The 67,587-nt window shown below is 37.0% G+C and overlaps 7 protein-coding genes, 1 long non-coding RNA gene and 1 pseudogene across 33 annotated transcripts; 4 read left to right on the top strand and 5 right to left on the bottom strand.

Moving 5' to 3' along the window:
* The first annotated feature begins 2,766 nt into the window (after positions 1-2,766).
* On the top strand, positions 2,767-11,263 carry LOC125468279. Of its 4 annotated transcripts, none has more exons than XM_048582493.1 (14): positions 2,767-2,939; positions 3,149-3,358; positions 3,539-3,620; positions 3,709-3,812; positions 4,071-4,197; positions 4,281-4,375; positions 4,641-4,764; positions 8,172-8,252; positions 8,955-9,053; positions 9,141-9,323; positions 9,967-10,107; positions 10,206-10,262; positions 10,543-10,680; positions 10,918-11,263. In XM_048582493.1, the coding sequence occupies exons 2-14, from the start codon at positions 3,318-3,320 to the stop codon at positions 11,107-11,109; spliced, it is 1,464 nt and encodes a 487-aa protein (XP_048438450.1). In that variant the 5' UTR covers positions 2,767-2,939; positions 3,149-3,317; the 3' UTR covers positions 11,110-11,263. The 4 variants fall into 4 exon arrangements, with proteins under 4 accessions (XP_048438450.1, XP_048438452.1, XP_048438451.1 ...); XM_048582495.1 differs by having other exon boundaries at positions 3,539-3,624; positions 3,723-3,812; positions 4,157-4,197; XM_048582496.1 differs by having other exon boundaries at positions 2,768-2,939; positions 3,539-3,624; positions 4,157-4,197.
* Positions 11,264-12,537: 1,274 nt separating this feature from the next.
* Positions 12,538-16,353, bottom strand: LOC103963696 (myb family transcription factor PHL7). Of its 4 annotated transcripts, none has more exons than XM_048582489.1 (7): positions 16,103-16,353; positions 15,236-15,483; positions 14,524-14,600; positions 14,344-14,386; positions 14,144-14,201; positions 13,802-13,871; positions 12,538-13,324 (listed from the first exon to the last, which is right to left on the bottom strand). In XM_048582489.1, exons 2-7 carry the CDS (start codon positions 15,417-15,419, stop codon positions 12,779-12,781), a joined length of 978 nt encoding a protein of 325 aa, XP_048438446.1. In that variant the 5' UTR covers positions 15,420-15,483; positions 16,103-16,353; the 3' UTR covers positions 12,538-12,778. The 4 variants fall into 4 exon arrangements, with proteins under 4 accessions (XP_048438446.1, XP_048438447.1, XP_048438449.1 ...); XM_048582490.1 differs by having other exon boundaries at positions 14,144-14,192; XM_048582492.1 differs by having other exon boundaries at positions 14,144-14,192; positions 15,261-15,483; positions 16,103-16,352.
* A 1,715-nt stretch (positions 16,354-18,068) lies between these two features.
* LOC125476396 (protein PHR1-LIKE 3-like) lies at positions 18,069-20,867 on the bottom strand. Of its 2 annotated transcripts, none has more exons than XM_048582487.1 (6): positions 20,477-20,867; positions 19,992-20,068; positions 19,851-19,905; positions 19,172-19,250; positions 19,008-19,077; positions 18,069-18,882 (listed from the first exon to the last, which is right to left on the bottom strand). In XM_048582487.1, exons 1-6 carry the CDS (start codon positions 20,667-20,669, stop codon positions 18,412-18,414), a joined length of 945 nt encoding a protein of 314 aa, XP_048438444.1. In that variant the 5' UTR covers positions 20,670-20,867; the 3' UTR covers positions 18,069-18,411. The 2 variants fall into 2 exon arrangements, with proteins under 2 accessions (XP_048438444.1, XP_048438445.1); XM_048582488.1 differs by having other exon boundaries at positions 19,172-19,241; positions 20,477-20,864.
* A 1,017-nt stretch (positions 20,868-21,884) lies between these two features.
* On the bottom strand, positions 21,885-24,949 carry LOC103926516 (probable E3 ubiquitin-protein ligase EDA40). The gene is made up of 3 exons (XM_009354740.2): positions 24,373-24,949; positions 24,073-24,201; positions 21,885-23,451 (listed from the first exon to the last, which is right to left on the bottom strand). Exons 1-3 carry the CDS (start codon positions 24,511-24,513, stop codon positions 22,030-22,032), a joined length of 1,692 nt encoding a protein of 563 aa, XP_009353015.1. The 5' UTR covers positions 24,514-24,949; the 3' UTR covers positions 21,885-22,029.
* Positions 24,950-26,971: 2,022 nt separating this feature from the next.
* LOC103943744 lies at positions 26,972-29,339 on the bottom strand (annotated as a pseudogene).
* Positions 29,340-33,688: 4,349 nt separating this feature from the next.
* On the bottom strand, positions 33,689-37,807 carry LOC103950275 (probable galacturonosyltransferase 4). The gene is given in 10 exon segments (XM_009364966.3): positions 33,689-34,248; positions 34,607-35,112; positions 35,115-35,181; positions 35,360-35,717; positions 35,925-36,196; positions 36,427-36,623; positions 36,732-36,855; positions 36,969-37,016; positions 37,106-37,143; positions 37,251-37,807. Coding segments are annotated over 10 exon segments (2,001 nt in total). The 5' UTR covers positions 37,366-37,807; the 3' UTR covers positions 33,689-33,972.
* Positions 37,808-40,073: 2,266 nt separating this feature from the next.
* On the top strand, positions 40,074-66,059 carry LOC103959247. Of its 19 annotated transcripts, none has more exons than XR_007257708.1 (10): positions 40,074-40,466; positions 40,572-40,619; positions 40,759-41,527; positions 41,778-41,861; positions 42,055-42,115; positions 42,217-42,270; positions 42,737-42,788; positions 42,968-43,058; positions 43,300-43,703; positions 66,045-66,059. It is a non-coding gene; the product is annotated as an uncharacterized LOC103959247 (long non-coding RNA). The 19 variants fall into 19 exon arrangements; XR_007257716.1 differs by lacking the exon at positions 66,045-66,059 and adding an exon at positions 42,417-42,478 and having other exon boundaries at positions 40,075-40,466; positions 43,300-43,543; XR_007257711.1 differs by lacking the exon at positions 66,045-66,059 and having other exon boundaries at positions 40,087-40,466; positions 40,759-40,834; positions 41,024-41,527; positions 43,300-43,543.
* On the top strand, positions 54,162-56,771 carry LOC103943392 (ras-related protein RABB1c). Its single transcript, XM_009354046.3, has 6 exons — positions 54,162-54,531; positions 54,667-54,806; positions 54,959-55,041; positions 55,517-55,721; positions 55,840-55,908; positions 56,452-56,771. The coding sequence occupies exons 1-6, from the start codon at positions 54,486-54,488 to the stop codon at positions 56,542-56,544; spliced, it is 636 nt and encodes a 211-aa protein (XP_009352321.1). The 5' UTR covers positions 54,162-54,485; the 3' UTR covers positions 56,545-56,771.
* On the top strand, positions 60,480-63,303 carry LOC103938414 (ATP-dependent 6-phosphofructokinase 2). Its single transcript, XM_009351615.3, has 2 exons — positions 60,480-61,294; positions 62,184-63,303. The coding sequence occupies exons 1-2, from the start codon at positions 60,605-60,607 to the stop codon at positions 63,033-63,035; spliced, it is 1,542 nt and encodes a 513-aa protein (XP_009349890.1). The 5' UTR covers positions 60,480-60,604; the 3' UTR covers positions 63,036-63,303.
* Positions 66,060-67,587: the final 1,528 nt, after the last annotated feature.

Below are 67,587 nucleotides of genomic sequence, written 5' to 3'. Positions count from 1 at the left end.
ACGCGTATATTTTTTCATTAAATCGAGTGATATATTTAAGAACTTCATCCCACATCCTTAAAAATGAGAAAATAAGAAAGAAAAGAAAAACTTACAGATCGACCGTTTTTATTTCGTCTTTTTATATTTCAATTTCATTTTCTATTAAGTTTTAGTCATTATTTTATAGAGTTTTATTTTACCTTTAGTTTCTTCTATTGTTTTTTAAAGTTTAAAGTTAAAGTTCGTAATATATTCCTAAATTTAACAAAGAAATAGATGGAGTTACTAAAAAGGACCAATGGTGCAACATATTGTTAAGTTTGAGGATTAAAGAAATTAATATGAGAGTTTATGGTCTAAATTAAACTCATAGTGAAATTCAAGGACTATTTGCCATATGCCATGCATTAGATTATCGTTATTTATGCATCGTTAGTTGCATTATTAGTTGTGTATATATATATATATATATATATATATATATATACATATGCATATTGGGTGCTGCGGACGCACAGGTAAGTGCAAGGTAAGTGTTATTCATGTTTATATTTAGTAGTGATTCGAGATGCTTAGAGAGCTCATAACCTGCACCCCCGGTGTTAGTGCTCCCGCCCAGAGTAGGGCACAGTCCTTCACGTGTTGTTCACCTCCCGCACCATACGCTCAGCTTGGATCCAAGTTAGGTGCACAGTCCTGTCGTACAGACCACTTTAGATGGTTCCGACTCGTAGGTGACCCGCGATTATTCGCACAGCCTTCACATGATCGTAGCACTAGAGCGTTCATATGTATTACACCCAGGCCTGTCGTACAGACCACTTTAGGTGGTTCCGACTCGTGGGCAGGTTTAGTTATTGTGATTGAGATCTGAGCTCTAGATGCAGCCGTACAGGTCACGTTAGGTGACTCCGGCTGCCAGATTATATATTATTAATGTGACTTATACCTGAGCACTTGCATTTCATTATGAGGTTCCGACATGGCATATTCTTGAGCATGATTGGCATATCTATATATACGTACATATGTTTATTTTCTGGGAAGTATACAGGTTTTACGGTGAGGAGTTATAACTTATTTATTAAATGGTTTTCCAAAAGCTTTGTTTTTGCCCACTCACGCTTTTATTTTGCGCCCCTCCAGGTTCTAGCTGTTTAGTTGGTCTGGTGGTTTCCCAGAGGGCTTTCCCGGCATTTCTGACAGACGTTCACCAGCGTAGGTCTACCTTCGGGTGTACTGTTGTCGCGTCATTTTATTTTGGACTACTTTAGGCGTTATGCTCTGAACTTGTGTCTCACTTACGCTAGCACTTATTACTTCTACCTTATGTATGCTAGTTTTTAATTATTCGTACTTTTACGTTACTACTTTATTAGCTTCCGCACTGTGCACATGGCTACGTCACTTCCATGTGACGGCCAGCATGCCCTGATCCCGTTCGGGGTGTGTCAATACGATGTAAATCTATCATCTCTAATTAAAAAAAAAAAAAAAAAAAAAAAAAAACTCACTTCCACTCTCTCCTCTCCCACGTTTTGTCTCACTTTCTTACTCTCTCCTTTAATTTTAGGGTAAATTACACTTTTCATATCTCAGGTTTGGGATCTATTTCAATTCCTTACAACATCTTTAAAACATTTCACTTTCATATCTTAACTACAATTTTATTTCAAAATAATACCTCTGTTAGATTTTCCATCCAATGGTTTGTTAAATGCTAACGTGGCTGCCACATTTGTGCTGATGTGGTTGCCACGTGGCAAAAATAATAATTTTTTATACATTAACAATATTATAATATTAACCCTAAAAAAATTAAAAAAAATAAACCAGAAAAACCCGAACCTATATCCCCTTCCCCGCAACCCCACATCCCATCCCCACCCCCTTACCCATCTCTTCCTTCCTGTTCGTCCATCCCCACCCCTTTACCGATCTCTCCCACTCTTCTTCTTCCTCCACACCAGCCCCAACACACTCCCTGACACCCTTTTTTCAATTCCTTCATTCCCTCTCCCTCTCTAGGGTTTGAGTTTCAAATTCCACCCTTCTCCCGCCTCTTCCCCTGTCACCCTCCGTCTCCCGCCTCCACGCATCTCCTTCCCCCAAAACCCATATCCCCCTCCACCTCTCCCACCTCCAAGCCCCCACCTTTAATCACTTCTCTGCTTTTTTTTTTTTTCCACTAGTTTTCTTAGAAACCCCCGCAACCCAAATACCTGCAACCGTCGCCCAGGCGGGGAAGGCAAGTGGGTCATCCCCCGGGGGGGGGAACAGATGAGTTTGGTTTCTTCTTCTTCTAGGGGAAGGGATTTTGTACCTGCAACCGTCGCCGAGGAGGGGGGGAACAGACGGGTTTGGTTTCTTCTTCTTCTAAGGGAATGGATTTTGTAAATAGGAGTTGCAGAGAGGTGAGGGGGATGGAAGGGAATCTGGGTTGGGTTCGGGTTTTTCTGGTTTTTTTTATTTTTATTTTTATTTTTTAGGGTTAATATTATAATATTGTTAATGTATAATTTTTTTTTTTTTTTTTTTGCAACGTGGCAGTCACATCAGCATTTAACAGATCATTGGATGGAAAATCTAACGGAGGTATTATTTTGAAAGAAAATAGTAGTTAAGGTATGAAAGTGAAATGTTTTAAAAATGTTATAAGGAATTGAAATAAATTTCAAACCTGAGGTATGAAAGTATAATTTACCCTTAATTTTAACAATCAAAATAAAAAATTTCACGCAGTGGGCATATATACAAGTGTATTATTTAAGTTTGCGAGAGGGTTTGTTTTGTTTTGTAGCACTGCAAACTTCGTGATTTATGATTTGTTGCGTTGTGTTGCTGGGGTTTCTTTGTATCCAACTGTAAAGTGGGAAATTGCGGCTAGGTACTGGAGCTCACGGTGTTTCTGGTGGTTGCTCACGGGGCAATACTCCAGCCCTAGCCAACAGCCCTAGGTAAAAAGCTCTGCTCTGCTCTTTTTCGCTATTTAGTTGCAACTTAGAAAATGATTATATATAGAGCGTTCATAAGATAAGAGTTGGTGGTGAGATCTGAGAATTCTATTTCTCAATTTTATTTCTTTTCCCTTTCATCATTCGGGCTTTTGTTCCTTCCTTGTTTCTTAATGATAATAGGCGGCTAAATAGCTTAAATAATTTCTCAGATTTGAGGGAATTTTGAAGTGAGGGAGGATTCTCAGTTGCCAGGAATTGGACTCCGCTGCTGTCGTTTTTTTTTTAGGTTTTTTGTTTTTTTTTTTTTTTTTTTTTTTTTTTTTTTATATCTGTCAGACTTATGGGTTAGAGTAGCCTTGAGGGACGTTTGGAAGCAAGATGATCCATCAGTTCATTAATTTTGTCATTCGCCCTCCCAGGTATGCGTCTCATCTCATGAATCATGATGTTTCTTGCTCTGAGTTTCATTGACCAAAATCATATCTTCTGCAATTAACATAGTTCAAAATGATATATTGAACTTCATATTGGTGATTTTTTTTGTTTCTTTCCCTTTTGATGCTTGCCCATTTCTACGCATCTGCAATGTTGATAAACAGGGCAGAGTATAGCCCAGATCAATATCTTTGGGAAAAGGATTTCACGCTTGCAGGCAGAGCATACAAACGACAAGACTTGGAGGCAAGTATGGGCACCAGTTACCGCTTATCAGAACATTCTAGTTTTTGCTTGGCAGCAATGTTAGTTTATATGTATTAAATTCTTGCAGCTTACGAATGCTAGGGGCCATACCTTGCGTTGTAGTCATTATCTGCCTTCACCTTTCCCTGAAGATGTTTCTCTTCCATGTGTTATATACTGCCATGGAAACAGGTACGTAATGATTATTTGAGAGATTTTTCTTTTCCTTTTTAACAAAGTAAATGTGTATTTGATTATATATTCACTTGGGTTTCTTTTCTGGGTTCCACCTGTACATTGTGGTTATAAACAGATTCTTGAATGTCATACATTAGTTTCACTTTTCCGGCACAGCTCTCTGGTTTGTTTTAAATAATTGTACATGAGTGTTAAAGGTGCTTTATAGATAAAGAGGTAGAACTTACTCTGTGGTAATGGGAAACGATGCAGTGGGTGTAGGGCAGATGCAAATGAAGCTGCTGTAATGCTTCTTCCATCAAATATCACCGTTTTTACTCTTGATTTTTCGGGTTCAGGATTATCTGATGGTGATTATGTCAGCCTTGGTTGGCATGAGGTACGGTGTAACTTTCATTGTTATTTTCTGCTTACTTTTCTCACTTTGTGCAGTTTTGTAATTTATTTTCTTTCCTGTGTCAGAGAGATGACCTTAAGATTGTGGTTTCATATTTAAGAAGCAAAAAGCAAAACTTGCGTATAGGTCTTTGGGGGCGATCGATGGGTGCAGTCACATGGTACATAATCTTTGTCATTTGTTGACTCGTCATTAGACTAACTTGTATTATTGACTCGGATATGGAAGGGTCTGCTGAGATTCTTTCAACTTGTTACTACATTAAAAATTCATTTTGGGTCAAAGATGGTTATATTCTCACTACCAAAAAAAAAAAAAGATGGTTATATTCTTCTTCAAACATAAAGAAATACTTCTGCATTTTGCATGTACATAAGCATATTTTTGAAACTCCTGATGTAATTAACCTCATATGTCTATTGCAGCCTACTTTATGGAGCAGAAGACCCTTCCATAGCCGGAATGGTGTTGGATAGTGCCTTTTCAAGCTTGTATGTTCTAATGATGGAACTAGTTGATGTATACAAGATTCGGCTTCCTAAATTTACAGTACAATCTCTCTCTCTCTCTCTCTCTCTCTCTCTCCCTCCCTCCCCCCCCCCCCCCCCACAACACACACACACACACACATTTCTGTCAGCATCCACAAAAAACTATGGATAAATTCATCATGTGCAAAACCTGTAAACAAGTGCTCCTGAAAAAATAAATTTTCAGCTGGATCATAAAATCTTGTAGTTGGGCTGAAAATGACATGGCTGGGACTAGTAATTGACATAATTGATAAAAGAGAAACATAGTTTTGATTCTTGATACCACTAAATAAGTTAAGAACCCGACAAGGTCAATGTTGCCAACCGAAATCCGTATAGGATCGTGATTTACAATTTATACAAACCTACCTGCCAACCTACCTAAGTAAAGTCACATACGCCTGCACACCCCACGCCTATTCACACAGATGGGAAAAATGATCTCTTGCCAGGGTGTAGAATGTCAACTGCACACCCCGAGCACAAGCTTACAAAATAACATTCAAGACTTTTGAATGAGAGAAACTACTCTCTTTATGTATAATTTGGTTAGAGTATGGAGCTAAAATAAGGGGTAATCCATGGGCTGAGATTTTTTAACACCTCGTGGTAGAGAAAGTGGAAAAGGGATCAAAGATATGGAAATGCTAGATTTTAGCTGTATTTTGGGTGGAATGGTCGGAAGATGAAAAAGAAGGTTTTTGAAAATTATAGAGGTGAGGGTGTGGAGGCTTTATGGGGTAAAGTAAATATTTTGGACTTCACTTTAGCCTTCTTCTAAATTCTGTTTCCCAAAGGTATTGAGACATTCTCAAGTATGGTGCTTTGAGAATTCTGGCAGACTTTCACAATAATGTGGTGGTTAACACAATGACGACAGAAACCTGTATTTGTTTAATTCCGAAGAAGAGTGATTCTTTGAAGATTGGAGACTACAGATCCATTAGCCTTGTTACTTGCATGTACAATATTATTGCCAAAGTTTCAGCTTTAAGACTTAAGGAAGTGCTCCATGTCATTCTCTCTAAAGCTTAAGGGGCTTTTTTTTTTTTTTTCAAAGATATGCTGATTCTTGATACTATTCTGGTCCTGAATGAAGTAGTAGAAGAGACTAGATCGAAGAAAAAAGGATTGGTTTTGGAGATCGACTTTGAGAAAGCTTACGACCATGTCAAGTGGAATTTTCAAGAGTTTGTGACGGAGATGAAATGTTTCAGACAGAGATGGAGGACATGGATTTATAGGTTTATTAAGTCAGCTAAGTTATCAATTTTGAGTAACTAGAGTTTATTGTCAAGGGAATCCTTTATCCCCTTTTCTTTTCAACTTAATGGTGGTTGCCCTTAGCTGATTAATTGAGTGTGAAAAGTTCAGATTAGTTGAAAATATTTGTGTGGGAAGGGATGAAGCGGAGGTTACTCATTTGCAATTTGCAGATGACACTATTTTCTTTTTCCCAGGGAACTGTCTCGTTTGGAAGAATCTTGCATCTGCTATTTGAGTGTTCTTAAGGGCGGTCAGGCTTAAAGATGAATAAGGCAAAAAGCTCTCTTTTCAACATTAATGTCGACGCCTCTTTTGTGGAGATTTTGGCTAACTCTTGGATGCATTCGGTGCTTGGCCAACTAAATACTTGCGTCTTCCTTTAGGCAGGAATCCTAGAGCCATCTCATTCTGAACCCAGTGGTTGAAAAAAATTGAGAAGAGGCTTCAAACCTGGAATCGGCTTTTCTTTTTAGGGGAGGCCATCTGACCAAATCCATGCTGTTTTGGGAAATTTTCCAATCTATTATCTATCCTTATTTAAGATTCCCATGGGAGTGGCTTCATGGAGGGAGAAGTTGATAAGAGGTTTCGTTTGGACATGTGTGGGAGACGGCTTCAAAGAGTAGGGTTGGTGGAGGTCTGGGAGTTGGGAATCTGATGGCCAGAAATATAGCCCTCCTAGGTAAGTGGCTGTGGAGATTTCAATATACTTGGGGGAATTATGGCATCATGTAATTAAAAGAAGTCTTTTTACCCAATGGTCCTGAGATTGGCATAGCTCCTCACATTTATCCCTGCCAGTGAAAATTCGAAGTGGTCCCTAAGCTTGTTCACCATAAATCATTTTGGTCATTCTGTGAAATTTTTTTCCATATTCTCGTTAAAGTGGAGGGGTTGGTTTGACAAAAATACCCTTAAAAAGGTGGTCAAGTGGTTGTTCACATGTGAATTTAACCAAGGATATTGATATGTTTTTCACAAAAGACCAAAATGATTTACGTTGGACAAACTCAGAGACCACTTTGATCGATTTTGGTTGTTAGGGACCAAAGTGAGGAGTCATGCCAATCTTAGGGACCATTTTGGCTAAAAAGCCTTAAAAGAACATATGGGATTTCAAACAAAGGATAGGTCTCCAACATTACATATGGTGGAACATGTCATAGTCCATGGAAGGACATCCCTCATGGATGCAATTTTTCATTGTGAACTGTCGTTTTGTTGTGGAAATGGAGCTAGAATCAAGTTAAGGGAAGATGCGTGGTTGGGGACCTCTTTACTAGAATCTTGGTTTCCAAGGCTTTACAACTTGTTTACTTGTCACAATATGGTTATTTCTTGCATTTTGAACCCTGCTAATGGCTAGAGCAACTGGGATTTTGTGTTCAGAAGGAATTTGAATGTGAGGGAGGAGGCAGAGGACACGAAAAGCTATTTTGCTCCTTCCCAGCCAATCAGGAAATCTAGGGTTTTGTTGACTTGGCTTGTTGCCCTTGCTAAGGTCAATACTTGTGATATGGTTCAAAGAGGACGACCTTATTTCAGTTTGTCGGCTCGACGGTCCGTCTTGTGTAAGTCTGATTTGGAATCTGTCGGTCATACTTTTCTTCACTGTCTGGTTTCCTTCCGCTAATGGTTGAAGCTGCTCAGGAAGATGGGTATAACTTGGGTAATTCCACGGTATTGCTTTTCTGTTGGCCAAACTCATGTTCTTGTTTAGAAGGGTAAGAAAGTTAAGGTTATGTAGGGTTGGTTCACGCGATGGCAAAGCTATGGGACAGAGTTCAGTTTTTGTCTGCCCTTTGGGCCTCAGTTTCCCTTGAGTTCAGGGGAATCTCTCTTTAATTTGTTTAGAATAGAAAGGGGCAGCCTTATGGTTTTTTTGGGTGTTTTAGCTCTTTTGCAGTTGTGTTTTTTTCTGCTTTCTGCTTGGGGTGGTTTGCTGGACCACTTTCTTTGTTGTACTCTTTCTTCTTCTTATTAATATCGTCTATTTATGTGAAATTGCCAATATCATTATCATTTTTAAGAAATTATTAGCACTTGCATGGTTGATAAAGCATTAATTATATTCATTCTGGTTTTACATGTTATCTCTTGAGTCTTAACCCCTCCTTCCTTTTAACCTTGGTTTCTTTATCTCTTCCTTTTAACCAGGTTAAGATGGCAGTACAATATATGCGTCGGATAATTGAGAAGAAGGCAAAGTTTGATATCATGGATCTTAATTGCTTGCAGGTCCTTCTATATAATAGTTTTGTTAACCTTGGACGAGTTATCATTAGCCCACCTTCCCAGCTATCTGCGGGGTCCACTCTGTTGTCTAATCCAATAAGTTTGGACCGTCTATTTTTTATGTTGCCTTTTAAAGACCATCCTTGCAAAAAAAGCCAATCATAAGAACTTTAGACAACCAATCATAATTAAACAAGTAGATGAACAGACCCAAATGCATTTATTTATTTTTCCATTCCTTTGTTCTTAGTAAACAATTGAATGGGAATCAAACGCATCCCTTTCAAATCCTTGATTGTTAGTAAATACAAGAACTGGAATGATACCCATACCTTATATGTAAACATGCCCTAAACTTATCAGGATTATCAAATGGATAAATAATTCCCGAAGTTGGCTGGTCTTTTGCATGGATTATTCTTAAAGGAGGCCTAAGAAATGGAGTGTTTGGATCATTGAACGACATTACAGGGTGGGCACTAGCAGAGTGTCCCTTGTTTTAGCCAAGGGGATCATAAAATGTGTCGTTTCTTGATGAGTTAGACACATGCTGAACCAATAGTTGATCATATATACGCATATATAATCATATAATTGTGTATATATTACCTACCAGTACATATATGTATATATATTTTTTTTTTCTGAAAAGAATTTTAATCTACCACTATATATTGAATTCGGCCATTTGTATAACACTGGCAGGTTGCACCCAAAACATTCATTCCTGCTTTATTTGGACATGCTAAGGATGACAAATTCATCCAAACCCATCATTCTGACATCATCTACAAGTCTTATGCGGTATTGTCTCGTTGAAGGGTCTTACACTTCCCTTAAAGTAATATGTTGCACTTGATGAGAAATAAATACATCTTTGATTCCTTGCAGGGGGACAAAAATATTATACATTTCGATGGTGATCACAACTCTTCTCGGCCACAGTTTTATTATGATTCAGTTTCCATTTTCTTCTATAATGTTCTTCATCCCCCGCAAACGTCTTGTCATTCATGTAAGCTTGAGAAGTATTATGATTTGGGGGATTTGAAGATTGGTGCTGGTTTGGATGAGGTGATTTCTGTTTCATATGATATATTGTGGAAAACCTTATTGTGTTACCATTGGTCGTTAATTTTATTATGATTACTGCTAGTATTGTACAAGTTGACTCTCCCACCAATGTACCTATGCTTTTAAGAATCTGTGTCAATGCACTGTAGCTCAATTGATACTTTGTAACCAAAGGGCTTTTCTGCCAAAATCAAAGTGAGAGGATGGAAGTTAGAGCTTGTGGCAGTCATGCATCATTTTTATATCATAGTCACCACCACTACCACTACCATCATCATCATCATCACGCACAAGATCACGATACATTTCAGTGCCGAAAAAACAAATACATACACATGCACAATCACCGTCCTCATTATCATTGGTCATAAATGGTAAGGTTCACTGAAAATTCTTCTATGCACCCGAGGGCTGGCTTCCCAGTTATAATTCAATGGTATCCTGTGCTTAAGGCAGGTGATGCACAATAATATTTTAACAATGATCAGTTGTCAGCATTTTATTATAGCTCATGTAATTAACAAAGCCATTTACATTGACTATCTGGGATTGTGCAATAGATGTCTACTTTGTGCTCCACTACCATAGAATGTTACACAATTTCCTGCACTAAAATGAATGTCCCGGCCCCTTGATTTTGTAGGGTTTGTTATATGAGATAATTACTGGTGTTCATTCTGCGGGTACTGACGTGGCAAGTTCATCTTCTGTTCCTCCTGCCATTTCAACCACAAAATGTGTTGGCGAACTTCTTTCTGAAATTGCACCAGTGACTGCTGCTGTTGTATGTATTTCCTTTCTTTTACGTTTTTTTTGCCTTTTGTCTCTCCATATTCTCCATTCTGTTGAGTCAGTCTGTAACATACTTAATTGAGAATGCAGGATTCTGTGCATGATGAAGCTGACACACTTAACAGTCACGAACCATCATATTTAGAGGTGATGTAAACTTTTAGATTTTTTTTCCCCATCTTTTCAATTGAGGTCAGGCATCAGAGTACAAAACCATGGATTGGCAATGGTTTTCAGTTAGCTTGGTAATGCAGATGATAGTTTCTTGTTCCAGTGGAGTGTTGTAAGTTCATGCATTGATGAAGTGCTTTTAAGTCGAGAAGAATTCAGCATACGTGTTAATAAATGAGAGATCATCTTTTATGACTTTTCAACTTGTCTGTTTCACAGATTATAATTCTAAAATACTGCAGTTATGGTTTTACAGGAGCAGCCCAATGATGAGAATGTAGAATGTTGTTCATATACAAGCTCAAACAGGGAGAGTTGGGGCAGATGCTCTTCATTAGGAGGCAGTGATGAAGAATCTTCTGCTGCTTGCACAGCTGCTGACAGCAGTCATCAGGTCTCTCATTCTCTCACAACACCCATCCTCTGAATGCGTTCATATTTCATATTCCTGTAGAGACTTTTGTTTTCTTCACACACCACTGTTATGTTTTTGGTACATTCATATCGACTGGAACTTAATAATGCATAATATACTTTTGCACATTCTTCATGTATGAGCACTGCATAGAGTATTTAAAATATATTTCAGGTTTTTTGTTTCATGATTTTACGTTGTCCCTTTTGACTGCAGAAGAACCTTAAGGTGTTTGCGATGCCTCTTGGATGCATACAACAAAAATCATCAGAATTAAGAAAAGAGGAAAAGAAAAAGAAGAAAGTTCCCATTGCTCCAAGGAAGCCCAAGGGTGAGAAATTTGAGAAGTTAGAGGCCCTTGGCAAACGACTGCGTCTTTGCATCCTAAAGCGAGTAAAAAAATTATAGATGTGCCACTTAGGGACTGCTGTAGTATAAAAAATTAAAAATGTTTGTAGCTGCAAATGTTTTACCTTATGATGATGTATTCTTCAACCTTGTATAGGTTGTTAAATCCCTTTTCCTTTTTCTTGTTTAAAATCATTGATTGGTGCTGTTCTTATTTCTTTGTCATGGCCCTGTTCTAATTTCTGCATGTCATTTTCATGTCACGTAAGGGCTTCATGAAGATGAATCCGGATCCTCTTTATGAGGATCCTAGAGGATCCATGAATCATATATGTGCATCGTAAATCATGCGATCATAAATCATTTTAAATATTTTATTTAATATTAAATACAAATAATACTTGACAAAAATTAACTGCACGATGTACGATCAACGGACACGGTTTACAGATCCTTAGGATCCTCACCAAAAGAATCCGGAGAGGATCCTGTTGGCATGAAGATCTACTGGTACCGGGTTCCTGATGTCCTCCGTCTCCCTCTCATGTGTCAATGATTGAATCGTATAACAACTATTTTTTTTTATTAACTCCCGGTGACTGGTACCGGGTTCCTGATGTCCTCCGTCTCCCTCTCATGTGTCAATGATTGAATCGTGTAACAACTATTTTTTTTTATTAACTCCCGGTGAAGTTTTGGGTGTTAAACGAACATGAGTTATGCAAGATTTTTTTTTTTTTGGTCAAATAAGATTGTCTTTATTTATAGAAGCTTGGGGTTGATGTAAAATTGTTATATGGTACTCATAAATCAAGCATAGGAACTGGCCGTAGGAGGACTTAGGTAACAGGTTTACCACCGACGCGGTGTCCCAGTACAGTAATTCAATACAATGTGGAGAGAAACTGTTGGCCCATAGGAGTACTAACATGAACAGGTTCACCGCCGCTGCCACCCCACGACGGTTTCTCATTCCAGATTCTGAACTCCCGCACTAACAACTGACGCCTCCAATCCTCGCAACAACTTCCCATATTATCCACAAATGTTTTCACCTGCTTCTCTTTGGATTTTGCTTTCTTATATTTACTCACATCGCCATACCAGTCCGTCTTTTACATATTGCCCTGATTTGGTCCAAAATTGTCTTGTTTGGGGTTTGCCAGGCATTGTAATTAAGATTTAGTATATTTAGGTATAACCCAATCCGTCGCAGTACTATACATGTTGAGGCCGACTCTTGGAAGTTCAAAACATTTTAGTGCTCGACTGTCTACAAAAGCACTTCTAGCACAAGTACTTTTGAGGCCGATTCTTGGAAGTTCAAAACATTTTAGTGCTCGACTGTCTACAAAAGCACTTCTAGCGCAAGTACTTTTTTTAGAGGCAATGCCAACCAAAGCCCTTAGTTCTGGTTGCAAAATTTGAATTGAAGTAACTAATGTCGGCTAAGAATATCAAAAGAAGAGGGAAATTATAAAAAGCATATAAAGAACACCTATCTGGCCACACACAAGAAGCTGTGCAGTCAATAGTACTCATATTGCAGTAGAATTACTAATTCCAACTTCACTCGATCTAAATAAGGCACAGAGTTCATACATGCGCTAGAGCTTGAACCTGATTAATGCAGCACACCTGTAATTAGTAACATTCTTTCGCTTGATTAGAGTTGAGACATATCTCCCAAGGAAACTCAGAGGCAAAATGAAAATTCTACAGTACTAAGCTACATGTCACTGCCTGCAACTTTTTCCAATTGATTTTCCTTCCGGAATGAAATCCCGGATGAGGGATGAAACTGCTCCCTGGGCAGGAAAGCTGTATGTCCTTGCTGGTAAGAAGAGTTTAAGCTCGACTCTAGTATCTGGTGTGTAAGCACCACTTCAGGATCAGAGAATGCTTCGCCTATGTTAACTCGTCGCTTCTTTGTCAACCTCTCTGCTTTTGGACTCTCAGCTGGAGAACCAGCATGACAAACTGAATCTGGAGTTAAGGGTTCACGACGAGATGAGAAAGATTCATCAATTGAAATGCTCTTGGCTGGCGCACATTCCTTGGCGGCCTTGTCTTGGAGGGGGCACTCTGAGGTCGGGGCAGGAGTTGCCGGGTCAGTCTTGTTGTCAGATTCTGGGCAATTGTCACTTGACAAACGGATTAGGTGCCCAGAGCCAGGTGCTTCTGAAAGAACTCCACTAAGTCGCTGTTGGTCTTCAATAATTTTCTTCAAGTATTTACCTTGGGCTTCTATCCGTAATTGTAGCTGTCTCTGTACCTGTTGAGCATTCATGAGTTCAGCTTATCAAACCATGCTGGCCCGAACGAACAAGACCTTTCCCCCTTCCCCTTTTATCCTCTATGCATATGCAGCAAAATTTATTGTAAGGTAGTTGGGTAGGAGGTGATTTTAACTGATCTCTTTGCTATCCAAGTTCTTGGTCATTCAATCTTCCTAAGGATTTCTGACACTATCAACATCATTTTTTGAGGGTCTACATTGCTTTAAGATAGGTGAATCAGAAATAGCTAATTTGAATTCTGAGTGGCAACCATGACTGAAAAGTATATACTTTAAGTGATATAATGCTTTGTAGCAAAGAAAAGATAAAACCATTTGCAAAATCTTTTCTTTTTTTCTCAAATTCTTCATTTCATAGACAATTTTCTGTAATATATATGCTGTTGATAAATGTAAAACCTGGTGACAATACATTAATTTTATTGGAATCTATATTCTGCATAGAAAACATGCCTCTAATTGCTCATGTAGTCGCTTCTGCACCTCCATCTGCAGCTTGAGTGCTTCTGTGATTTGCATTCCACTGTGAACAGAAACAGTACATACTTCCTCACATCAATCAGCCAAACTGATACGTCAATTTACACAAACTGATGGTTTCACATGCAATAACAAATCAGTAATATTTTATTTTGTATGGCCCATGTGCACTTATAAACAGTGAACTAGATATGAATTTCTCAATTTTAAAGTTTGACTACAGGTTCCTTTAGCATACAGGGAACCAATTGACATGGCCCATATCTTAACTGATAACATAAAGAAATACCGAGTATAATAGGCAGTTCTACTTACGATGAACCATCCAAATTGGAAAGCACATCCGCAGGTTCTTTCTTGTCAGCTTTTTTCCCTTGCATTAACATTTGAAGAGAATCACAAAAGGGTCCAAAAATTAATACATCTTTGATATGCCTTTATCACTATAGAGAACTTGCCTAATATGGAATCCGAATTCACAAATTATTAACATGAAAGGAATCAAGTTCACCTACCATCAGATGAGGAGTCTGGTAGGTATTTTGCAAGTCGATATTTCTAAGTCCATCACACAAGTGGTATTAGAGGAAACGCCATCGAGAAAGAAATGTATCCTCACCCCTTCTCACACCCGCCAAAAATAAAAAGAAAATACCAGGAAAGTTGAGCATTGGACAGAACGGATTTTTACATACCTGTAAATGGCTTTTTACATGGTATATAGTTAAACCTTGTACACCCATCACTATCAAAACACCTTTGGGCGTAGCACCTAGAAAAAGATTAAAAGGAAATAACATAAGAGTAAATAAACAATATCACTACAGAAATGGACAGATATCTCCATTGGAACTCAGAAATATGCATGTAACCTAGATCTTTGGTCATGCAAAATATCATCTTCTGATCTCAACTAAGTTCTCAAACATATTACATACGCCACATATGTAAGATCAAGTATGATTTAAACCTGGGACCAATTTTTATCCAAAGAATCATTTATGACATAACTGGAAGGTCATTATGGGTTCATGTGTTTGAATTCACTGACGAATTGTGAGCTGAAAAAAACTGTCAACAAACTAAAAGCTGTTCTTCCCTCAGTTAAATGGAAAAACAACCTCAATTTTTTCTATGGTTTCACACAACAGGAGATTGCTCAGTAGCCCAGGACAAGAACACCTATTAGATATACACGTGTCTGGTACGAGAAATAGTAAATTCCATCTTAGTTGATGAAACTACGGAAAAACACATACAAAGTTGAGTCAAGATTTCGTCCACGTAAGCACAAAACAGGGTCAAAAATTTCCTTCACAGATATCACCTTCGACTTATATACAGTTTAAATCCTGCACACCAGCAGATAAATGCGACAACCAACAGAAAAAACAAATTCCAGCTGACCAGATAAAAGTTGAGGGTGACTCACGATCTGGGCCACCAAGTTGTACCACGGCGTCAACAAAGCGTTCGTGAAGCTCGTGCGTCCAACGCAATCTCTGTTTTGAGGCGAGGTTAGGGTTGTTGAGACTGTTTCCTCCACTGACAGCATCCATTGCGTTGATGACACTGTCAAACTGTTAACCATGAACAACAAAGTTGTTGGGGACTAAGCCTGAACAAAGCCTGAACTATGAACATCCTTTATTTACCTGAAAACAAATGAAAAAGAGCACCGTAATAATTCATAATGCATAAAGTAAAGCATTAAAGAAAGAAAATGTCATGACTCGTACCAATCAAAATCTTATCTAACATATCGATCATATGAGAGAAATAATTTCATGCCAAATAAGTAGCTTGAAATTCTTGAAATGAATCATCATTTACAAAAGTGCTGTGAATTATATGTTCTTTTATGGTAAATAAGAGATAAACAGTAAAACTTGAATATCATCATGCAAAAAGGGAAGCATGGCAACCAGATTGTGGTAGGGCTATCTATCCTTCTCTCATGAGTATTCTACAACACTTAATCACAAGTACTGAAATTGAAAAATTTTAGTCTTTCGAAAGGCTGCAAGTTAAGGAGTGTAAACTGGAAAGGCAAAAAGCAGAAGACATTGCTACTGTACTGTGCAGATTTGCGAGAAAATGAAAACAAGTTGTCAACATTCAAACACAAAGTATGCATACATCCGTGAATCTACCAAATATGAATTTAGATTTGAGACAAGGAAAGCATGCTTATATTCAATTCATTCATATTTGTTTGTTTGTTGAGGAGAATTGGAGAATTGGAGAAAGAAGAGGAGAAGCGAAGAGACTTACACAACTCGGACGACGGATCTAGCCTCCTCAGTCATATTCCAATTTCCCAACTATGATCTCTCCACTCCTCTCCTCTCCTCTGCGTGGGTGTGGTAATAGTAATTCAGAAGAATTCAGAACAAGGGAGGAGGTCTGAGTTTTGGAGAAAATGGCTCTCTCTATTTCTCACAGAGACAGATGGTCTCTGGTTTCCTGGTCTCCGGTCTTCGGTCTTAAGAGAGAGAGGCAGCACCAAGAAAGTATAAAAACAGCTGAAAAAAGATTTGAGACTTTGGACCACTACCGGTTATAAATAGGTAAAAGTTAGGGGATAATATTTACCAGTGACAGAAGCAAAATAGATGTAAAATATTATAATGTAACTATAATATAAAGAGATAACAAATAAAAGATGGAGGGATAGATAATGATGTTATTGATCTTTCCTTGTTTTCAATGTATCTTTAAAGCATACGGAGCGCTCTATTTATAGAGCAACTCCAAACAAACGTATTAACTATACATTAAAATTTACAGCACACACCTTTTGACAATACGATCCTCCTTCATTTCTCAAGTCAATATCACTTTGTGTTGACATTGAAAAATCTACCAATGTTTTCAATATCATTGTGGGCACTCATTAACCCACTAGTATTTTCAACACCACCCAAGTTATATAGAGTTATTAAGCTAAGAATTATAGTATTGATTTCGAACTGTAATATACTTATAGCTTTAATCATTGAATTGAAATTTTTATTTTTTTTTAATATAAAAGGCATCACACTACGCATTGATGACAGACTAGTCATTTTTTTCATGCATTTTTGGCAGCTCATGAGGCAACTGTGTTTGGCCTTGAGGTTAAACAGTACGCCAAAGTAGAGTTGGTGGCTCCAAACACTTTACTCGCTTTCCACTAAATCAACTCCTTAGGGTTGAAAGTTCATTGAAATTGGAATATGAGACTAACTTAGAGCACCCGTCAATGACGCTAATTTCAAGAAAATTTTTGTTAAAAATAAATTCGTAAAGTCTCTTGATTTATTTCTTAGAGCTGCTATGTGCGTTTCTTGTGCTTAGTTTTGACAATAATTCTCACATAATTATCTGAAGGACCAATGCCCCACACATAATATTAAATTCAAATACTAATTTAATGAATTTTCTAGTTATATTTAATTGGATTTTTATCGTAAATGATCTCTAAATTTTACTTTTACCATCAAGATGATATCTGAAATTGAATTATTAAATTAGACTTGTGTGATTTTTTTAGTTATTAAATTATTAAACTTATTTGTAATTTTTTTTTAATTTAATTAGACTTGTGTAATCCATTTATGTGTCACATTAGCACATAACAAAAATTTTGACAAAATTGTGACGAAAATGCTACATTGATTTGGCACACGTACTTGCAGGACTATATCGATCGATTTTTAATTTCAAGGACCATTTTGATGTCGCAGGTAAATTTCAGAGACCATTTTGATGTCAATGGTCAATTTCACGGACTATTTGTAAGAAGAAAAAAAAAAAAAAAGACTTATAAGACCTATTTATGTGCCACATCATTGACGAAATTTTTAACAAAATTGTGATGGAAGGACCACATTAATTTGCGACACCTATTTTAAAGGACTATATTTATTGATTTTCAATTTCAAAGACCATCTAGATTGTGAGAGTTAATTTCAGGAACCATCTGTGATTTAAAAAAAATTACCATATTTAATTTGAAAGATATTGTATTTAAGAACGCACAAGTGGTGATAATATCGTTTGTTAAAAATAAAAAGAATGCACAAATAGTGGATTACCCTAGTGATTAAGATCTTCCTCTTCAACCTACTCTGCCACGGGTCAAATTCTCCCTCCACTTGTAGTCTAGATTTGATGAGTAATATCATTTGTAATTAAAAAAAAAACTATAATAATCCGGTATACAAAAGCTAGCATTCATTTGTTGGACAACAAAACATGCAAACATTCATTTCTTCATTCAACATTTATTGAATCTAGCAAGCTTTCCTATTCAATCCAACCCTGACACTAAACGAGGCGCTACACCACAGAATTCTCAAGTCTCAACCACAAGCATTCATAATTTAGTTTCTTTCACCCGAAACAAATATTTTGCAAATATTATATTTGCGACGCAATTCGTTGTGCATTATATTTAAGCCACTAGTATGTTGAATTTACAGTTTGGGGGTTGAGACAACTAGTTTTCACTTTCATTTCCAGCCAACCAAATGGGCAAGAAAATATTGTAACGCAGAGTGAACAAAAGGACGTCACTGTGGTCATGCTCGAATTCAGCCCTACATGCCATACCTAGCAATATCATGAGGAGGATCAATTGGGGCTACACTAATCTCTTGGGTTCTCACCTTGGCTTCGCCCCAAATTAAAGATCCATTGCCGTTGTCCAGGCTCAACATTCTTTTTTTTCCGCCACCTGGAGATCCTTCCAAGGTCAGTCCTCCAGGACTCTCATGTGACGTGAGGCAGCTTTCAGTGGAGCAATCAGCTCTCTGGGTATGGATGCAAATTGGCAGCTCTTCACCTATACCATGAACCCCAACAGCATCTGTGGATTGCGACGAGTAGAAGCCAAGCATGTCAAGGGAAGTACCTTTTAGGTTCTTATTCCCCGATTCATGGCATTTATGGCCATCTGTATCAGTAACTGAACCTCCAATGAATTGATCAGCAAGCATCTTACAAGCTCTCTCAAGCATGGCCATATATCTTCGCTCTGCATCCTGGCGAATCTGCAAGTGCTTCTCAGCCTACAATAACAAGGGCAACAAGTTCTTACTTACTGGTAGATGCTAATTTTGGCATTTAAACCATCATGAAAAAAATCTACAAAATGGGAAAATAGAAACAAGCACACACGTTTCACCTACATTACCTCAACCTGCACATGTAATTTACTTTGCACTTCCATCTGTGCTCGCAATGCCTCCTTAACTTCATAACCCCTGAAGATGACATTTTGGAAAAACCAAACATTTAATGTAAAATGACCTATTATGCATCAAAAGGTTCTGAGAAAAAAGTTGAAAACTCTCTTACTCATTCAAATCAGAAGTTGGCAAATTTGGTGAAGAATTGCCGGTAGCAGGGCTTTCTAGAAGGTAGGAAGCTGACAATCCTCATAATGATTGGCAAAACAAGTCAGACACAAAATTTAAGATTCCACTCACAAAATACATCTTTTAGAGGGATTTAAAATAGGCAGCCATAAAGTATGGTTATCTAAGAGGTAGCAAGGGTGGGAAGAAAGAGCGAGCACTTATTGTCGGGGAATAAATTGGTTGCACTACATCCTTAGAGTTTTAAGTTTTTGGGAACACAGGAACCAACAAAAAAAGGTCCCATAGTTGAAGATTGAGGGTTCAAGTATTGCTAGTGCAATCTCCCAAATTAATAACTAAATTGAGTTTTCTGTGTTGAGCTCTCTTGTATTAGAATGAGGCTGCATGTAAAAAAATTGTCAAGGCGTAAAAGAATTGTTGTCTCACAATACATACGTGGAAACTTAGTTGGCTTATCAATGTTCTTGGTTGTAAGGATAAGTTTGCTACAAGTTTTGAGGGAAGTTAAAGTTTTGTCAAGGGCCTATATGTCCACCTCCCTTATTTCATACTGTAAAGAACCTATTCCATTGCGAAAAAAACCCAACAAAACTTTAGGGAACTAAACTAGCACCAAATGTGAATGGGCTCAAAGAGAGAGTTATAAGAAAACGTACCATCCTTGGATATGTCGGCCATATCCTTGCCTGATTGCTTACCTAGTCTGTATTTCTGCAATGCAGCAAGAAACAATAAGTTGGTACAAGTGTTTGAACTTTGGTAACGCAGTGATAATTGATTTAAGTCCAAAAAGAAACCTGCAGGTGACTCTTCAAATGAAAAAGTGTGAGGCCCTTGACATTCATTGTCCGCATAATGGCCTTTGGCGTAGCTTCTGCAAATAAATTGAAGCTCTCATCATAATCCTAAACGGGTTGAAGATTCAAGGACGCGAGAGATTGGCAACGGCTAGCAGCCAACTTAGAATTTAGAAAGTAAAGCAGCTCTGATGAGCTCCATCTGATTCTAATTTGTGACTGAATTATACATACAAACATACATACATAAATACACACACAAACAGATGTAGCAGGCTACCAGCTCAAGCCTCAAATTCAATCTTTATTAATTGCTTGTTGAAACAAGCTTCAATTCAATTCAATGTTGTAATATTATAGGCATAGCCGCACAGCACAGGTAGAGAAGAATAGGTGAAAGAAAGGGATCTGAGTTCATCAATCAAAACCCTATCAAATGATAATAACAATAAGTTAAAAAGAAAAGTGGGAAACGGAAGACTGACTGGAGGAACCGCCGAGCTGAGTGACGGCATCGACAAATCGTTCGTGAAGGTCAGCTGTCCAACGAAGACGGGGTTTGGGGTCGGAAGTTAAGACAAGGCAAGGATCTCCTCCTCCTCTGTGACTGTGACCTTGCATTTGCATATCTTCCTCACCAACCATGCCTCCTCCTTCGTGCATCAGTACCGGAAACATCTTCCTCCCTATCCCTCTTCCTCCTCCGAATCCTCTCTCAAAACCCAATCTCCACAACCAGAGTTGTTTTTCTCCCCTCTTGCTTAGCTGGGACCTGGGCGTTGGTTATGGAAATGGGGAATTTTGTGGATGGTGAGAGATAAAAAGGAGAGGCAAAGGTGAAAAGATGACTACCGTACTACTTACTGCGGCTACAGTTTCACTCCTTTTAGAAATTTGTCCGTTTCTGTACTATTTCTTTTCAAATTTGCTTCCATAGAAATAGTGTGTTATTGTCTAACAAGTGTCGTGTCGCCTATTTAAAAATTTATTTAAGAAACGATTGTGACGTGGTATATTAGTAACATGAGAAAATCTATCATTATGTTACTTTAGGTTTAGGTGCCTTGTTAAGGGTGGAAAAAATTCCCGAAAATCCCGAACCGAACCGAAAAAATTCCGATCCCAAACCAAAAATTTCCCAAACCGAAATTCCCGAAATTTTCGGGATGCTATCCCGAACCAATCCCAAAATTTCGGTATGGGATTCGGGATTGGCTTCTTAATATTTCGGGAATCCCATACCAAACCGAAAATATATAATATTAATTATTATATATATTTATACATATATATATATATTATTCTTTTATAATTAATGCTAGTAGTTTCTAATTCATGCTCAGCAACCTAGAATACCCTACACCTTGCATATTTTTCATGTTCTGTTTGATATTCATGTGGATTTTATTATTGCTACTGCCATGGCTGATGATTTCAGAAAGCTTGATTCTTTTGTCTCTCAACAGATTGCAAAAAGAGTTTAATTAATTTGAATTTTGACTATGATAAAAAGAGTCAAGCATGCCAGTGTTCAATTAAATGGTAGTGTGATTCCTAGTTCATAAATGTGTTCTTGAATTATATATTTGAAGAACAATTCATAATTTCATATTTCAATTTGGGATTCCCGATTTGTCCCAAAATCCCGAAAATATTTTGGGATTCCCGAAATTTGGGATTCCCGAAATTTGGAATTCCCGAAAATTTGGTTTGGGATTGGTCTTCAAATTCCCGTCCCGAAAAATTTCGGTTTGGGATTCAGGATACTAGTTTCGGTATGGTATCCGATACCGAACCACCCCTATGCCTTGTAAACAAACAAACATACAGCCGTGCAGCTTGCGTGCGTGCTTGCGAAGTAAATTAGTAATTAGTGTTGTCCAAGTCCAGTTGTTGATAGAAATAAAATGAAACATGTGATTTGTAAGTTTGAATATAACGAAGTATTAGTGTGGTTTCTTCGTAGCAAAGTGAAGCATACAATACTACGCCCATCCATCGAGACCTAGTGTAAAATGTCAAGAATGGATTAATTGATTCAAAGCCTGTAGGCATGCAAATGCTTGGCCCATCTTCTAGCCATGTAAGCGTCATGGTAGTCCCAACTTTCTACACTACTAGTACTTGTACTAGACCTCCCGCCGATGATTGCACCACTCGTCCCTGATGCAGCACCACAAGCAAATCCTCCCCGTCCTCCTCTAACCGTTGCATTACTACCAGTACTACTCTTACCAACATCATCTCCTAGTCCTACCTTCGCCACTGCTTCCCCTGTTGTCATCTCATCACCCTCCTCAATGTAGCTATATCCCACACAAATATGTTCACACACGCCCAAGTCCACTAAGATTTTCTTTTCTTCACCTCCTCTTAGCTCTCCTATTCTCACGATCCGACTGCTTCTGCTGGCCTCCTCCCCTATTCTCATCCTCAACTCAATTTCTCTAATCATGCCGCCTAGGATTCTTCTTAGCAAATCTTCAAACTCATGCATGATATATCCATTCGAAGTGCCAAATCCAAATCCTACATGGAAGCGATGGACTGGAATCGGCACATCCATGTCCATTGCAGCATGGTAGGATCGCATTGGGCTGTCAGACAGATGCAGGATGCCACACTCTGGGTTCTTGTATGCACGATCTTCAAGTATCTTTATCCCCTTCTTGATCCCTTCCACGGGATCTGCTTGCCCCATGTAGAACAGACGATCAATAACCTGTTGGGCTGTTCGCTTTCCATAAGATGTCATGCGTCTCAAGGGGAAGACGCGAGCAGCAGCTGATGAGTAGGTAACAATGGCCAAACGATCAATTGGTCTAAGGGAAAAAACCACCAATGCCATGCACTGCTTGAGAAGCCTCAAGTGCGGCCCATTGGGGCTAGCAACCAACACCAAGTCTGTTGCTCGTTGGTTTGCTAATTTCACAGAAAGGTATGCTCTGTCTGAGAAGGCACACATAGTATAAGACTTTGGCCTGGTTGGTGATTGTAACAATGATGAGGAGCTACAGCTTAGGTGATGTGGGGGCGGATGATATGAATATGAAGTAAACAAACTAGGGGGTGCACTATGTGGGATGGGTATCAAACAGAATTGGAGACGGGGGAAACTAGAGACGTGGTCAGGCTCAATTGGGTCGTCATCATCATAGTGAGCAGAGCGCAAGAATGAGCGCCTGTGGATGCGGAAAGTGGCAATAGAGTCATCCAGGATTTGGAAGATAGGGTCAGCTCGGTTGCAAGAAGACAGGGAACCCCAAGGTGGGTTCAGATTGCGGGGCAGCTGGGTCCAATGGGCGCGGCAAATGGGGCAGGTAACACTACCATGGCGAACATTGGAGGAGATGCAGGAAAAGTGGAAAGCATGGGAGCACTGGGCCGTGAATATAGCCTGCCCTGGGCTGCTCCCCTTGCTATGGTAACTCAGAGGGTCTAGACATATTGCGCACAAACTCTGCCATAAGAATCAACAAATAAAAAGGTAAGGAGATGGACCTGGAACTAAGAAAACATAATGCCGTGACCAGCTCAAAATGATTGGAACTGCATTCTAGCCAGTCTAGGTCTGGATATTAATACGAAATTAGAATAATTGTTACTCGTGCATTGAAGAAACCAGTAGTTTTAATATGATAATGATATTTTAAGGAGGGACACGGAACTCATAAATCTGACTAAATCCTCAAACAATAGCCATCTGGTCAAAAGTTATGTAATAAGATGATAAGAGCACTGTATTAAGAGTAAGATATAATGATCTGGTGCAACAATCAAGTGCTGCTACTTATTTGGAAACCTACTTATTGTTCTTGTTTTTTTTGGCAACCTACTTATTTGTTCTTTTAACTTACAAAAAATCATTTTGGCAAGAGGCTTACAACGAAAGCTGTTCATTCGTGTCATTACTAAAAATCACAACAATTATTATGCTTAGAGTGGATTCAATCTTTGGATCGGTTATTTTGAAGATTATGCACCAAAAGTTTACCACAAAACTAGTGTAAACTCGATGAAAAATGGATTGACATGAAACTCTAAATTTGTAAGATTATCATCATTGATGAGGCAGGATCACCTTAGCAGAAGGCACATTGCTATAATTGATTGTCATTTCCGTTTCTTTTGCACCTTCTTCTTTTGCTGCTGCTGTTGCTGGTTGGACATTCGTTGGGTTTGTTGGAGACACGGCTGAAGAACCTGAGATCTGTGAAAACAAAGAAAACACAAGTGATTCTTAAAACAGGGTAATATACAATTGCAGAAGAAAACCCGAGTAAAATAAATGATAAAAACAAGGGGGGGGGGGGGGTGGGGGAGAGGGGTGGATTTGAATAATAAATAGTTGAATTGGGGTGGGAGGGGAAGTAAGAGTTACAGTGGGAGTGGTAGTGTTGGTATGATCGGAGACGATGGTCTTTCTGCGGGAGAAGGAACCACCACATGCATTTGCAGCAGCCACCGCCATTTTCTTTGCTGCTTTTCTCAGTTTTGAAGATGCGCCTCCTCCTCCTCCCATCCGTCTCTCTCTTTCTTTCACTCTCTCTCTCTCTCTCTCTCTCTCTCTCTCTTCTCTCTCTCTCTCTCTCTCTCTCTAGTAATGACAGAGAAGTCTGCCTATGGGTAATGGGTGGTGGTATCTTCTTGATTCCTCTTTCTTGTTGTTGAGATTCCCTTCCTTCAAAGTTCAACAACCTGACTGACCTGGACCTGCACAGCTGCACCTGCTTGTTGAAATTGAAAGAGCAGAGCAGACTCAGAGCAAACAGACAAGGCTTTCTGCACGCTTGAGCAAAATTTGTCCCGCATCTCGTCCAGCCTCCACTACAAAATACAAACTACTCCATCCAATTCAAATTCTAATCCTAATGGTTGATGTTCCCGTTTCTCCCATCATAAAATTAAATTATTGTCAATTTATCCCACTCGGCCGGTCCTCGCTCAACCTCCACAACCCACCCATCTATATATATATATATATATATATATATTATATACACACACATATAAATAAAATAATATATATATATATGCGCTTTATAATGATGTACTACCACTTTACCAATTAAATACTCCCACAAACGACCTTTATCATTTCTTCCCTTTTCCTTTCTACAACGCCTATTTCTCTTTATCTTTTCTTTTCTCTCGCCGGTTTATGCTTTGTGGCACAGTGGCACTGCTTGGTGTTTAAAATTAAATTAAGATATATAACTTATTAGGAATAAATGACAGAAATTGTATCTAATATTTAATTTGAAGGTAGAAGATGAAATTCCCATTATTATTAGCTTGAATAACAAGTCATAGCATTGTGTCGAATTTTCTAAGAGGAAGTAAGTTAACAATTCTTTACTCACTACACCAACATTGTTCCTCAATTTGTATCTTAACATATGCACAACATGAACATGACATTTACAAGGTTTTATTGCAAAATACATTTAAGATGTAATTCAACATGATGTATCACACATGCAACCGATTTCACATTAATCATTTCAGTTTAGAAGTAAGGCAAAGTAGTACACTCGTTAATTCACACAAGGCAAGGTAAAAACTCTAATTTGGGCTTAGTCAAACAACCCGTTTTAATATTATATCAAAATTATTGAGAGACAAGTGAATGGCGTCACTGTTAGTCAGACTGATAATTTCTTCTGACTTGCATCTTACTAAATGCATATTGTGGTATGTGTGAGAGTATCATCACAAAATATTTGGGTGCAACTAAAGAAAAAAATAAGAAAAAGCAAATTAAAGAGAAAAAGATAGGAGAGAGAGAAAAGGAGAAAAAGACATCGGACGGACCACAATTTTTGTAAAAAGAGGAGAAAGAGACCGTTGGTCTGGATTTGAATTTCAAAGCTTGGTAAAAAAGAACAAGTATGATGGCACGCGGCTACACCAAAAGTAACTGGATGGATGGGAATGGATTGGAGTTGGAGTTGGAGTTGGAGTTGGAGTTGGAGTGAACAGAAAAAAGGAAGTGGATGGGGTTGGCGCCAAAAATGTTTATCTTCCTCTTCTATTTGCATCTGCACACTGCATTCCATATTCCGTGTTCTATATTCAAAGCTATTTTACTTTAATTTGGAAATGACTAATTGAGTCAGTCAGTGAGAACTTGAGACTTGAGAGGGAGGGGAAGGGAAGAGGGAATCTCTCCCTTTTTTGTGAGAGACATGCCAAATTACAAATGCCCCCCATGGCCCATTGGAAAGCCTTCTCTTGCTCTTCTTTCTTGCACATGAAAAGAAGCAAAAGGCCAATTTAAAGGTTGCTGTTGTCCTCCTCCTCCACCTCCTCTCAGTGTCCTCACCAGCTTCGCTATTTGCTAAGTATAATACTTGAGTATTCACTAGTGAATGCTCAATTTTAACAATATGTCACACATGTTTTATTGTTTTAAAAAATTAATGGACCTGTTATTTATTTTTCTTCAGTTAAAAATAAATAAAAAAACACGTGACATTTTTTTTTAGACCAAATCAAAAGGTGAGTACTCAATTATTATTCATTTGCTAACGCTACCCTACCCCGCAACCTTGTATCTGACCCGATCAATTCCATTTGTCCTATCAAAATTTGATTATTTAAATTTTAAACTAATTAATTAGGAGAGAGACGGACGGCACGACATCTAGGTCATCTAATTTCATTTTTGTCTCTCTTTTTGTCTATATAGTTACATATGTCTCAATACTTATCATTGTTGCCAAGAAATGAGCAAAATGATTTACTAGATTTGAAAAATATCTCCCCGATACAGTAGCAATTGGCAGGTGAAGACTCTTTTCGAAGTATTTGTTTTATAACCCCATGATTTGAACAAATTAAGACAGAAAATCCAATCTCAAACCTTCAACTCTCTTCGACATTTCTCACCTCAATTTGTTAACAAACCGTTCGTATTGTAGCTCACACAGATGCAGAATAACTATTTTAGTTTTCAAATAAAAGTTGTTTGATAGTCGTTTAGCAAATGTTTTTCAGTTTTCCTTTTATAGCAAATAAGTCACCTAATTGAGTTGAAATTTCATTGGGACAAGTTTGGGAGAGGGGATCACCATGTGACTCAGGTCTGGGAGCAAATAACATAGCAACCTTCATATTCATATGAATTGTTGAATGTTATTAGTCACTCATTATTATCTACAAGAAAGAAAGATACGATCGACTTCCGGCCCCTTTGAGTATCCCATCTCCAATATTTGTGGTAGCAGTCCACAAATCTGAGCAACCTGAGGATGACATCTATCCCCAGCAAAGAAAGTATGAGTCCTGCCCTTAACTTCTATTTGACTAAAGCCCCAAACTTGCTTCATTTTCCTCTCCTTCGTCTTCTTTCTGGAGCAAATTCCTCCCACTTCCCATGTGCAGCATACATGTTAGCTAAGACTAACACGCCCCAGAGCTGGTTGGCTCTAACTCCACCAGCCGCTTTCCTATGCAATTTGCCATTGTAGCGTCTCCACGCAACCTATATGCACCGAGCAATGCCCCTAGAACAGCAGCATCCTGCTTGCAAGCTGGCATTCTGCATACCACCTGTGCAGCCTCATCCACTAATCCTGCTCAGCCTAAAATGTTGACAATGCAGGAATAGTGTTGTGCATTTGGTTTCAAACCATAAGCTCGATTATTGAATTGAAAAACCCTTTACCTATTGGACAAGACCAGCATGACATGTACAAGTAGATAAGACTCCAACAAATGTAATACCATCTGGCTTGGCTCCGGATCTCAGCATCTGCACAAACACCTGCAATGCATGGTGACCATATCCATGGTTTGAGAATGCCAATATCATTGCAGCCCATGATACCGCATCCTTATTATCCCCAAGATGCTCAAACACATGCCTAGCAGAGGTAACATCTCCATTTCTGGCATACATATCAATAAGAACATTCGCAACTAATGTGTTGCTCAACTCCATGACATATGACCAGTAGATGAGCTTCCATGAGCTCCATCATCCCCTCACATGAGCGCAATACGCTAGTCATGATTGTTCCATTAGGCCTAAAGCAAAACTGAAGCATGAAAATTAGGTGCTTTTAAGGCTTCCTCTTTGGTTCCGCTTTTGGCATGCATAACCACCAATCATCACATTCCAAGTGACGATATTTCTTTCCCGCATCAAACAGAAAAGCTCACTAGCTTCTGCCACGAGTCCCTCGTCCACATATGTGATCAAAGCATTCCAAGCAACTACATCTTTATTTGGCATGCGATCAAAGAACTCCCTTGCAAGTCTAGCCATTTTGTTTTGTGCTAGACCTGTAACCATAGTTGTCCAAGACATGGTGTTCCTATGAGGCATTGAATTGGAGAGTTCAATGGCTTCGCTTACTCTGTTGGCATTAAGATAACCTGAGACCATGATGTTCCAAGAGTATACGTTGGGTATGGCATATTATTGAAAAGATGGTGTGCTTCATCTAAATGATTTTGACATAGCCATGAATCATTGCAAATCGAGCAACAAGACTAGGCGTGGGTATCATCTGAAAGAGGGTCTTTGCGTCGGGAAGATGGTGGTTGTCCAAGTAAACAGTGATCATGGAAGCATAAGGAAAGCGTCTGGTTGAGGCATATGGTCGAACAGATTCCTTGCTTGTTTGACTTGGCCACAGCGGCCTAGAGCTAATATCTCACGGTTGAAGCACTTTGAAAGTAATTGGTTGATTTCGAGAGTGGCTGGCGACAGTGTTGAAGCGTTATTGACGGCGAGAAACTTCAGAAAACGAAGAATGGCAAGATGATGATTATTATTAACTGGCATTCTCTGCGTCTATCAGTTAGTCGTTGATCGGTTCATGAAAATGAAAATCAACAAAAACATGATCGGCATTCTTCGGGATGACGATGAGATGATTAATTTCACAAGTTCGCTAATTTGCTATGTTATCTCTCAAAGGAAATCGAGGTCTGCTCCTAAACCCTTTTTTTTTTTTTTTTTTTTCACAACTAGATTAAATTATTCAATGTTATAAGAGAGAAGATCGTGGGTATCAAATCTACGCTCTAATGCATAAACATTATTGTTTTTCGTCATTATTGAAATAAAGCGTCATTTGCTAAAAATAGGGCCCTGCCTACCAAGTGCCAAGTTATGGGGTTTGGGCTATGAAAATAGTTGAGGTTCAATCATAAAACTAATTCGCTATAAAGAGAGTAATACAACCGTCTTATAAGCTCTTACAAGATTTATCCTTTCACCAAATGCGAGACTCTTTTATCTTCACATTCTCACATGCCCCTCGCGTGTAGTCAATTTTCAAGTCAAATACATGGAAAACACGAATTAGGTGACGTTGAGCATGTGTGGGGGTTGGGCTTTACATGTGGGCCAACATTTTCTGATACAATGAAGAAAGTTGAGGTTCTACCATAAAACTAATTGGCAATATGAGAAATAGCACAACTTACTTTTAAGCCCATGCAATGTCCGTTTGGGTTCATACATAGGATAACTTGTTATGATACTATAAAGAAAATTGAGGTTCCATTATAAAATCAATTGACAACATAGGAAGTAGTCCAACTTCTTATAAGCTCATATAAAATCTATCGACATGAATACATTCTCAACATTCTTGACTTACATGCATTTTTCATTTTTCTGATTTTATTTTGAACAGCGACAGTCCAACAGTTCAATCCATGGTGTTATTTTGATTAGAAATAGTGCAGTCCACTCCACTCAAATTTACATTAGCAGTATGATAACAGTACAAAATCCAATATGCCTACAGTAGCCAATTTTCTTCTCACAAAAGAGTCAAAACCAATGGTAAAGATCGAATGGAATCAAATTGATAGGGAAACTTGTTTATTTCGTATGGGAGGGAATGAGAAATTTGTTGGGTGTGGGGTGGTAGAGCCAGAGGTGGTAGCCAGGAGGGACCAGGACGTTCACGGTCGATCCACCACAACAGACCATGTGATCAATCACGATCACTATTCTGTTATGTCTTAGTATTTCAACACAGCATGTCATTCCACCACGATGAATCGATCGATCCAATCCATCCATCGATCCCTTCATCCATCTATCTATTCATTCATCAATCCCTCAATTATTAGTAAAAAGATAGCCACGAAACCAACCACTCACCTCTCTTTAGTTAACTTGACATGTTATATACACATTACTTGTCACATCATTTGAAAAACTAATATTTTTTTAGAGAAAATTAGAATCATATGCTTTATTTTAGACTTTTTTAGATTAAACATTTGTTACTTTTCAACTTTATATTAAAGTGTTTTCACTTTTGATTAAACCCTATATTGCAGATATATTCTTAATTTAAGTGTTTTTCAAATTCATTCTTATGTCAAAAATGCAATCAATAATATTAATTTATTTATTTCTATTTTTATGGAAACCCACCCTTCCTAAATTTAAGAATTCAATTATATATCTAAATTATTTGTAACTTTTTTTATACTAAGGGGATGGAGAGTTCGACAAAGCCACACAATGGGCAACCTAATTTGGTATCGAATTCACCATTCATGAGATTCCAACCTAAGATCTCTCACTTTCAAGTAAAGAGGAATACCATCAGACCGTAGTAATGAGTGGCAAAAATTTTCAATTTTTTTTTTTTTTTAACAAATGATTTTATCTACACTAAGGGGAGGAAGCCTCAAATAGGCTAGCAATAATGTAGTTCAAATTTGCCGCGAGAATCAAACTTAAGATCTGTCACATCCCCGCCCGGGGTGGATCACTTCCCGGGCCCACTCCACCACAGTAGCACGATATTGTCCGCTTTGGGACCCAACCACGCCCTCACGGTTTTGTTTCTGGGAACTCACACGAGAACTTCCCGATGGGTCACCCATCCTGGGAATGCTCTCGCGCACTACTCGCTTAACTTCGGAGTTCCCATGGAACCCGAAGCCAGTGAGCTCCCAAAAGGCCTCGTGCTAGGTAGGGATGAGAATATACATATAAGGATCACTCCCATGGGCGATGTGGGATGTCACAAGATCTCTCGATTACAAGTGAAAAAGAATACTACTTGACCTAATTGGCTAAATTATTTGTAACTTTGTTTTATACAAAAATTGTCTGTAACTTTTTTCTTCATTACTGCAACTATTGTCGTTAATGGTTATTTCCCATTCTTCATTTTCATCTCTAGAAATTCAAGTATATCAATTGAAATGTATCATTGCTCTTTGTATCAACATAATTTATTCTCAAATTGAAACGTACCTATGCTAAATTAAAACGTATTCATACCGGATTAAAATGTATGCTTACTAAACTAAATTGAAATATACACATGCCGACCTGAAATGTGCCCATACCAAATTGAAACATACTGATATGTTTTAGAGTTACACATAACTTGCTGTTAGCTATTTACATACCAAAATTATGATAGTATAAACATACTAGTAACTCGGTGCGTATCTAAATAAAAAAATATTAAAATACTAATTTGTACACAAATTTAGATTATCTAACGTAACAGTAATGTAACAATAACGTACCAGCAATGTACCAAAATATTGGTACACTATTTTTTAATTTATTTAGACAAGAAAAAAAAATATATATATATTTGTTATAAATAGGCAAAAGTTAGAGAAATAACATTTGCTAAAGACAAGAGCGAAGCGGGTACAAAATATCACACTATAACTTTAGTAGCTATAACACAAATGATGACAGATAAAGAGAGGGAGGGAGATATACTGATATTATTTCTTTGATTCTTTCTTTCGTAATGTGTGTTTTGATAACACACGGATCACTCTATTTATAGACCTACTTCCATAAGAACATCCAAAAATGATAAGATGGCTACTTTTGACAATATTACAAATATATCACTATCCTTTTCACCTTTTTCCAAATGCATGTGGGTATACTAATGCATATGGGATGTGGGCATACACCATACAGTTTTTACAACAATATCAGGTATGTAACATCATTTGGAGTACATTGATACGTCTAAAATATCACCGTTAGGAGTACATTTGCACACATAATTCAACCTTATTTTTTCATATTATAGAATTTTTTTTTTCTTTTGAAATATATTGAATTAATGAGACACAAATTAATAATATCTTCTTTTACAAGATTTTAGGAATTTGTTATATATTGAATATAATTAGTAAATTAATTATAATAACAATTTGTGTAATTTAAAATAATTTGTAAATTAATTAAAATTGTATAAAAGTAGTTTGATAAAATCTCTAAAACCTTAGACCATCTCTAAAGGAGATGCCAAATATGTCAAATAAGATTAAAAGACATTCAAGTGTTGTCCCATGGATATGCCATATATGATGTGGCATGTGAGTCATTTGACTCCTTACTTTCTAGCTGCCTTTTTTTTATAGCAAACAAAGAAGGAATCAAATATATTTAATTTTTTAATGCATGGATCCCATTAACAACCAATAAAATAAAAACTAAAACTAATTTTGATATTTTTTTAATAGTTAATATCACTCTAGGCCTAATAAAATAATAAAATAAATATTTGACACATCCATTGGAAAAGAAGAAGATTTAGCACTTGTATTCAATTTGCCACATCAGCCATCAAATAAAATTTTGACATACTATATTTGACATATCATTTGGAGATGCTTTTAGATGTTTGGTCTAAATAATTCAACCCAAGCGTCTAGATGAAAAAACCCCTAATTTTTATTTATTTTAATGGATGACAATAAATAAAGTCCTATTAAAGGAATATGCAATAAGCTTCTTAGACCATCTCTAATTATTGGGTTAAAATCTAAAATTTCTAACCTAAAAAAAATTTAGGTTTATCCTGAAACATTTTGCTGCTCTAACATTTTTGGGTTAAATTTTTAGCATGAGATTATTAAAGAATAAATTTGGGACAATTTTTTCTTAAAGCAACTTTTTGAAGAAAAAAAAATTATGTAGACTACCCAATTTAATTTTATGAACATTTTAACTTAAAAATATTTAGATTCCAATAAAAATTGAAAAATCACTAAACCAACATCATGAAACTCATAAAACTCATAAAATACTATGAAATAATTTTTTTTAGTTATTTTAGTCGTGAGATTCAAATTTGGACCATTAGATCTTTTTTTTTTATTGAATTTGATCATATTAAACTAAAAAAAATACACATATGTAATAAGTCAGCCCATTAACTCATGGAAAATTCTGACCTAAATTTCCCCAAAAGAAAAAGAGTTTTTGGTCTATGGGTTAGAACAAGTTAGGATAATTTTAGGGTCAAAACTCATACTTGCCCCAGTCCTGGCCAGTGGGCTTCAGACATCACTAAATTTGGCCTAAATCCTCGCCAGAATTTGGCTTTTTTTTTTTTTTTTTGAAGTTTTTACACATTAACCCCATTTTAGCACAAGGGTTGGAATAAAATTGGGGAATAGGGGGGATAGAAAAGAAATTTTGAGACTTAATCCGAGAGTTGGAGTTGGTATTGGAATCTAAAATTTGATTCTTACTTCAAGAGTTAGAGTAGGTCTTATAATATGAATATTTGTTCATTAAAAAAAAAAAAAAACATCATACGAATATCAGCAATGGGATAAGCAAACAAGTTTCCCTGCTCGATCTACTTGATTGATTCTCTATATATATATGCACTATGCAGCAGCACAACCACACAAAAAAAAAAAAAAAAAAAAAAAAAAAAAACTGCTATTAATATGGTGATGCTGATTCCTGAAAAGATGAATAATTTACAAGTACATGTGACTTCACCAGAAATGTATTCGTACACAACATGAAATACATAGTTAGGAACAAATGAAACCGATAAAGGGAAAAGAAAAATCAAAATGTATACAGAAAGAATATAACCTTAAAGCTGTTCCTTTAGAACCAAAAATAAATAAATAATCCTACCGAGAAAGAAAGGCAAACCTGTGGCATTTTATAGCAAATTGCCCAAAACACTTCAAAATTACCACAAGAGCCATTCTATGGATTGATGTTGCACTCTCGCATGTACGTATGATCATAGTCAACAAATTTTGCCCAGTAATTTCGGTATTTCGGTATGCCTATCTCAAGCCACGGTTTCATGTTGCCATTGTAGTGTATTACAGCTGCTCCATCAATTTCCTTCTGGTTAACACTAGGGTTATAACCAAGGCCCAGCACGTGCCAGGAGCGGTCCAGTGGGTATGTGCGTTTCCAAAACGTTATGAGACCAGGTGGTAGCGTTCACAATTTCCACAGTTGTCTATCATGATTCTGTGCACAAAAACTTCGTTCAGACTAGGAAACAATTTAATTCAAGTCACTAAAGTATAGCTCTCATCAGAGAATGCTGGAAGGGGGCAACAAGCAAGACGTCTTAGAGGTTTGACAATATTGGTCTGATTAATGCTAATCCATTCTTAGAGCTCCAAATCTCTGTGTGAATAGAGATGTTATCCTAACATTTTACACGACCATCCGTCGATTGATGCCTATGGTGCTCTGACAATCAGCTCAAGATTCAAAAACTTTATTGCACATTTATATTAAAATGCTAACGAAAGTTAAATAGTCAAGTCAATCATTTCATATTTCCCAAAAAAAAAAAAAAATCTGAAACCATTTTTCTTACCAGCTTCTGCCATCCGTGGTACACTTCTGTGATGTTTTGCTTCTTCCATTCCTCCAAATCAAATATATTCATACCATATGCCCATCCACAAGCATGGGCATCAAAATTCTTTGAGATTAGAGGATTTGAAAAGTTAAGATACCGATCAAAGCGATGGAAGCTTTCTCCACAACTCTCCACAGCACCATTAACATTTCCCTTCAAGTCAAGGGACCATAAAGCAGTAAGGTCCTTTTTTACAACTACGTCATCATCCAAGAATAGAACTTTGTTGAGCTTCGGGAAGATCTCTGGAAGGTAAAAGCGGAGATGGTTCAGGATAGACAAGTACTTCGGGTTTTGGAACTTCAAATTTGAATCAGAATTGGTCCGATGAGTCCTAAAGTAATAATCTATCATGGATGCAGAACCCAACTGCTTCATAACTGGACTGTAGCTTGTATTCAACCATGAAAATTCTTCAGTGTTTTGAACCTGAATAGTGGCCTGGCCCGGTGAATTTACCAAAACCACATTCTCATAGCAGCATAATTGAGCCTGTCAGTGATAATGTGGAAAACATGGTTTGCAGGGTCCTGTCAATGTTCCAAGCAGGGTAGTCAGGTAAAGATGTCAACCAAAAGAATAGGTCCTGACATGGACAATAGATTCTTGATTGGTAGACTAGGGTTCTTTTTACTTAATCGTTCTTTATAATTTTCTTTCACTTGCAATCGGGACAACTGAAAAAACATGAGAATCTCTCTACATCACCTTAGCATGGGTGACAGTTGAGTTTACAACAACCGCTGCAGCCAATACATTGTCCGAGAATAATGAATAATGGTACATCCGGGAATCTTCTAATTTCTCTTGATTGGGAAACTTCTGCTGAGAAGAATTTAAGGTATAGTACTCAGTGGTAAGGCGCAATGGAAGACAGTGAAGTCCCTTTGGAAGTGTTTTTGCGGTTAATTGCATCAAGAACATAGCCTGCTTCTTGTGCACCCGGAGTTGCTCTTCCATTGAATGGAGCATAGCCCGAAGCTTTTTCACCATAGCAGCGCAGTTGTCTTGAATCTGCTTTCCTTTAGTCAATGTCTGTTCCATTGCCTTCAACTTGTCGTAGGCGCTGTATTAGTAGCAATAATTGTTACGGAATCAATTTAAAAAAAACAAAGAAAAGGGAGTTTTAGGTGGAAATAGAAATATAGAAAGATAAAATGTTACATTTTAAACAGGGAACTAATAAGGATATCAACAAATATATTCATGAACAAAAAGGAACGACAAACTTGGGCCAGGTAGCAGTGCTACTTTCTTTTAAGAGAAGACATACTTCCTTGGGAGATCAGAATCCTTGCTTGCATCCCCAAGTGTTTTTTGAACTTCTTTTATCCGCAGCCGAATCTCCCTTGTGAAATGGGGGTTGTTTCTTGTGGCTGGAAGAGAGAGGTAAACCTTTGCCCTGATAAGCTGGTCTTTAAGATGTCGTACCTGTCCATTTGGGATGGCCGTTTCATCATTTTGTTTTGCAGTCATAGTTTTTGTGGGTCTTCTTCGATCAACCTTGCTGGAGGTTTGAGTGGATTGTTGCTCAGGTTTTGTTTCCTAAAAGAAGAAGCAGAGCCACGAAAGAAGAGAGAAACAAGAAGCATGAATCAATCTCTTATCTAATTGCAAGAAGGAAGGAAATTCTAAAACAAGTTAGTACAAAAAAATGGATTCTATTTATTGCATAAACATTCGCATTTGGCAATTAGAAGTTTGAAAAAGGACAAGCATTTCTAATAGTGAGCCAGGAATAGCATTGGTCTAAAGGGAAATGGAAGAATCCATACCCTAGTCCGAGAGGCATCATCGATATTTTGCTCAGAAGCTCCTATTTTGGCATCGGACTCGGACAGAAACTGATTTCCTTGCTCAAGTGTTTTAGTGACCTGTCTGATCGGGTCATATGTTTGAGACAGATCCGGGTCAGTGGTGGTAGATAACATTCTAGCTGATACATGCTCCATGGAGTCGACTAACCGCCCATCTAAGAAGTAAATGGAGATCCTCTAATTAAAAAGAAGAAATCACAGAAATAAAAAAAGGGGGCAGGCAGGCAGGCACTCAGTTGAGGAGTAAAATAAATGATGATAACCTTGATGTGGATGAGAGTGATTGGGGTGGGCGGAGGTCCCCTTTGCCCCTGGTAATGAATCAGTGGAGTTGTCGGAATATACGACTCCTACTGGTTCTTTAGGCCTTGTGGTTGTGGATGACTCCTATGCTCAAGAAACAAAAAGCACAAATAAAGATCCGAAAGTTGAGTCCTTCATTTGTGTGTGAATGCGTGTGGTGCTAGAAAAGGAAGAAGGGAATGTAATTAGAGATAAACCTGAGGAAGCAGATTTAGATGGGCAGTAGTATGAGCCGCATTTGCAGGCTGTGAAGAAATTTCAAAAATTCAAAGACATTAACTCAACCAACAAGAAAGAGGTCATCGAGAACGAAAACAAAAAGGAAACAACTTACAAAGGCTGTAACATCTTCAACGAAATCGTCGTCTCCAGCTGCAGAGAAAGGAAAAGGAGCAGCATTGGGAGTTAGGGATTATTTAATTTTAAAAAGAACAAAGGGATTAGAAGAAGAAGAAGAAGTTGTTAGATGACAGACTTACAGGAGGAGGAGGAAGGGGCCTGGATGGAGATGGAGGCAAGGCGATCAGTGTAAAGAGTAATGGGAGCAATAACCGTTACAAACAACATGACCATCACCATATTCCTCACCATCATCTTTTCTTTTCTAAAAATAAAAAAGAAATGGAAGTCACCGACACGACACCCAGAGGCACTGAGGCACTCGCAGGTGGGAGATTTTTGGGGCAAACAGCCGTCGCAGCTCTTCTTAATGCAGAGGTGGTAGTGGTTTCTCCTTCTCCTCTGGTGGTGGATTGAATGATAGATTTGATTATCCTTCCTTTGACTTCGATCCCTCTCTCGCCGATCTCCCTCAAAAAGTAAAGGTAGAGGAATAAAATAAATTTAAGTCGTCGTCGTCTAAGTTCTAACACAAACAAATAACAAGCAGAGAGCAAATGATAAACGGACGGACAGTCACTCGACTCGCTCTCTTTCCCTTCCTACAACTTACAGTTACAACTCAAAACTTATAACAAAACGGAAAGATATGAAAATGAGAAGTTCAGACGGCAGAGAGACAAAAAAAAGTCGAAACATTTAGAAAAATAATTAAAATTCGAATTATATATAGAATTGTAGTCGTCTTTTTTAAAGTTAGGATAATTATAATAAAAAGTACTAATATATTTAAATTTTCACTTTTATATTAACTTTTAGCTATAGCTAGTTTAAACTTGGAAATGTGAATATAATTCTATATAGATTTTCATAAATTTCAACAAAATCGGCGGGTCCTCTCTTCATAAATAAAGGGGCAGTTTGATCGCGGTCCAAAAAATTCACCTGCTTTCCAATTGGGTCTAATTTTATTTGATTTTTTATTACACCTATTTTGCCCCTTGAAAATAAAAAATATTTAAATTCTTTATTTTTGAATTTAAAAAATTTTAAATTTGAATATTCAAATACCTTTATCTACCCATTTTCTAATTAAAAACATTTTAAAAACACATTACAACCAATCTTATAAGTTTATCAAAAATTAAAAGAAAAGTTGTCGGGGTAGATAAAAAATTTGTGATGTAGGTAGATAATATTAATTAATCTATGGTATAGGTAGACTATGAATAAAAACCCATCATATAGATAGATAACACAAAATAATATGTGATATAGATAGACTAATGAGCAAAAACATATCGTATAGGTAGATAAAATACAATTAATCTATAACACAGGTAAAATAAACAAAATATACAAATAGATTCATTACAAAAATATATAATACAAGTAGATAAACAAAATATACAACATCTATCTTGCGGTTCTGTATTTTGAAGATGGGCTATGGACACGAGTTTTCCTCTACATAATCTTGTGTGATGTTATCGATTTCCACATAACTAGGATCTTCTTTGTTCTGGTTATAGAAAGGGTGAAACTTTTTTTTCTTTTTTTTTGGCTCGTTCTAGTTTCTATATGCTAGATCCTAACAGTGTACATTTTATAAATCTTGACAACCACTATACTTGAATTTCATAAGGCGAATGAGTTGATTTAGTATCCTTGATGTTGACTCGGATCCATCTGCCTGGTTTGGAATTTGTTCAGCCTGAAGTTACCGGTTGTTTCAGTGTTGACAAGTTTTATTGTTTCTGATTTTAGAGTAGTTGAATCTCTGTTACGTTAGGCTTGGCCTTTTCATTCCTTTTGAATTGAGACATTCTTATTGAGCAAGATGTTGGTTTCAATTTCCTTTTGCATGTGGGCTGGTTTCAATTTCCTTATGCATGTGGGCTATGGCTGTTTAATCTATCTTGGGAAGAGAATATTTTTCTGGAAATTTTAAAACTTGAAAGAAAAGACTGAACAAGAAGGAAGGGATCGGAGAACGCAACACAAATTGTATATAAGAGTTATGGAAGAAGAGATATACTTTAAAACTAATTCTACAAGTAGGGGATTATTTAAAGATAAATAATTAATTTCATAATACAAGTAAATCTAGAATTAAACGATAATGTTAATAGAGGGGTAATTTTGACAAAAAAATGAAAATAAAATGACGTGGACAATGAATCACTGAACTTAAATTAATAATTAAATAAAATTGAATTATATCTAGTAATTACTTACAAATTTGAACTTATTTCAAGTTTCTTCATAAATAAAACAAAAATAGTTATAATAGATGGATGGAATATTGATGATAGACAGAAGCCCACTTATTACAAATATAGAATAAATACCACTTGGTTTTGCAATATTACACTTTCACCATGAGATCTTGTACGCTTTTGCGTTTTTGGCCAAGTTAGCAAAGAATCTTCTATTATATATTAAAGCCAACAATGTGATGAACAGTGTGCATGTTCACAAAAAGATTGGGATCATGCGCTTCGACAAAAATAATTTGACCAAAATGCCCCTACGCCAAAAAAATCAAAACAGCAAAAATGAATGCATAATATAATACAAGGGTAATTTTGTAAATTTACTTTTAAATAATACCCTGCCTCTTTCTTCCACATCGTTTCATTTGTTCCTCCTCCTCGGTTTCTACCTTTCTATCCACCACCATCCGTGAAGCCTTTCTTTTAACCTGTTCTTGGTTTTTTAAACCAGAGATAGATTGTTTGCCCTCTCATTTTCATACTCTTCTTATACCTTCTTGTTTGTAGTTTGTGTGATTACAGTTAAGCCATATTAACATTTTATATTCTTATTACTTTTTGTTTTATTATTTTTATAAAAAAATTAATATAAAATATTAACGTAACTTAACTGTGACCACACAAACAGAAGACATAAAGAGATTATGGAAATGCAAGAACTGCAATCCACCTCCTTATTACATGGTTTGTGGCACAGAAAAGGATAAATAAAAAAATGATAAAAAATCGGTTATAGGATGAAAAAATGATTAAAAAATATCAGAAGTTAAACACGGCTACAGGATTGTGGCACAAAGACGATAAAAAATGATAAAGAACGTGTACACGTGTTGGTCATCGCGGGAAGGGAAAAGTTCGGCCTTTCCATTTGTTTCCAGAACGAGGCTTTTCCATTTGTTTCCAGAAGGATCTCTCCCGTTCTCTCTCAAAACCGTGAACCACAAACCACGAACCACAACATCCTTCTCAGTTCGACGGCATCTCATCCCTCCTCCTCCGTTGTACAACATCTCGCCCTCCAGGCTCCTCTCTCCTTCCTCCTCCTCCGTTGGGCAGCATCTCCTCCGCTCTTTCTCATGGGTATTTTTTTTCATCTTTGTATTTCCTCAGATCCCTTCTGCTTTTACCAATTACCGCGTATAAATACAACATAATCTCCACTCTCTCTCATATCCTTCCCACTAGGCGATGATGGCAGCGAGGGGCATCTCGCTCCGCGTTGTCGAAGGCCAGGTCTCTTCCTCTGCTTCCACTCCATTCATTTTATTTTTTTATTTTTCATCTTGAAAAATGAAAAAAGGCTTGGCTTTCTGATTTTCCAATGCTATTATATATACTTTCTTATTTATGGAAATTAGTTCTGATTTTCCAGTTCACCCAAACCGAATTTTGACTTTTGGTCGATTTTCAGCTATTCCACTCCATACACAACCAAACGCCAGAACAAGGTAATGTGTCTCACTCTCAGTCTTTGTTTTATCTACCCTTTTGTTTATTTAGGCTGAAAGATTCCAAGAATTATAATTTAGAAACTGCAAAGCAGTGGGTTGTGGGTCTATGTTTCTAACTGTTAATGAGTTGGATTTTTGAAGGTAAGAATTCAAAAGTGGGTACTTTTTGGTTATTTGGTGCATTAGGTTTTTGTAGTTTGAGGAGAATTTTTAACAGTGGCCACATCTGAATGAGCTGGTGTAGTGCTACACCACAAACTGGATGAAGGTCACAATAAGTATTAGTCACTACGAGAGCGTTGGACTGTCCTCATTCTGGAACCAGGTTTAAGAGGGCCCTGACACTAACATTGAAACCGGTATATAACCCTCTTCTTTTCGTCTTTTAGTCTTTCGCTTACTCAAGCATATGCTGTCATTTAAAATTAGTGGTCCGGTTAATGTACCTACAGTATCAGTAGTTCCTCTCTTTTTAATAGAGTTATTCCCCTTCTTGCGCACGTAAAATCTTCATGTTTGTAAATGCACACATCATATGACTTTTAACACAAGTCTTGCTTCTATCATTTGATGTTGCTGTGGGACTTTGAGTATTATCTTCAACAACTTCACTAGAGGACGCGCTTTTAGTGAGGTGGTGGTTGAAGCAAAGCAGGCAGGTTGAAGCAAAGCAAAGCAACAAATATAGGGGTAACTGTTTAATTAATCTATTAATTTTAATGCATTTCTTGAGTTATAAATATGGTGAACCCATTATTCAATACTAGCTCAATAATCATAATGTTCTTCTCTGACTTTGTGTTTGAATTTTGATATATAATCTATTTGAGTTTTCTATAGAGAATAATCTTTTGGTACTTGCTGCTTTTGTATTATTAAATTTTAACACTAGCAATTTGCTCTATGTATATAATGTGTTGACTTTGTATAATAATTGCAGCCTTTTGAAAAAACTGAGTTGCCCAGGCTGATCAAAGAGAAATCAGTTCTTAGTCACAATCATATAAAAAACATGATATACAAGGTATAGAAGAAATATGTGCAACTTTGAATTTAATGAATTGTGGTGTTTTGTCTTCTGAATTTCTAACCTATTAATATTGGAAGACCTAAAAGATTATTCCAACGTCTCGTTTCTGGATTTATTCAAATTTGTAGTGAAATGATGGTATTTATAAATTTTAATTTATTTTTTCTACGATTACATGTTGATGCAGATTTATTCTGTACGATTCTCTGGTTAGGGTAAGCATTTTGTTGAGCTTTGATTTTGTGAGGGTAAGCTCTTAATCTTTCCTCTATCGTTTTGTTGTTCATCCTATTGTTGTAATTTACTTGCTGTTTGTGATGGAAACAATTTGGTCTTTTCTCTTTACTAGAGGTTTGAGTGGCTTTGTCATAGAGATATTTCAGAAGGGAATCAGACTTTCCAAGTAAGATAAAGATGATACAAAACTATATATGACTGTCTTCTTATCTAATTAATTTCAATCTGTATTTAATACAAATAATTATTTTGGTAGATATGGAATACTTTCGTTAGATCCTTAGGAGTAAAGTGTTTGCCTTTTTTTTATAGCAACTATTTCGAGGTTTGATTCATAGGGTGAACATTGAATTTATCCACGTTAAAGGGACACGGTTAGTACGTTAAAAGTTCTGTTACATTATTTTCATAGAATTAAGAGATAATTTTATGCTTATATTGAATATTCATTCATGATCACATATTTATACGAGTACAATCTTTTATTGTTTTATCTCATTTGGGATTTTACGTTTTAGTGAATGTACAGTTTTCATCTCATTTGAGATTCTACTTCTTAAATGTTGTCAATGAATATATGAATATATCCATTCCTATTAATAGTGCTGCTCTAACAAGCTCGTGATTTACAGTTTCAAGACTAATGCTTTAAGTTCGTGATTTACAAAGTTAGCAAATGCTAAGGTAATTGTTTCTAATCTATAAATTCATACTCTCACTGGGTTGTAGCTTTGCTAATTAAATTTCTATCGTAACTTAAACTGTTTTCACTTTTTTTTTTTAATTGAAGTAAACGCAACACCATATGATTTAAAATGAAAGACAATAAACCACGATTGATATTTTATTTGTCTTGAATGCAGCTTTTACTAGCTCAGTTCATGGGACAACATCTGCTACCTCAACCAACAGTACAGGACGAAAACTTTTCATGTTCCAGTCGTAATCTTTTTTGTATGTAAACATCTTCCTAACGTTTTCAACGTAAATAATATTAATCTTCTATGTCATGCCGACAACGGTTTTTATCAAAATGTACGAGTTTTCATAAGAAATGTTGTGTACAAAGATATTTTGCTGTACATTCAATTTTTTAATGTTTAATTCATTTTTCAAATTCACATAGATAAATACATTTAAATTGTATAAATTATGCGTAAAATAATGTCATTATAGAAGAGCCGTCCGTGTGCAGGTGCGGAAGGCTAGTAATCAATAATCCTAGCGCGTGAGCAGGCCGCGTCAACGACTCAACAACACGTGAGATACTGCCACGTACGTCCAACACCAAGATACCCGTGATTGAAGCTGGGCGCTGTTTTTTCCTTTATCTGTTTATTGATTGATTTGTTTAATGAGATAAGCTCAAACACTGGAAGAGTGAAACTGAAATTGAACACAGCAAAGGACACGAGGAGAAATTATGGGATATTACAGTACCACCACGTGCACTGGAACTAACCAATAAGTACCTGACACGAGACAGAATATTAAATGCTTCAATCAGATCATCCAGCTATCCACCCCTCTCACAGATGAACTCCCACCCATATCTTCAATGACAGTGCCATTTGAATACAAACCGCCTTTCAATTTCTGGTTAGATCATCTTCAACTAAAGGGTTTAGAGGGTTAGAGGATTGAAAATAGTTTGAAAATCATCTTCGACCAAGGGCTAGGCCAGAGGGTTGTAGAATCTGAGAGGGTTCCACGAAATCGAATAGGGCTGGAGGGCTAGTTGCATGCACCTACCCACCCACCCAGCCCGAGGCTGGCCAAAAAAATCGTCTTTCCCGTCGGTTATAATCGACAGGAATGCTTAAGAAAAAAATTCAAATGCAATAGTTAGCCGATGTCAGCTAGTCATTGCATTTGAATATTTTTTTTTTTTTTACAATTTTTTTTTTATTTACAAAATTTTTCCTATAACTTCTATTTTTCATATTTTTTTTTAAATTCTATTTTTTTTCCTATAATTTTTATTTTACAAAATTTGTTTCATATTTTTTTTTAATTCCATTTTTTCCTATAACTTTTATTTCACAAAATTGGTTTTATTTTATTTTAAATTCTATTTTTATCCTATAACTTCTATTTCACAAAATTTGTTTCATATATTTTTTTTAAATTATATTTTTTTTTCTGTAACTTCCTAAGTCATTATACAACATTAAATTAAATTAAGTAACATGAAACAACATTAAACAATATCAAACAACATTAAATAACATTAACCAACAAACAAATTATACAACATAAAAAAAACATTTAACAACATTAAACTTAAACAACATTTTTAAAAACATTTAAGATAAAACTTAAACACCTATTCCATGCTTCTTTTGGCCCAAAGATGTATAACAAGATCCTGTTGTATATCAGATTGGCATGCAACATCGCTTTGTTTCGTGGTGTGTAAGAGCGACCAGCAATAGAGCCACCCCATTGAGGTTGTTCCTCAGTTGGTTGACACACCATGGTCGCAGCCATGGCTGCTGCTCTGTTTTGTTTGTTGCGCCTTACTTGAACTTCTTCATCAGACTCCTCATCTTCTCGTCTCATTTGCGCCCATTTTGCTTCCAATTTGGAATTGGATAAGGACCCCCAGTTGGAATTCATTGCAAACTTGAATTGAAAAAGATTGAATTCAAAGTTGTGTGAATTATAGCCAATATCCACTCTATTTATAGCAAAAGAAAAATTCAAATCCAACGGCTAGCTGACGTTAGCATGATGTCAGCTACCAACGGCTAGCTGAAGTCACTTAGCCGTTAGATTTGAATTTGAGTTGTAGTTTTTAAATAATAAATTATGTTTGGCCCTATGGCCCTTGGTTGGAGACGGAGGCAAATATGGCCTGTATTGTTCATTAAATTATTAATTTTTTGGAGGGCTAAAGGGCTAAAACGAGCCCTCTGGCCAGCGGTCGGTTGGAAATGGCCTTAATCCGCTCCTTGAAGCAACTCCATTGCTGCAACTACGCTTCGAGATAAGCTTGGGATTAAACTTCTCGTTACTTTTAACATAACTCTTGCTCCTGAAATCCGAAGGCCCCGAATTCCTATTCCCCAATGATTTTACAGGAAACCACTACCACCATCACTTCCTCGACCACCACCATATCGATCAAAACCAGCTGAAACTCCTATTTTCAGACCTCAAACAAGATTTTTGATCCAAAACACACCTCCGAATCCGGAACCTTTTGGGGTTCTCTCTTCTAGGGCCGATCCTAAGTTTTTTGGTGCCTAATGCAAAAGTTCAAAATGTGCCTTTTTTTAATATGGAAACATATGTTTAAAAAAATATATTTAATGAGGGTCAGAACCCAGACGAAGCTAGGGGCTAGACCCTCATGCTCAAATTATATTACTTGAGAAAATATACAACGGGGGGACATAGTACCTAAATCCCGACTATCAGAAGTACAATCATATACAACCACTCCTAACAAAGCTCCTTGAAATTTCAACCTTTGAGAAATTGTCTTTTGGCATTTTTTTTAAGCAAAATCATCAATTATATCATCATACTCCAAGTCTTCAATCTCATCATTTTCAATGCATAAGATTGCTAATCCATTTAGCCTATCTTGAGTCATAGTGGTCTTCAAGTAAGATTTTAATAATTTCAATTTTTAAAAACTTCTTTCTGCAGATGCATGAGCCATTTCCTATCATAAATTTCACCCGTTCATAATTTTCAATCATAGTAGTATGAGGAAATTTTTCTAGAGAGTTTGTCCTTAGGATAAGTGATATTAGTTTCTCGAATTTGTCCATTTTCTACAAGTAAGTCTCTCATTTCTACATTAAGATCATCTCAAACTTTTGTATCATAAAGGTTTAAATGGAAAATAGGTTTAGGAGATTCAATATTTTCCTCTACACCAATATGATTATTATCAACATTTAAATCCACATCACCACCATTTTCATGGTCTTGACACTCATCACCAACATTTTCCTCTAAATCACCACCATTTTCATGGTCCTGGGACTCGTCATTAACATCTTTCTCCACATAACCACCAATTTCATGATCATGAGACTCCCCAACAACATTTTGTGACTCTTCACCAACAACATTTTCTTTAAGATTTTTAACCGACTCATTCTTTATAGAAATTTTTTTATTAAGAGATCCTCTTAAACTTTCGGCAATTTCGTTATCTTTTGCCCTTTTTTTTCCCTTTTCATATTACCATATAGTTGTTTCCTAAAAGACATGACTTCGATAATTTGTTTGCAAAAATTACCTACACATGATATAACAAAAATTTCCTATCAAAATTATCATTCCAACACATATTATATATTATAAAAACCCAAACATCTATTATATATTATAAAAGCACTAACACATAGTCTAACATATTAGAAAATTTGATAAAACTGAACCTAAAAATTGGGTTTGAAATGAAATCAAATAATTCAATTAATCAAGAATTCAATTCATGTCACATCCCGACCCGGGCGGGACCACTTCCCAGGCCCGACTCCACCGTAGCACGATATTGTCCGCTTTGGGCTTACCATTCCCTCACGGTTTTGTTTTTGGGAACTCACGAGCAACTTCCTAGTGGGTCATCCATCACGGGATTGCTCTAGCCCCCTTCTCGCTTAACTTCGGAGTTCCTACGAAACCCGAAGCCAGTGAGCTCCCAAAAGGCCTCGTGCTAGGTAGAGATGGGAATATACATATAAGGATCACTCCCCTGGGCGATGTGGGATGTCACAATCCACCCCCCTTAGGGGCCCGACGTCCTCGTCGGCACACCACGGCCAGGGTTAGGCTCTGATACCATATTGTCACATCCTAGCCCGGGCGGGACCACTTCCTGGGCCCGACTCCACCGTAGCACGATATTGTTCGCTTTGGGCTTACCATTCCCTCACGGTTTTGTTTTTGGGAACTCACGAGCAACTTCCCAGTGGATCACCCATCATGGGATTGCTCTAGCCCCCTTCTCGCTTAACTTCGGAGTTCCTACGGAACCCGAAGCCAATGAGCTCCCAAAAGGCCTCGTGCTAGGTAGAGATGAGAATATATATATAAGGATCACTCTCCTGGGCGATGTGGGATGTCACAATTCATTAATAACAACAATTATATACATCAATTATCATATAATTCCATGTCACTTGCAAATTTTTATTTTAAATTATGAATTAATAATTCAAATTTTAAATATTAGTTTACCTCAAAACTCAAAAGGGTTGGTGAATGAGAAGGACCTGTCGGGCTTGCTGGCTTGGAAGTTGCAGCGCAACAGCTTGCAATGAGTTTTGAGAGTTAAATTGCTGCACTTGTAGCCAATGGATAGGAGAAAAGGACAAAGACGGCAGGCATGGCAGTGGGGAAAGTGGGAAACAAAGTGGAGTAGGAAATCGGGAAAAATGAAGATGTGTCAGGAACTTAGGGTTACTTGGGGACTAGTGGTCCCCATTATGTTTTTTTTTTCTTTTTTTTAATGACCCAAAACCTAGGTCGTTCAACTCTTTTGTCAAACTTGGGCTCTTGCCCTCCAACCCCTATTTTGGACTTTGGATAAAATATTTTTTTCCTTATACCTAATTATATGAATTTTTATTTTTGGGTGCCCCTTTCAATTTTGGGCCTTGGACAACTGCCCTGATAGCATTGGGCCTGAGCCAGACCTGGTCTCTTTTGGCTCACTCAAATTTTGTTCAGAATCAGCTAAATATCTGTAACTTTCATCAATTATGACCCGAAACCCACCTCCATTTTCAACATCGATACGGATTTCCAGATCTGGGTTGGACCTAAAAACCAAAGGAGAGTTGCATTCCAAGTCAATCATAGGCTGAAACAGATCAAAGGAGAAGAAAAACGGAGCTGGACCTGGGTGAGAGGAAGCACACTCTTTCTCAGTCCAAAAGCGCCTTCGGAGCTTCTTCATCTTGTGACGGCACAGTATGGCAGAGCAAAAAATAAGGAGAAACCCCTAACGGCTGTAGAGGGAGATTGTACCCAAACGTCAAATTTTCATTTAACATTACTCTATCAGTGCACTTGTTGGTAGGTACTATCAACTGTTAGTGTCACGTGATGGTACCATCTAATAATTTCTCAAAAGGAAATGATCGCAACAAATTCACAATCCAAAATCGCAACGAATCCATCCATTTTAATTCGAAATGCATGCATATATGTATATTCCATTAAGCACGTCAACGGCACTCGACACCATATATACATATTGTGCATCATTTCAATTTTCCTTACATAATTAATAATACATTATTTGATTGAAAAAATCATATGACATTACCCTCCAAAGACAGGATATAGTTGCCCCCTGGACTGTCGGCACAACTAACATAACGCTAGACATCAGTTATTGCTGGTGCTGGGCCATTCCCTCTTTTCCTCCGCTTACTTTATTGTCCACCCCGTTTAAGTTGTCCCACCTATTGGTTGATTGAATCCCTCAATTTCTATAAAATCTGCTCCAGCTCCATGTCAATCGGTAGGGCTATTGGGTGGGCCCATCCCCTAGGGATTGATCAATTGAGCAAGATTAGCTTGAGGTCTCACTTGAGCTTTATCTGACGTCACTCACGTTATAATTTTTTTTTTGTTTTTTTTACACTTCACACATGTGTGGGCGCGTGTCGTCTGACAAGAATTTAGGTGGCATGCTCGTGCTACAACACACTATTAATTTGGGCAGTTGTATTTTTCAAACTTGACGATCCTTTTAATCCTTTTCTTTTAATTTAAAAAATAAAAAAATAATTGTAAAAGACTTCTCTAAGTGGTACAACCTGGACTCTTGGATTGCAAAAGAAAAAGTTATCGAGCCATCCATATTCATTATGTTATTAAAAATGTTTAAAAATTATAAAAAATGCAAAAAAAATAAAAAATAAAACTAAGAGAATATGAATCGTGGCTTGACCATGACGGAATTGTAATTTAAAATGCAACAGGCAGCTTGACGAGATTGTTTAATTTAAACATAATACGAATTTTTTTTTCTAATAAACATAATTTCAAAATGTAATAGTTAGGGCAATTCATGTAAGGGTGAAAATAAACTCAGGCAATTAATGTTCACTAAGGCAATAATTACCAATTAGGCAATAGCCCGGGCTATTATCACCCTAAGACTATCTCCAACAATGACTTAAAACCTAAAATTTCCCTTTTTTTTCCCCCCAAAATCTACTCCAACCAATGACCTAAAATTAACCTAAAACCTAAAACTTATTTTGAGGCCAAATACCAGCCCAATTTTAGGCCACAAAGCAAAATGGTCCCACCAACTGAGACTGAAACAAGGGCTGTGAAGCCCACTGCCCAGCTCCCACGCGCCAGACAGCCTACAATTCATCTGAGACTGACACAAGCTGGCCCACCCACGTGGGGTTGTCCCCCGGGTGTCAGCCCACTGTGTAGCCCAACGGCTACTTTTGCAACAATCCAACGGCTGGATTTAATGGACCGTTGGTTAATCCAACGGTCCAGGTTCAATTTTTGTTTTTTTAGTTTTATATTTATGTATTTATTGAATCCAACGGCTTAGATCAAATATAATTAAATATAACGGTAAAAAAAAAGATCTAACGGTCCAAATTTAAATCCAACGGCTAGAATAATTTAAAAAATTATTTAACTTAAAATTCAACCAAAAACTCTATAAATACCTATGTATTTGTTCAAACATCCACACAAAACTCACTTTTCTCCTACAATTCTTCCAATTTTTCTTTATACCATTTATTCTCATTTCTAGAATTTTCAAGATGGCAAAAGAGCATGTTAGAGGTCGTAATTGGACCTTTGACGAAGATATTGCTTTATGTTTGGCATGGATTTCAATTAGCGAAGATGGTGCCGTCGGCACCAATCAAAATAGAAAGGTTTTATGGGGTAAAATCGTTGATAAGTTCCATGAAAACTCCAACGCCGGTCGAAGGGAAGTTGGTGATGTTTATGATCGGTGGAAGATTATCAACAAAGCGTGCACTTTATGGAAAGGAAGCTTGGAGAGAGCCATGGTTGACATGCCTAGTGGAAGGGGCGCCTCAGAAATTGTGAGTTTATTTGTTGATATTTTAGTTGTCATGTACATAATAGTATTTTGCAACTAATTGTTTTTATGTATTTGTTGCATAGGGTGACAAAGCAATGGCAATTTACAAGACAAGAACTACACCAAAAAATCAAGCTTTTAAGTTGCATCATGCTTGGAACATCCTTAAGGATTGTCCGAGGTGGGGAACCGATGCGAACCAACAATGTGGAAGATTATTTCATAATGAAGCCCCACCCCCAAATGATGTCAATGAAGGTGTGAATTTTGCCGACAATGAAGGTGTCGAACAAATGACCCCAACTTCTTCTTTTGCAAGGCCCCCGGGTAGAGATAAGCAAAAGGAAGCAAAGAGAAAAGGGAAGTCCCAAGATCCGACACGTGCACAATTTGCTAGCGAAATGGCAATAATGAACGAAATCCAGTGCCGTCGACAAGAAGAATCGGCCCAAATGCTTTTGGCCATGAAGGAACAAGGGGATAGGGAGCAAGAAAGGTACGAAACAAATTTGATAATGGAGGACCTCGACAAATACACTCCAGAGAGGAAGAGATACTTACGTGGTAAGCAAAAGGAAATTTTACGAAGGAATGCCACAAGGAGTATATTTCAAGATGATGATTCATCTCAAGACTATCACCCAAGTCCATCACCAAGTCAAGATGGTGAATATCATTATTAAGTTTATGTAGTCTATGAGTTTTCGATTGTATTAAGTTTATGTAGTTTATTAATTTTTATTTTTATTTTTTAAGTTTATGTGGTTTATTAATTGTCTTTTTTATTTTTTAAGTTTATGTGGTTTATGAAATGTCGTTGGTATTAAGTTTATGTGGTTTATCTTGATTTTCATGTATTGATTTAGTGATTTTTCAAAATTTATCGGAATTTAAATATTTTTAGGTTAAAATGTTCATAAAATTAATTTATGATAGTCTACATAATTTTTTTTTTAAAAAGTTAATTTAAAAAAAAAATAGCCTTAATTCATTCTTTGATAATCTGGGGCTAAAATTTTAAGTCAGAATGGTTGGAGTAGAAAAGCTGTTTCTGGGCTAAAACCTAAATTTTCTGGGCTAAATATTTTTAGGTTTTAGGTCACCATTGGAGATGGTCTAAAGGGTGGAGTTGCTCTTAAGGTAGGTATAGATGAAGAGAGTGGAGGCAATGCATAATGCATTACACTCCTCTTTTTTCTTAACAAATAATCTGGTGGATCACGAACACTTAACGGAATTGCGTAGATCAAGTTAACCTCCTCTGCCAAAAATAAAGTTTGCAGCACATCAATCTTCCAGCATTTTGTAATAGAGTCAATTAACTTATTCACCGTTGTCAGCGTGCATCCCACCGGCTTGAGAGAGTACGGGCGAAACCGAGATGGGATGGGGATCCAAGGGTCATCCCAGATACGAATGGATCGTCCAATACCCACCTGCCATCTTAGACCCAAACTCAGGACCTTTCATGCGGTACAAATTCTTTTCCAAACATACGATGCTCTAGATTTCAGCGGGGCTTCCATAAATGAGTTATTTGGAAAATATTTTGCCTTCAGAACTGTTGCAACCAAAGAGTGAGGATCATATAGCAATCTCCACTCCTGCTTTGCCAACATTCCCAAGTTGAATGCATATAAAAGCTGAAACCTAAGTCCCCCTCACTCTTTGGACTACAAAGATGTTCCCAAGAGCACCAATGTAATTTTTTCTCTCCCTCATCACCACTCCACCAATAGGATGCAATCAGCTTGTTTAGGTCATCGCAAAATAGTTTGGGAAGAAGAAAGCAACTCATTGAGTAGTTAGGAATTGCTTGCGCCACTGCCTTAACCAGCACCTTTTTTCCCGCTGTGCTTAACATTTTACCCTTCCAAGTTTTTAGTCTCTTCCATAGACGATCCTTAAGATAACCAAAGCACAAGCTCCTGTTCCTCCCAACAAGTGTTGGCATGCCAAGGTATTTCTCATGTCGATCCACGTGATTCACCCCAAGGATCTCGACGAGCTTGAGCTGCACAGGACGCTTGACGTTTATGCTGAAACATGTCTCACTTTTTTCAAGATTCACCCTCTGGCCCGAAGCATGCTCATAAACCATTAGAGCATCCCGTATTTGCTTGCAATCCGACTCCGTTGCCCGACCTGCAATAAGGCTAAGGCTACGTACATGAATTGGACAAAAAATTACAACCAGAAAAAGAAAAGAAGGAGAGGAAGACGAAGAAGAGAATGAACATCAGAAGGGACGAGTACGTACATAGGCATTGCCAATGAAGTCCCATCTGGGCCCCTGTCGCTACACATGACGCCAATGACTTGTTAGTTGTTGGCTTCTTAGATACCCAACTAGTTTATGCAGTGACAATTGATCGATGCAAACTTAGTTGGGCTCTTGAAGAGGCTGATTGAGCAGAGAGCTCCAATTGCAATCCGCCCCCGGCCTCAGTCTCCGATCCATCATCTTGATCAAGATCTCGAGGTCGCCGCACACTCTTCCTCAATCTTTGTCCTTTGGAAAGTCTAGGAGTAGTAACTTTTTCTTAAACAAAAAGCAATTTAATGACAAAAGCTTCACTTTAATGAAAAACATAAAAATTTAATATAATAAAGATAAAAACAAAAGAGAACAAGCCTAAAATAAGGGGCCTATGAGCTGGAAGCAAGGGTCGCGTGCAATATCTCATCAAACTAAAATTACATAGCAGGAATATCCCATCAATTTATGCTTTATTTCTGTGAACGAATTGTCTTAGACTGCAACAATATCCATCAACAACTTGAAAATAAATGAACAGAAAATGCATTGATATCGTATTAAAATTTTGATACTTTGTGATTCGTCAAGTTAAAAAATAGAAGTTCAAATAGGTAAATTTTTTCAACAAGTGAGACAAAATTATCAATCGTAAACACATGTCCTTATTTCTAGAATTGAACACTGCCACTAATTCTAAAATTGAACATTGCTACTATTTCTAGAAGTGAACACTGTCACCATCACTATTTCTCCATGCTAATGAAAAATAACCTATATATATATTTATATATCAATATTAGATATACAGAGGACTGTTAATACAATGAAAGAAACTCATGGGAGAGCTAACAAGTGCAAGCTCCTCTTCTGATTTGATTTTCGGGTTTAATGATTACACAGTACGTATGAAAGTACTCACCAAAAGTGTGAGAGTTAATTAGCTTCCTAAACTGTAAGTGGCCCTTTATCATAATGGTAAAAAGAAGTGTTGTCTTTGCATCACGGCGTGGATTCGAACCTCATTGGCTCCTTAATATAACATCTAATCTAACAGATCTATCATTTGACAAAAAAAAAAAAAAATCTAACAAATCTATCGTTTGACCAAAAAATTTAGCTTCTTGAACTTAGTCTTTGAAAATTTTGCCCTTTTGTTCCTTTTGTTTCAATGTGTAGGATAGCTCAGTGAGCTCATATGCAAGTGTACCTCTTAGATTCATTCCTAACTAGACTTACATGTCGTTGGATTTCCACATGTCACAATCTCATGGTATCTTGGTTTAGGTTTGAATTTGTACAAGACATTTGCTTATACTAAAGAACGTAGCCGTTTGTTTTCATCATCTTTAGACAGAAATGGAATAGTGAATGCTTCCTTTCATCTTCTCCACTGTTTATAGTTTTCAAACATATACTAACATGAAGCTCAGGTTCTTTCACCGAGTACTGAATCAACGGTCTTGTTTTAATATGTAACTTAAATTACAGTTTTGGTGTGCATTAAGAAAAATGGGCCGTAACACAAAATGGGAGAAGGCCCAAATGGGAAGAATAATAGGAAAATTAATAAAAAAAGATTTAAAAACTTTGAGTTTTAATGATAAGGATAAAATAAAAGACAAAGTGAATAATATCAGAATTGACTTTTTAATATAAAAATATAATTTTTTGTTAAATTAACAGTATCAGAAGTTTTTCGTTCAACTCCACAACAATAATTTGGGGTTGGGGAGTGATGTTGGTGAAGGAGGAAATGACAGCGAGGACGGAGAGCGGTTGTATACAAGAGAAGGGAAGAGAAGACGTTCTCGCTTTTGATTTGGTTTGACCTCTCTCTCTCCTGTTTTGTTTCGGTGGTTTTCTTTTCTACCCCCACTCCTACTCCCTTTCCCTTGTGGATTCCGTTCCGTGTACAAATTACAATTAAAATTGTCAATAAATTAAACAACAGACAGACAGACAGACAAACCTTAGTTTTGGAATTAGAATTTAATTTGCGATCATTGGATTCGATCAAACTTGTTGTTTGTTGGTGTTTTGTTGATAAGACAGACAGAGAATGTCTTACGCGTATTTGTTCAAGTACATTATCATCGGCGATACTGGTACTCCTTCAATTATTCTTTTATTTATTTGATTTGATTTGTGCATTAATCGAATTTAATTTAATTATTCTTCTGTCCTTGTCCTCGTTTTGATGAATTGCGATTTGATTTGTGTTGTGTTGTGTTGTGTTGCAGGAGTTGGAAAATCATGTCTTCTTCTTCAGTTCACCGACAAGAGGTTTCAGCCAGTGCACGATTTAACCATTGGCGTTGAGTTTGGAGCCAGGATGATCACCATCGACAACAAACCTATCAAGCTCCAAATCTGGGACACGGTTTCTTTCTTTCTTACAAATTCATTCATTCTTTCATTTTAATTAATTTTTTTTATGGAATTGACATAATAATTCAATTCAATTGTTAAGCTTTTCGATTTACGATTTTCCGCGCATGCGAATAAATTTACATTATATTTATATAATTTTAGGCTGGCCAAGAGTCTTTCAGATCCATAACACGGTCCTACTATAGAGGGGCAGCTGGTGCCTTGCTTGTCTATGACATCACCAGGTATTCTTTCAATTCTAACCTCATCCTCAACATAATAATTTTGGATTCTTTGTTGCACTATCGCCATGCGGCATCTCTTACTTTGGACGACGGACTATGAACTATGGACTATGGACACCACTTTGTCATATTCAATTTTGCTTTGTGGTTTTTCGAGTAAGATATAACCCCGTCTGCTTTGATTCCCTATAAGTTTCTCAGAGTGTATTGTTCACTGTAAATAAATTGTTTTCGGAGAAGGTATTTCCATCACAATTCACATGGAAAATCACTCCTCATACTTCTATTATCCAGTTAGGTTAGGCTTAAAAATGCTCTTGCTGTGTTTTGCCTATTGCATTAGACAAGTAAAAGCTCAGGCGAGATCCCAGTAATCTACTGGATTCATATGCTAGTGTGGATGAAGAGCATTAAGCACCTTACTATGCCATGTTAAGGCACTGGCGATGACGATAATTCCTTCCTTTACTCTTAGGAGGGAGACTTTTAATCACTTGGCTAGCTGGTTGGAGGACGCGAGGCAACATGCAAATGCAAACATGACAATTATGCTCATTGGTAATAAGTGCGATCTAGCTCACAGACGGGCTGTGAGCACAGAGGAAGGGGAGCAGTTTGCAAAGGAGCACGGCTTGATCTTCATGGAGGCGTCTGCTAAAACTGCTCAGAATGTTGAGGAGGTGACAAAATATTATCTTTTTGATGGCCATTGTTTTTTAAGAAAACTGATATCTTCATCATGGTTTTTTTTTTTACCTTTCCTTTATTAATAATAGTTACATTTTCCAATCCATTCAGGCATTTATAAAAACTGCTGCAACCATATACAAAAAGATTCAAGATGGAGTGTTTGATGTATCAAATGAGGTTAGCTTTCTCTCTTTATGAATCATTCCTTACATGTCCTCCTTATCTATTACTTGATATTTATTAAAATATGTAGAAAATTTCTGCGGTATAGTTATGTTCTCATTAGTGCTTTCTGTTTGGTAGGGAGGATAAAAGTGTGTTTTTGATATTGCAGAGTACTTTGTGAATGCCAAGTAATGATTGACTATATGGTTTCATGGAGCCGCTATATGGTTTCATGGAGCCACTATATGAATGCATTTTATATTGGTGGGTTGCATAATAATTTTCTTCTGTGATTGCAAATTACGGTTGCTTAAATTTATAGTAACCTGAAAATGTAATGGGTAAGCTCACATTTGCAATATATAAAGACGAGGCTGGGTCTTGCCTCATGCTCATTGAATTGACTCTCTGAAAAAATAAAACGATATCGCAATAAAATACGAAATGAACAAAAAGCCTTCTTGTGGATGCTCAGAGACAAATTGAACAGTTTGTTATATTGAATGAAAGAGAGCTGTGTATGAGCTTATTCCCGATTCTTGGTCTTGTTTGCAGTCTTATGGCATAAAAGTTGGATATGGTGGAATTCCAGGACCATCAGGAGGCAGAGATGGCGCTTCCTCTCAAGCTGGAGGCTGTTGTAGTTGAAAGTTTGATCTCATGTGCCATGTTGAAAGCGGTTTATCTGGCGTTTGTTTACATTCTCAGTTTTTATTTTTATTTTAAAGTTTTTGTGGTTAAATATGAAGGTTATGGATCCCTTCTTTATATAAACCAAATTGAAATACGTGTATAATTCTTGGTCATGTTCTAATTTGATTGTAAATTAGTCATTTAAAGTTAGGTGAGTTGAATGAAAGTGCAGATTCTGAGTAGACAGGGACTCATTGTTATTTATTGGTGTTCATATTGGCGTTTCTATATGTTCCTTGCTGAAAACCGATGGTGGCTACCTTCGATTTGAAATTTCCCAGTAGATTTACATGATTGTCTTTCAAAATAACTGAGTCCTGGAGTCGGTACCTAGTACCTAATTACCTGTAGTCTATACAGAGGACATTTGAGTCTTAGGAAAACTTTGAATAACATACAATTATCAATGTATTCACGGTCGTGAGGTTCTCCCATAGTTTCTGTCCCTTCATTATTCCATGTGAGTGGTTGTATGTAGACATTACCACTCACACAAAAGTCCTTTTTGTGTAAGTGCTTTTGCATATGGAAGCGTTTCTCGTCTGCCAGGGAAAATCCAAGCCTGATGGTTGCGCTAAAATCACAACTATACTATTCGTACTTGTTCATACAGTATTTCTTCCAGCCATTCTGTATAGAGCAGCAAACTATGGGATTTTTCATTGGTGATTGGTATGGATGACTCGATCACATGGTTGTCCGACCACATACAGAAAAAAACACCCGCCGACATTCTACAGCCAGCCACATCACAAATCTTGAAATTGAAATGATTATACACAGGAATCCTGGTATCATTTTTTATATTTTTCCCACATAAATACAAATTCACATATATTGTTCAAGCTATTTAACTATGACTAAAAAGATTGTCTAAGATTTCAAATTTTGAATCTGTCTAAACTAAAATACCTAAATCTGAATCAATAAAACTAATTGTGGCGGGAACTGTTATTGTCAAAAGATTGTCGTCTTCACCTCTGAATTCAAATTCCTCGTCGTCTTTGGAGTTCACCGTGCAAGCTTTGGGCTTTAAACTCGAGTAAGCTCCAAAGCTACACCTCATCGTCCCTTAGATATGTATTTCACTGCGAGAATTATGAATAAAGCACTCAACTGCTTCATCAGCTCCACCCGAATTGTGCATGTTCAATAATCCAATCGCTGCAAATTCAATGTTTTGCTTGTAAACCTGTGGAAGTGGAAATCACGCACAAATTTATGTTTTAAGAGTAATCAGTGTACTGTGTTACTACCCGTACGTTACATAATTTTAATCCCAATTCTTAGGAAACGCGTTCAGAAGCCAACCTTAATAGGAGATCCAGTAAAGACATCGCAATGGAGGACTCTTAATGCTACGCTAAATGACTTGTCCTTTGGTAACCGAGACAGACCGCCCTAAAATTGCATGAAACATATATCAAAATACATTGAATTTAGGGTAAATATCAGTTTAATATTCTCAAGTTTCATGGTTTTCAACATTTGGTACATGAAGTTTTTTTCGTCCCAGAGTCATACCTAAAGTGTTAATTTTGAGATAGTCTCATACATCCGTTAGTCTGGCTGTTAAGTCTTCCGTTAACTGATGACGTAGCGCTCATATGGACAATGATTGGGCGCCAAGTGTCACTAAGAGATCCACGTGGAAATTAAAAATTCAGGAAAAAATTTAAAAAATAGAGGAAAAAAAAAATTTGGGTTAAATCTTAATCCCGCCCCTCACCCACCCCACCTTCCCCTTCCCCTCACCCACCCGCCACCATCCATTTTCATTTTTCCCGCTCGTGGCTTCTTGCGGTAATGGAGTACCATCTTATATAAACCACAATGCGGAACATTTGATGTACCATCTTGTATTTCTAGTAGTGCAAAAAATTTATCCGGAAATAGAAGCTTTAGCTTGGTTGAATAATTATTTCAGTCTTAGGCCATGTGTAATGGTTGGGTTAAAGTGTAAAATTTAAGCTTTAAACCCACCTAATAGCTTTCCAACTATTGGGCTTTAAATAACCCATGTGGGAAAATCTGGGCCATATTCCACCCAAGTTTTAAGCCTGGGTTAAAGATTTGGGCCCACATTATGTGTAGACGCGCTGAACAAATGGAGGAAGCGCATCTAAGTTTTACGTCGGAAGCTTAACACGCCACAAAGCTGCACTCACTGGGTCCCAACGGCTGACAGCTTTGTCAACCACTACTTGGGAGCCTAATCAAGGACGAAGTCAAAAATCTATATAGATGGGGACATCCTCAAACAATAAAGTCATAAATTAAGAAGGTCATGAATTTATCAAACAAAACACATATATTAATCCATAAGGTTTTCATATAACATATTATAATATCGCTCGACACATTTTCATCTTTTAAAAATGTTGCATGACCACTTCATTACCAATACCATCAAACATCTCTCTCCATATAACCATATTATCATTCATCTTTTAATCTCCATTCGATTTCTTAATCAATTCTTCATAGATTTCATATCCAAAAATGTTGCATCACATGGGATTGCTATATGCATTGCATTTTTTCCATACACACAACAACAACAATAACAACAACCTAGTGGGGGCATCTGCCCCCTCTGGGCCCAATGTGGCTCCGTCCATAAGCCTAATGAGTAATGGTTCTTTTAGCCATGAATGGGCCATTGGTTGATCTAACGGTTTATATTCAATTTATTTTTATTTTAATATGAGCAAATCTAATAGTAAAAAAAAGTCTAAAGGCAAAAAATTAAATCCAACACTAAAACAAATACAAACTATATTTGACTTAAATATGACCCAAAAACTCTATAAAGGGTGGTGCTATCCATACATTATTTTTACCTTTCATACACCCTCTTAATTCCGAGTGTCAGATAGAATGAGCTGAAGAAAATTTAATGACAGAAATTAACGGGGGGTGTGTGAGAAGTAAAAATGTATAGGTTGTGCTTAGGAATGTGATAGGTTGTGTGATTTTTTTATTATTAATCTAAATTTCAATATTTTTTTGTTAAAATGTTCATAAAAATAAATTTAATATATATATATATATATATATAGTTTTTTTTTTTTTAAGCTAAGGCGAAAATATATAGACGTCATTCCATAATATCAAATTTAAAATTTATCATAATTATTGAACCAAAAAAAAAAAAAAAAATTTCTGAGTTATAACTTAAAATTCTCTCAGTTAAAATTTTAAATTTTAACCCCAATCATTGCACATAGTCTCATAGTCTCATAGTATCATCAATTATCCTTCATTTTTCAATTTTCTTTATATCACTATTTATTGCATGCACTCTCTTTCCGTCTTTAAAACAAGAATGGTACTAGGAGGTCACCCTAACAATTTTCTTAACATAAAAAGTAAAAAGAAAGATAAAAAACGAAACAATTTTAAAACAAGCTCTTTAAAAGGGCGTTAATCAGAAGAAAATTTTATGAGTTCACAAATCACGTAATCGTAATATATTATTTGACCTGTACTAAAAAGAATGTACAATTTTCTATTTCAAGGTATATACGACTAACAAACAAATTTTCGTATTATAATTAAAGTGCTGTGATAACGATATGCAGTTGTGTTTCAGATCTTTTGCAAATTAATTTGTCAAACCAAATTCGTTGAGTGACTCAAACCTTGTAAATGTAAATATCGTGATCATGTAATTTTTTATATATATTTTATTTTTGAGGAATCGTGATCATGTACTTGACATTTGACAACGCGGAGGGGGTACGTGTCTACTGTCTTGCAAGAGGGGGCGCCACGTGCAGTTTTGTTTTTGTCTGATCAGATCAGATCAGATGTTGAACTGTAGAGGACCTCACCAGCTGAGTATTGCATGCTCTTATTATATATATATATATATATATATATATATATATATAGATCATTCAGGGAGATGATTCATTCTTCATTTGAGATATTTGCGTAAAACTTGTGGCTGTTTAATTATTTGTGATATATTTGGTTATAATTATAAACTAGCCAGGAAATAGGTAAGACGATGGCCGTGGCGCAGACAGACCCAGCAGCAGCAACGAGAAGACATGATGATGATGAAGATCGGGTGATGATATACTTGCCCTTCTCTAATCGTGTGAGGCTCCAGAAACTACCCCTCCTAACTGATCATCTCTCGCTCGGATCAGATTCAGACCTAGTTCAAAGTAACGTCATCAACACCAACCCCCTAGAACACAACCCCTTCTTCTCCCAGTCCGATTGTTTCTACATAGCCCCATCTGATGTCGTCCTCCGCCACATCATCTACGACTACAAACACCCTCAACCGAAAGCTGCAGCAGCAGGTGGAGGTGGCGGTGAAGAAGAAAAACAAGGCTACTCTAGTACTACTACTAGTGCCTTGGCATACCACCGCGCCGGCCCACGACGCCAAATCTTGTTCGATGCGTCCAGGATCAAGGCGGCTATTGTGACCTGCGGTGGCCTCTGCCCGGGTCTCAACACCGTCGTCCGAGAGCTTGTTCTTGGCCTCTGGGATCTCTACGGGGTCCGTCACATTTTTGGTATCAAGGCTGGCTACCGTGGCTTTTACTCTACGGAACCCCTCCCACTCAATCCCAAGCTTGTTCACAACTGGCACAAGAACGGCGGCACCCATCTCCAGACCTCCAGAGGCGGTTTTGATCTTCAAAAGATTGTCGATGCCATCCAACATCGCGGCTATAATCAGGTTGTCATTCATGTCAATCAATTTGAATTAATTCCTTTACTATTTGAGTTATATATTCCTCTAGTACGCAACCTCACCCCTCTTTAATTTATTTATAAATTAAACGAAAATTGTGTGGTGGTGATTTCTCTATGACTTGATGATGATTATCTACTACCTAACCTAGCTACACATGTAAAAGTAACTGTGTTCAATGCCCAGCTGATGCTAGATGTATTTGGATCAGAAATGTTCTCTTAGTTATCATGTTACCAAAGAATTCACGAGTACCCATTTTAAGATTTGATATCAAAACGGAGAATAAATGAATGGTCACCCATTTTTCAATTTGGTATCAAAGGGGGATTATAAATAGATGTGTTTTAATTTCAAACATTCATATCAAATTCAATAGTAGGCATGGGTATTATGAATTTTTGGTTCGAGAGGACGGGCGTATTTATATGCCACTACACAAAAACTAAGCATTTGTTATAACAGGTTTAAAACCATGTTTGTAGAGAATGTAGCAACTTTTAGCCCAAACACAGCTATAAGTAATGGCTAAAAGTGTCATAAAACACAGCTATAAGTGACTTGTCTAATAATTTCTTAGCCTGATACGACGATAAGTGATGACTAAAAGTGTCACAAAACTTAATTTTTTGTTTTGTGTCTTTCTGTCAGAATTATCAAAACCATGAATTGTGTTCTAATAAACTCAGTTGCCACATATATATTTATATTTGAAGGTACAGAGTACCCTCGCTTTTATATGTGTACCAACTACCAACAAAACATGATTGTAATGGTAAATGGTTATGTTATGAATGACCCGAGCTAGTTGAGTTATTAACTTTATATGCTCTGATAATCTCCATGGATAACTAATATGTATATTATCAAACAGTTGTACATCATAGGTGGAGATGGCACGATGCGCGGGGTTGTTGAGATATATCATGAGATATGTCAGCGCAAACTGAATATTGCGGTGACTGGAATTCCAAAAACTGTGGACAATGATGTAGGTATCATCGACAGGTCTTTTGGGTTTCAGACAGCGGTAGAAATGGCACAGCAGGCAATCAGCGCAGCTCATGTGGAGGCGGAAAGTGCAGTGAATGGAATAGGGTTGGTGAAGCTAATGGGTCGAAGTACAGGGCATATTGCTCTACATGCAACACTGAGCAGCCGTGACGTGGACTGCTGCCTAATTCCTGAAACTCCATTTTACCTGGAAGGAAAAGGAGGGCTATTTGAGTTCCTTGAGCAGCGATTGAGGGAGAATGGACACGCAGTGTTAGTAGTGGCTGAGGGAGCTGGACAGGATCAAATGATCGAGGCTAATAACAATGATCATCATGCTGATAATAATAAGGATGAATCAGGGAACCCAGTGTTCCTTGACGTTGGGCAGTGGTTGAAGTCGGAGCTAAACAAGTGGTGGAAGAGGGAGCACTCAAATGAGCTCTTCACTGTCAAGTACATAGATCCGACATACATGATACGCGCGGTCGCTGCAAATTCAACAGATAACTTGTACTGCACACTGGTAGCGCATTCAGCAATCCACGGAGTCATGGCAGGGTATACTGGATTTGTGTCTGGCCCCATCAACGGAAACTATGCTTACATTCCACTGGAAGAGGTTGCCAAGGCTAAAAATGAAGTCGACACGAGAGACCACAAATGGGCCTGGGTTAGATCGGTCACCAACCAGCCTGATTTTCATATATACAGCAACGACGACAAGGACTGACTATTAAATTCAACCATGCATGCACTACAAAACAGTAATCATATGTACTTCTCTCTTCTGAGTCTTCTCTGTATTGATGATTGATCAGGCTTTAATTTGATCTCTAGCTAGTTTGATGTTTCCAAATAATTAACCTCCACCAGCTGCCACCTTCAGAATAAAGGGTAAATTCCTACCCGCATTTTAAACTTTGTAATAGTTATGTAGTAGTCATATTGAAGGACAATTCGGAGATTTTGTTTACTTCTATCAATTTCAAATTTTTTTATTTGCTTTTTTTTTTCTTGCTTAAAAATTCATAATAAATATACTCAGGGCTCAAAATATGATTAATACTGCATCCAAATGTTCTATAACATTTTCTTCAGCGGCGGATTTGGGAAAAATTATTCATGTAGAAATTCACAAATATTTTTTAGACATGTGATAACTTTAAATTAAATAATAGACATGTGATAATTTTAATGAAGCTATAGTTCTATCATTTAAAACTTAAAAAAATAAATAACAGTACAGTTATAACTGTGCACTACGAGTTTTTATATTTTAGTGCTGCTTTATAGCTTCATTATTAATAAAAAAAATAACATTGCATTTAATGTAAATTACGATACTAACACTCAATGATCTTCCATTTTGTGAGTTAATGGACTTTTATTAACAACATCATAGTGAAAAAGATTCTCTCCACTGAGCGGTAGCAACTGTAGAAACAAAATAATAATAAATAAATCTACTATTCATAAAAGAAATTTAAATTCAATTATTCGGTTACGCAATAAATTTCACAATATTCAAATTTTATTATTCATAAAGTAAATTATTTAATAAGTTATAAAGAACTTACTTTGAAATTTGAAAGATTAAATTTTAGTGGTCGTTGGAATGATCGCCAAAGTGAGGTGGTAGAAGTTTGGGCGTTAGCAAGTGAGTTTGGTGGGATTGGGGGTTGAGAATTAGAATTGAAAATTTGGAATTGAGTTTTGGGGATTTTGGGGGGTTCTCTGAGTCTTTTTTTTTTCTTCAAAGTTTTAGATTATCTTTTTTGTTTAGTTTTTTCATTTTTAATTTACTTTTTATAAAGTGACTTTGTCCAAAATGACATCTTATTGGCTAGGTCATATTTAAGAAACAAATAATAATAAGAAGAACGACTCTTCTTTGAGATATTTTATCAAATAGTTAAAGGGCTTGTATGAAGACCAATTTCAACCTTCAAAAATACATTATTTAAATTATCCATGAATATTCGCTGGAATGCAAGGGTTAGCTGACCCTCCTTGCATGTAAGTGCATCTGCCTCTGTTTAGCAGCCGCCAAAAATTTCTTGCGAATCCTCAAATGATCAGATGTCGCATTTTTCTTATAAAAATCAGTTTCACGAATTTATACAAAACGTTATTTTTTAAAAAGATTTTCGCGTAAGTTTCGCCACATTGTAGAATATTTGGGAGACTTTTAGACCCCCATATATCACTTCCAAGCTACATTAGCATGTATCATTTACTTATCTATTTTTAAGTTTATAAATTCATAAAGATACTTCGAGGACTAAAAAACAATACGAAAATTAAAGAAAAGAGTTTAAAAACTTTGAGTTTTAACCAAAATGACAAAAATGTATTGTAAGTGAATAGTACCATGGGTGACTTTTTATAGTAAAAATATCATTAACGTTAAAAGTGAACAGTACTATAAGTGATTTGTTAAGACTCCTAAAAACAATGGTAATATTTTGAGTGAGACATTTATTAACTCGAGTAATTTCAAACGTGCTTAAAGCGACCTTATAAGATCCAAAAGGTGGGCAATATATTTCAAACACAATGTCTCACTTAGTTTAGGTTCCATCATCAATCAATTATTTTAAAAATGTACTATTTAGTTCTTTGTCATATCGTTTTCTTCACATGCCATCCTAGGCATTCCATAGTAGTTTGAGTAAGTATGATATCTATATATACAAATCAGGCAACCTGAGTTCGATACTATAATTAACACTATGCTAGTATTGTGAAATCCCGTTTAAGGATTTCACTGTTATAATCTATGTATTTGTATTATTGAGATTTTATATTATTTTTCGAGAATTTATGTTAATTTATTTGAATTTAGATTTTAATTAAACTAGCTACGAAGTTTGAAGTTTGGGAATTAATTATCTAAAATTCATAGGCCTTTTGAGGTCACAATTTATATTTTCGATTAGAGCTCGATCTCACGAACACGTAGTCATAAACCGTTTGTGAAACAGAATTATAACGAAAGAGTTACTAATGTTTAAAGTTAGGGATATTTTTGTAATTTTGGCTCTCATCTAGAATACTCCAGATTTTCTGGAGCCATCAGATGGTGCCACGTGTGTGGCCAAGATGGTGGGATAAGAAGGGAAATGAGAGAGATGGACAGATAGGAGAAAAGGAAAATGAGAAAGAGGGGAGGGAAGTCGACCCAATCAGGAGAAGAGGGGGAGAGGAACTGACGAATGGGAGACATAAGAAAGGAGGGGAAGGATGGGAGGAAGAAAACACCCAATTCGGATCCCTTTTCTGACCTGTGTGACCTTCTCGGTTCCCTTCATCCTCTCTGACGGTTTTTCGTCTGTTTTTTTGGCGAACCATGTCCAAAAAACACCTGGGAAACACTCCACGACCTTCCCTTTACCATTTACAACCCAAAATTGATGGAAATTGCCTTTGATTTAGTGAAACCCACACCGGTGGGTGCGATGGATCCGTGTCGTCGGTCCATCAATTCTAAAAGGTTTTCCATCAACTACCACCATTCGCAGGTGTCTCTTGAGTCCAGGAACAAAGCCCATGGGTGGGTTGAGGTGTCGGAGCCGTTTTGGAGTCGAATTAAGAACACCCAATTCAAGGCTTTCCGACAGATCAAGGTAGTTTTCAGGTGTTTTCCAATCGAATTGGACTTCGATGGCTTGTTCTCGTGCATTTACGTTATGTTTCTTTAGTTATTTTAGTCCTTTATGCCATTTTCGTGTGTTTCTAGGTTCATATGGCTAAGGAAGCAAAAAGGTGCATTTTGGAGCATTTTGGAGCAAAATTGGGCTTGGAATGGATAGCTTACGTTTGGAGCAAAAGGAATGGACAAAATTGAAGAGGATTCCTAATCAAATGAGTTACATCCTTTCCTAAACTAAGTAATAAAGCCTTAGGATATTTTCTGCCCAAAATTCCCACCATAGCTGCACCCACATGCTCTCCCATCATCATCATTCACCCTAGCTTTAATTCACATGCTTTCCCAACAAATAAATCAGCCATTCCACATGCATTTCCACCCACATGCTTCATAATCATTCAACCAACTTTGCACATGCATTCATCATCATAACCTAGCTGTCATTCCACTTTAATCCACATGCATTCCCTTCATAAATCAGCCACATGCAATCATAATCATTCAACCAACTTTGCACATGCATTCATCATCATAACCTAGCTGTCATATTCCCTCTTTTTCACCTATAAATAAGCATCCATTGCAGCCACAAAACACACACTCTTCCAATTCAGAAATTCATTCATTCAAACACACCATCCTTCCATTTCCACCACTCCCCAAACCATTCACACCATCAAACTATCCTTAGACCTTGTACCACAATAAAGAGGAAGAGAAGAGTGCCTAAACGTTCATACAATTCAAGTTTGAGTTGTTGGAATGTTTAGGTGTTTCTTTGATTTCAATGTTTAATTTCAATACCCTTTGTTTTGTACGAATGAGGAATGGAAGAGAAGAGGGCCTAAACGTTCATACAATTCAAGTTTGAGTTGTTGGAATGTTTAGGCGTTTCTTTGATTCTCTTTGTTTTGTATCATGAGGAACTAAAACCCCCCTGGTTAGGGGGGGATTCGAAATATATGTTTATGCTTGCATTTTGATTTGATTACTTCTAATTGCGTTTCATAAGTTGTGAATTCAATTTGTTTAACTATTTGATTGATAACCTATTTATGTATGCTTATTGAGAGTTCACGCTTAATTTTCATGCATGAATTTGACGCTAGAATATAAGTGAGTTTCACATAATAGTTATGAACTTATATTCACAAGTAGTGGAGGTTGCTTATAAACAATTGCGTTAAACATATTCTTGGCATAAGTTTCATGCAATCATAGTAACGAATGCCTCGTCAACACTTATAGTTTTCATGTTGCTTAATGATTCTTGCTTGTATCTCTATTATGCAATTCATGTAGGGAACTTGTGAGGAATGCTTTGGGTTGTCGTATGCAATCATCCAATTCATTAACTTAAGGAAAACTTGACGGTTAATTTAAGCGGACCTAATTAACCCGGGGCGTTGAGAATTCATGGTTTATTGAAATGCAATTGGAAATCTTTTTATTATGCAAGTGTAACATGTGTGGAGATGAACCCCTTAGCTAGTCATCCCATCCATTCAAATCCATCACATTCATATTTACATTCTGTTTTTAATTAGAATCTGTGCAATTAGTTTAATTTCGTCCAAAACTCAATCCCCCCTTACTTTAATGTCCAAATTAGTTAGAAATCAATTTAGTT

The sequence above is a fragment of a genome, unplaced genomic scaffold (assembly GCF_019419815.1).
Source record: "Pyrus x bretschneideri cultivar Hongxiangsu unplaced genomic scaffold, Pyrus_bretschneideri_v1 Contig19, whole genome shotgun sequence".
In the NCBI taxonomy this organism is placed as follows: Eukaryota; Viridiplantae; Streptophyta; class Magnoliopsida; order Rosales; family Rosaceae; genus Pyrus; species Pyrus x bretschneideri.
This window is presented reverse-complemented; position numbering and strand designations above follow the sequence as displayed.

Bases quoted from the DNA above. Each gene is read 5' to 3' on its own strand.
- LOC103963696 (XM_048582489.1), bottom strand. From the start codon at position 15,419: ATGGTTAACAGTTTGACAGTGTCATCAACGCAATGGATGCTGTCAGTG. The intron at 14,601-15,235 runs GTCAGCTGGAAT...ATCTTTTTCTAG, and splicing joins TCACCCTCAACTTTTATCTG to GTGCTACGCCCAAAGGTGTT. The intron at 14,387-14,523 runs GTATGTAAAAAT...TGATGGACTTAG, and splicing joins ATGTAAAAAGCCATTTACAG to AAATATCGACTTGCAAAATA.
- LOC125468279 (XM_048582493.1), top strand. From the start codon at position 3,318: ATGATCCATCAGTTCATTAATTTTGTCATTCGCCCTCCCAG. The intron at 9,324-9,966 runs GTGATTTCTGTT...TTGATTTTGTAG, and splicing joins TTGGTGCTGGTTTGGATGAG to GGTTTGTTATATGAGATAAT. The intron at 10,263-10,542 runs GTGATGTAAACT...ATGGTTTTACAG, and splicing joins ACGAACCATCATATTTAGAG to GAGCAGCCCAATGATGAGAA.
- LOC103938414 (XM_009351615.3), top strand. From the start codon at position 60,605: ATGGCCGTGGCGCAGACAGACCCAGCAGCAGCAACGAGAAGACATGAT. The intron at 61,295-62,183 runs GTTGTCATTCAT...ATTATCAAACAG, and splicing joins AACATCGCGGCTATAATCAG to TTGTACATCATAGGTGGAGA.
- LOC103926516 (XM_009354740.2), bottom strand. From the start codon at position 24,513: ATGGGAGGAGGAGGAGGCGCATCTTCAAAACTGAGAAAAGCAGCAAAG. The intron at 24,202-24,372 runs GTAACTCTTACT...TTGTTTTCACAG, and splicing joins CCAACACTACCACTCCCACT to ATCTCAGGTTCTTCAGCCGT. The intron at 23,452-24,072 runs GTGATCCTGCCT...TTCTTATGGCAG, and splicing joins GCAATGTGCCTTCTGCTAAG to AGTTTGTGCGCAATATGTCT.
- LOC103943392 (XM_009354046.3), top strand. From the start codon at position 54,486: ATGTCTTACGCGTATTTGTTCAAGTACATTATCATCGGCGATACTG. The intron at 54,532-54,666 runs GTACTCCTTCAA...GTTGTGTTGCAG, and splicing joins CATTATCATCGGCGATACTG to GAGTTGGAAAATCATGTCTT. The intron at 54,807-54,958 runs GTTTCTTTCTTT...ATATAATTTTAG, and splicing joins AGCTCCAAATCTGGGACACG to GCTGGCCAAGAGTCTTTCAG.
- LOC125476396 (XM_048582487.1), bottom strand. From the start codon at position 20,669: ATGTTTCCGGTACTGATGCACGAAGGAGGAGGCATGGTTGGTGAGGAA. The intron at 19,906-19,991 runs GTTTCTTTTTGG...GCTGCATTGCAG, and splicing joins ATTTGAAGAGTCACCTGCAG to AAATACAGACTAGGTAAGCA. The intron at 19,078-19,171 runs GTAAGAGAGTTT...TGTCATCTTCAG, and splicing joins CCAACTTCTGATTTGAATGA to GGGTTATGAAGTTAAGGAGG.